Source organism: Rutidosis leptorrhynchoides, chromosome 2, assembly GCF_046630445.1.
Source record: "Rutidosis leptorrhynchoides isolate AG116_Rl617_1_P2 chromosome 2, CSIRO_AGI_Rlap_v1, whole genome shotgun sequence".
Lineage (NCBI taxonomy): Eukaryota > Viridiplantae > Streptophyta > Magnoliopsida > Asterales > Asteraceae > Rutidosis > Rutidosis leptorrhynchoides.
The window spans coordinates 610,513,180-610,585,268 of record NC_092334.1 but is presented as its reverse complement, the minus strand read 5'-3'; the positions used below and the strand labels follow the sequence as shown (position 1 = coordinate 610,585,268).

General features: G+C 35.7%; 2 protein-coding genes and 1 long non-coding RNA gene across 11 annotated transcripts; 2 read left to right on the top strand and 1 right to left on the bottom strand.

Moving 5' to 3' along the window:
- Positions 1 to 29,103: 29,103 nt before the first annotated feature.
- On the top strand, positions 29,104 to 33,272 carry LOC139893479 (uncharacterized). Of its 9 annotated transcripts, none has more exons than XR_011774553.1 (9): positions 29,104 to 29,154; positions 29,601 to 29,735; positions 29,905 to 30,004; positions 30,493 to 30,831; positions 31,378 to 31,474; positions 31,573 to 31,607; positions 31,686 to 31,749; positions 32,313 to 32,806; positions 32,974 to 33,272. It is a non-coding gene; the product is annotated as an uncharacterized lncRNA (long non-coding RNA). The 9 variants fall into 9 exon arrangements; XR_011774556.1 differs by having other exon boundaries at positions 29,110 to 29,735; positions 32,313 to 32,416; positions 32,502 to 32,806; XR_011774552.1 differs by having other exon boundaries at positions 29,110 to 29,735; positions 32,313 to 32,425; positions 32,502 to 32,806.
- Positions 33,273 to 37,837: 4,565 nt separating this feature from the next.
- LOC139893478 (uncharacterized) lies at positions 37,838 to 39,492 on the bottom strand. The gene is made up of 2 exons (XM_071876641.1): positions 39,365 to 39,492; positions 37,838 to 38,980 (listed from the first exon to the last, which is right to left on the bottom strand). Exon 2 carries the CDS (start codon positions 38,968 to 38,970, stop codon positions 37,969 to 37,971), a length of 1,002 nt encoding a protein of 333 aa, XP_071732742.1. The 5' UTR covers positions 38,971 to 38,980; positions 39,365 to 39,492; the 3' UTR covers positions 37,838 to 37,968.
- Positions 39,493 to 44,640: 5,148 nt separating this feature from the next.
- On the top strand, positions 44,641 to 45,303 carry LOC139890005 (uncharacterized). The gene is made up of 2 exons (XM_071872913.1): positions 44,641 to 44,716; positions 44,780 to 45,303. Exons 1-2 carry the CDS (start codon positions 44,641 to 44,643, stop codon positions 45,301 to 45,303), a joined length of 600 nt encoding a protein of 199 aa, XP_071729014.1.
- Positions 45,304 to 72,089: the final 26,786 nt, after the last annotated feature.

Here is a 72,089-nt window from a genome sequence, read left to right as displayed (position 1 = left end):
AGCAAGTGGGACAAGACGATGCGTACGCACTACCGTGGTCAGCATTCAAGCACTTGATGAACGAGAAGTACCGTCCCAGAACCGAGGTCAATAAGCTCAAGACAGAACTTAGAGGGTTACGAACCCAAGGATTTGATATTACCACGTACGAAAGACGATTCACAGAATTGTGCCTATTGTGTCCGGGAGCATTCTAATATGAGGAAGAGAAGATCGACGCATTTGTGAAAGGATTACCGGAAAGAATCCAAGAAGATATAAGTTCACACGAGCCCGCCTCTATACAACAGACATGTAGAATGGCTCATAAACTAGTGAACCAGATTGAAGAAAGAATTAAAGAACAGACTGCTGAAGAGGCCAATGTGAAGCAAGTCAAAAGAAAGTGGGAGGAAAACGGTGATAAGAATCACCAATACAACAACAGCAATTACAACAATAATCGCAACAATTATCCCAACAATCGCAACATCAATCGCAACTACAACAAACGGCCCAACAACAACAACAACAACAACAACAACAGCAACTACAACAATCATCCCAACAACAATAATAACCGCAACAACAACAACAATCAGAAGCAGCTATGCCAAAGGTGTGAAAAGTATCACTCGGGATTCTGCACCAAATTTTGCAACAAGTGTAAAAGAAATGGTCATAGCGCGGCGAAGTGTGAGGTCTACGGACCAGGGGTTAATAGAACGAAAGGAACAAATGGTGTCGGAACGAGTAATGGCGGAGCAAGTAGTGTCGGAGCAAGTTATGCCAATGTAGTTTGTTATAAATGTGGAAAACCGGGCCACATTATTAGAAATTGCCCGAACCAGGAGAACACGAATGGACAAGGCCGCGGAAGAGTTTTCAATATTAATGCGGCAGAGGCACAGGAAGACCCGGAGCTTGTTACGGGTACGTTTCTTATTGACAATAAATCTGCTTACGTTTTATTTGATTCGGGTGCGGATAGAAGCTATATGAGTAGAGATTTTTGTGCTAAATTAAGTTGTCCATTGACGCCTTTGGATAGTAAATTTTTTACTCGAATTAGCAAATGGTAAATTAATTTCAGTAGATAATATATGTCGGAATCGAGAAATTAAACTGGTTAGCGAAACATTTAAGATTGATTTGATACCAGTAGAGTTAGGGAGTTTTGATGTAATAATCGGTATGGACTGGTTGAAAGAAGTGAAAGCAGAGATCGTTTGTTATAAAAATGCAATTCGCATTATACGAGAAAAAAGAAAACCCTTAATGGTGTACGGAGAAAAGGGCAACACGAAGCTACATCTTATTAGTAATTTGAAGGCACAAAAACTAATAAGAAAAGGTTGCTATGCTGTTCTAGCACACGTCGAGAAAGTACAAACTGAAGAAAAGAGCATCAATGATGTTCCCATTGCAAAAGAATTTCCCGATGTATTTTCGAAAGAATTACCGGGATTACCCCCACATCGATCCGTTGAATTTCAAATAGATCTTGTACCAGGAGCTGCACCAATAGCTCGTGCTCCTTACAGACTCGCACCCAGCGAGATGAAAGAACTGCAAAGCCAATTACAAGAACTTTTAGAGCGTTGTTTTATTCGACCAAGCACATCACCGTGGGGAGCTCCTGTTTTGTTTGTCAAGAAGAAAGATGGTACATTCAGGTTGTGTATCGACTACTGAGAGTTGAACAAACTTACCATCAAGAACCGCTACCCACTACCGAGAATCGACGACTTATTTGATCAACTACAAGGCTCGTCTATTTATTCAAAGATTGACTTACGTTCCGGGTATCATCAAATGCGGGTGAAAGAAGATGATATTCCAAAGACTGCTTTCAGAACACGTTATGGTCATTACGATTTTATGGTCATGCCGTTTGGGTTAACTAATGCACCAGCTGTGTTTATGGACCTTATGAACCGGGTGTGTGGACCATACCTTGACAAGTTTGTCATTGTTTTCATTGATGACATACTTATTTACTCAAAGAATGACCAAGAACACGGTGAACATTTGAGAAAGGTGTTAGAAGTATTGAGGAAGGAAGAATTGTACGCTAAGTTTTCAAAGTGTGCATTTTGGTTGGAAGAAGTTCAATTCCTCGGTCACATAGTGAACAAAGAAGGTATTAAGGTGGATCCGGCAAAGATAGAAACTGTTGAAAAGTGGGAGACCCCGAAAACTCCGAAACACATACGCCAGTTTTTAGGACTAGCTGGTTACTACAGAAGGTTCATCCAAGACTTTTCCAGAATAGCAAAACCCTTGACTGCATTAACGCATAAAGGGAAGAAATTTGAATGGAATGATGAACAAGAGAAAGCGTTTCAGTTATTGAAGAAAAAGCTAACTACGGCACCTATATTGTCATTGCCTGAAGGGAATGATGATTTTGTGATTTATTGTGACGCATCAAAGCAAGGTCTCGGTTGTGTATTAATGCAACGAACGAAGGTGATTGCTTATGCGTCTAGACAATTGAAGATTCACGAACAAAATTATACGACGCATGATTTGGAATTAGGCGCGGTTGTTTTTGCATTAAAGACTTGGAGGCACTACTTATATGGGGTCAAAAGTATTATATATACCGACCACAAAAGTCTTCAACACATATTTAATCAGAAACAACTGAATATGAGGCAGCGTAGGTGGATTGAATTATTGAATGATTACGACTTTGAGATTCGTTACCACCCGGGGAAGGCAAATGTAGTAGCCGATGCCTTGAGCAGGAAGGACAGAGAACCCATTCGAGTAAAATCTATGAATATAATGATTCATAATAACCTTACTACTCAAATAAAGGAGGCGCAACAAGGAGTTTTAAAAGAGGGAAATTTAAAGGATGAAATACCCAAAGGATCGGAGAAACATCTTAATATTCGGGAAGACGGAACCCGGTATAGGGCTGAAAGGATTTGGGTACCAAAATTTGGAGATATGAGAGAAATGGTACTTAGAGAAGCTCATAAAACCAGATACTCAATACATCCTGGAACGGGGAAGATGTACAAGGATCTCAGGAAATATTTTTGGTGGCCGGGTATGAAAGCCGATGTTGCTAAATACGTAGGAGAATGTTTGACGTGTTCTAAGGTCAAAGCTGAGCATCAGAAACCATCAGGTCTACTTCAACAACCCGAAATCCCGGAATGGAAATGGGAAAACATTACCATGGATTTCATCACTAAATTGCCAAGGACTGCAAGTGGTTTTGATACTATTTGGGTAATAGTTGATCGTCTCACCAAATCAGCACACTTCCTGCCAATAAGAGAAGATGACAAGATGGAGAAGTTAGCACGAATGTATTTGAAGGAAGTCGTCTCCAGACATGGAATACCAATATCTATTATCTCTGATAGGGATGGCAGATTTATTTCAAGATTCTGGCAGACATTACAGCAAGCATTAGGAACTCGTCTAGACATGAGTACTGCCTATCATCCACAAACTGATGGGCAGAGCGAAAGGACGATACAAACGCTTGAAGACATGCTACGAGCATGTGTTATTGATTTCGGAAACAGTTGGGATCGACATCTACCGTTAGCAGAATTTTCCTACAACAACAGCTACCATTCAAGCATTGAGATGGCGCTGTTTGAAGCACTTTATGGTAGAAAGTGCAGGTCTCCGATTTATTGGAGTGAAGTGGGGGATAGACAGATTACGGGTCCGGAGATTATACAAGAAACTACCGAGAAGATCATTCAAATTCAACAACGGTTAAAAACCGCCCAAAGTCGACAAAAGAGCTATGCTGACATTAAAAGAAAAGATATAGAATTTGAAATTGGAGAGATGGTCATGCTTAAAGTTGCGCCTTGGAAAGGCGTTGTTCGATTTGGTAAACGAGGGAAATTAAATCCAAGGTATATTGGACCATTCAAGATTATTGATCGTGTCGGACCAGTAGCTTACCCACTTGAGTTACCTCAACAACTCGCGGCTGTACATAACACTTTCCACGTCTCGAATTTGAAGAAATGTTTTGCTAAAGAAGATCTCACTATTCCGTTAGATGAAATCCAAATCAACGAAAAACTCCAATTCATCGAAGAACCCGTCGAAATAATGGATCGTGAGGTTAAAAGACTTAAGCAAAACAAGATACCAATTGTTAAGGTTCGATGGAATGCTCGTAGAGGACCCGAGTTCACCTGGGAGCGTGAAGATCAGATGAAGAAGAAATACCCGCATCTATTTCCAGAAGATTCGTCAACACCTTCAACAGCTTAAAATTTTGGGACGAAATTTATTTAACGGGTAGGTACTGTAGTGACCCGAACTTTTCCATGTTTATATATATTAATTGAGATTTATATTTACATGATTAAATGTTTCCAACATGTTAAGCAATCAAACTTGTTAAGACTTGATTAATTGAAATATGTTTCATATAGACAATTGACCACCCAAGTTGACCGGTGATTCACGAACGTTAAAACTTGTAAAAACTATATGATGACATATATATGGATATATATATAGTTAACATGATACTATGATAAGTAAACATATCATTAAGTATATTAACAATGAACTACATATGTAAAAACAAGACTACTAACTTAATGATTTTTAAACGAGACATATATGTAACGATTATCGTTGTAAAGACATTTAATGTATATATATCATATTAAGAGATATTTATACATGATAATATCATGATAATATAATAATTTAAAATCTCATTTGATATTATAAACATTGGGTTAACAACATTTAACAAGATCGTTAACCTAAAGGTTTCAAAACAACACTTACATGTAACGACTAACGATAACTTAACGACTCAGTTAAAATGTATATACATGTAGTGTTTTAATATGTATTTATACACTTTTTACAGACTTCAAGACACTTATCAAAATACTTCTACTTAACAAAAATGCTTACAATTACATCCTCGTTCAGTTTCATCAACAATTCTACTCGTATGCACCCGTATTCGTACTCGTACAATACACAGCTTTTAGATGTATGTACTATTGGTATATACACTCCAATGATCAGCTCTTAGCAGCCCATGTGAGTCACCTAACACATGTGGGAACCATCATTTTGCAACTAGCATGAAATATCTCATAAAATTACAAAAATATGAGTAATCATTCATGACTTATTTACATGAAAACAAAATTACATATCCTTTATATCTAATCCATACACCAACGACCAAAAACACCTACAAACACTTTCATTCTTCAATTTTCTTCATCTAATTGATCTCTCTCAAGTTCTATCTTCAAGTTCTAAGTGTTCTTCATAAATTTCAAAAGTTCTAGTTTCATAAAATCAAGAATACTTTCAAGTTTGCTAGCTCACTTCCAATCTTGTAAGGTGATCATCCAACCTCAAGAAATCTTTGTTTCTTACAGTAGGTTATCATTCTAATACAAGGTAATAATCATATTCAAACTTTGGTTCAATTTCTATAACTATAACAATCTTATTTCAAGTGATGATCTTACTTGAACTTGTTTTCGTGTCATGATTCTGCTTCAAGAACTTCGAGCCATCCAAGGATCCGTTGAAGCTAGATCCATTTTTCTCTTTTCCAGTAGGTTTATCAAAGGAACTTAAGGTAGTAATGATGTTCATAACATCATTCGATTCATACATATAAAGCTATCTTATTCGAAGGTTTAAACTTGTAATCACTAGAACATAGTTTAGTTAATTCTAAACTTGTTCGCAAACAAAAGTTAATCCTTCTAACTTGACTTTTAAAATCAACTAAACACATTTTCTATATCTATATGATATGCTAACTTAATGATTTAAAACCTAGAAACACGAAAAACACCGTAAAACCGGATTTACGCCGTCGTAGTAACACCGCGGGCTGTTTTGGGTTAGTTAATTAAAAACTATGATAAAATTTGATTTAAAAGTTGTTATTCTGAGAAAATGATTTTTATTATTAACATGAAACTATGTCCAAAAATTATGGTTAAACTCAAAGTGGAAGTATGTTTTCTAAAATGGTCATCTAGACGTCGTTCTTTCGACTGAAATGACTACCTTTACAAAAACGACTTGTAACTTATTTTTCTGACTATAAACCTACACTTTTTCTGTTTAGGTTCATAAAATAGAGTTCAATATGAAACCATAGCAATTTGATTCACTCAAAACGGATTTAAAATGAAGAAGTTATGGGTAAAACAAGATTGGATAATTTTTCTCATTTTAGCTACGTGAAAATTGTTAACAAATCTATTCCAACCATAACTTAATCAACTTGTATTGTATATTATGTAATCTTGAGATACCATAGACACGTATACAAAGTTTCGACCTATCATGTCGACACATCTATATATATTTCGGAACAACCATAGACACTCTATATGTGAATGTTGGAGTTAGCTATACAGGGTTGAGGTTGATTCCAAAATATATATAGTTTGAGTTGTGATCAATACTGAGATACGTATACAATGGGTCATGGATTGATTCAAGATAATATTTATCGATTTATTTCTGTACATCTAACTGTGGACAACTAGTTGTAGGTTACTAACGAGGACAGCTGACTTAATAAACTTAAAACATCAAAATATATTAAAAGTGTTGTAAATATATTTTGAACATACTTTGATATATATGTATATATTGTTATAGGTTCGTGAATCAACCAGTGGCCAAGTCTTACTTCCCGACGAAGTAAAAATCTGTGAAAGTGAGTTATAGTCCCACTTTTAAAATCTAATATTTTTGGGATGAGAATACATGCAGGTTTTATAAATGATTTACAAAATAGACACAAGTACGTGAAACTACATTCTATGGTTGAATTATCGAAATCGAATATGCCCCTTTTTATTAAGTCTGGTAATCTAAAAATTAGGGAACAGACACCCTAATTGACGCGAATCCTTAAGATAGATCTATTGGGCCTAACAAACCCCATCCAAAGTACCGGATGCTTTAGTACTTCGAAATTTATATCATATCCGAAGGGTGTCCCGGAATGATGGGGATATTCTTATATATGCATCTTGTTAATGTCGGTTACCAGGTGTTCACCATATGAATGATTTTTATCTCTATGTATGGGATGTGTATTGAAATATGAAATCTTGTGGTCTATTGTTACGATTTGATATATATAGGTTAAACCTATAACTCGCCAACATTTTTGTTGACGTTTTAAGCATGTTTATTCTCAGGTGATTATTAAGAGCTTCCGCTGTCGCATACTTAAATAAGGACGAGATTTGGAGTCCATGCTTGTATGATATTGTGTAAAAACTGCATTCAAGAAACTTATTTTGTTGTAACATATTTGTATTGTAAACCATTATGTAATGGTCGTGTGTAAACAGGATATTTTAGATTATCATTATTTGATAATCTACGTAAAGCTTTTTAAACCTTTATTGATGAAATAAAGGTTATGGTTTGTTTTAAAATGAATGCAGTCTTTGAAAAACGTCTCATATAGAGGTCAAAACCTCGCAACGAAATCAATTAATATGGAACGTTTTTAATCAATAAGAACGGGACATTTCAGTTGGTATCGGACCCGTAATCTGTCTATCCCCCACTTCACTCCAACAAATCGGAGACCTGCACTTTCTACCATAAAGTGCTTCAAACGGCGCCATCTCAATGCTTGAATGGTAGCTGTTGTTGTAGGAAAATTCTGCTAATGGTAGATGTCGATCCCAACTGTTTCCGAAATCAATAACACATGCTCGTAGCATGTCTTCAAGCGTTTGTATCGTCCTTTCGCTCTGCCCATCAGTTTGTGGATGATAGGCAATACTCATGTCTAGACGAGTTCCTAATGCTTGCTGTAATGTCTGCCAGAATCTTGAAATAAATCTGCCATCCCTATCAGAGATAATAGATATTGGTATTCCATGTCTGGAGACGACTTCCTTCAAATACAGTCGTGCTAACTTCTCCATCTTGTCATCTTCTCTTATTGGCAGGAAGTGTGCTGATTTGGTGAGACAATCAACTATTACCCAAATAGTATCAAAACCACTTGCAGTCCTTGGCAATTTAGTGATGAAATCCATGGTAATGTTTTCCCATTTCCATTCCGGGATTTCGGGTTGTTGAAGTAGACCTGATGGTTTCTGATGCTCAGCTTTGACCTTAGAACACGTCAAACATTCTCCTACGTATTTAGCAACATCGGCTTTCATACCCGGCCACCAAAAATATTTCCTGAGATCCTTGTACATCTTCCCCGTTCCAGGATGTATTGAGTATCTGGTTTTATGAGCTTCTCTAAGTACCATTTCTCTCATATCTCCAAATTTTGGTACCCAAATCCTTTCAGCCCTATACCGGGTTCCGTCTTCCCGAATATTAAGATGTTTCTCCGATCCTTTGGGTATTTCATCCTTTAAATTTCCCTCTTTTAAAACTCCTTGTTGCGCCTCCTTTATTTGAGTAGTAAGGTTATTATGAATCATTATATTCATAGATTTTACTCGAATGGGTTCTCTGTCCTTCCTGCTCAAGGCATCGGCTACTACATTTGCCTTCCCCGGGTGGTAACGAATCTCAAAGTCGTAATCATTCAATAATTCAATCCACCTACGCTGCCTCATATTCAGTTGTTTCTGATTAAATATGTGTTGAAGACTTTTGTGGTCGGTATATATAATACTTTTGACCCCATATAAGTAGTGCCTCCAAGTCTTTAATGCAAAAACAACCGCGCCTAATTCCAAATCATGCGTCGTATAATTTTGTTCGTGAATCTTCAATTGTCTAGACGCATAAGCAATCACCTTCGTTCGTTGCATTAATACACAACCGAGACCTTGCTTTGATGCGTCACAATAAATCACAAAATCATCATTCCCTTCAGGCAATGACAATATAGGTGCCGTAGTTAGCTTTTTCTTCAATAACTGAAACGCTTTCTCTTGTTCATCATTCCATTCAAATTTCTTCCCTTTATGCGTTAATGCAGTCAAGGGTTTTGCTATTCTGGAAAAGTCTTGGATGAACCTTCTGTAGTAACCAGCTAGTCCTAAAAACTGGCGTATGTGTTTCGGAGTTTTCGGGGTTTCCCACTTTTCAACAGTTTCTATCTTTGCCGGATCCACCTTAATACCTTCTTTGTTCACTATGTGACCGAGGAATTGAACTTCTTCCAACCGAAATGCACACTTTGAAAACTTAGCGTACAATTCTTCCTTCCTCAATACTTCTAACACATTTCTCAAATGTTCACCGTGTTCTTGGTCATTCTTTGAGTAAATAAGTATGTCATCAATGAAAACAATGACAAACTTGTCAAGGTATGGTCCACACACTCGGTTCATAAGGTCCATGAACACAGCTGGTGCATTAGTTAAACCAAACGGCATGACCATAAACTCGTAATGACCGTAACGTGTTCTGAAAGCAGTCTTTGGAATATCATCTTCTTTCACCCGCATTTGATGATACCCGGAACGTAAGTCAATCTTTGAATAAACAGACGAGCCTTGTAGTTGATCAAATAAGTCGTCGATTCTCGGTAGTGGGTAGCGGTTCTTGATGGTAAGTTTGTTCAACTCTCGGTAGTCGATACACAACCTGAATGTACCATCTTTCTTCTTGACAAACAAAACAGGAGCTCCCCACGGTGATGTGCTTGGTTGAATGAAACCACGCTCTAAAAGTTCTTGTAATTGGCTTTGCAGTTCTTTCATCTCGCTGGGTGCGAGTCTGTAAGGAGCACGAGCTATTGGTGCAGCTCCTGGTACAAGATCTATTTGAAATTCAACGGATCGATGTGGGGGTAATCCCGGTAATTCTTTCGGAAATACATCGGGAAATTCTTTTGCAATGGGAACATCATTGATGCTCTTTTCTTCAGTTTCTACTTTCTCGACGTGTGCTAGAACAGCATAGCAACCTTTTCTTATTAGTTTTTGTGCCTTCAAATTACTAATAAGATGTAGCTTCGTGTTGCCCTTTTCTCCGTACACCATTAAGGGTTGTCCTTTTTCTCGTATAATGCGAATTGCATTTTTGTAACAGACGATCTCTGCTTTCACTTCTTTCAACCAGTCCATACCGATTATCACACCAAAACTCCCTAACTCTACTGGTATCAAATCAATCTTAAATGTTTCGCTAACCAGTTTAATTTCTCGATTCCGACATATATTATCTGCTGAAATTAATTTACCATTTGCTAATTCGAGTAAAAATTTACTATCCAAAGGCGTCAATGGACAACTTAATTTAGCACAAAAATCTCTACTCATATAGCTTCTATCCGCACCCGAATCAAATAAAACGTAAGCAGATTTATTGTCAATAAGAAACGTACCCGTAACAAGCTCCGGGTCTTCCTGTGCCTCTGCCGCATTAATATTGAAAACTCTTCCGCGGCCTTGTCCATTCGTGTTCTCCTGGTTCGGGCAATTTCTAATAATGTGGCCCAGTTTTCCACGTTTATAACAAACTACATTGGCATAACTTGCTCCGACACTACTTGCTCCACCATTACTCGTTCCGACACCATTTGTTCCTTTCGTTCTATTAACCCCTGGTCCGTAGACCTCACACTTCGCCGCGCTATGACCATTTCTTTTACACTTGTTGCAAAATTTGGTGCAGAATCCCGAGTGATACTTTTCACACCTTTGGCATAGCTGCTTCTGATTGTTGTTGTTGTTGCGGTTATTATTGTTGTTGGGATGATTGTTGTAGTTGCTGTTGCTGTTGTTGTTGTTGTTGTTGTTGGGCCGTTTGTTGTAGTTGCGATTGATGTTGCGATTGTTGGGATAATTGTTGCGATTATTGTTGTAATTGCTGTTGTTGTATTGGTGATTCTTATCACCGTTTTCCTCCCACTTTCTTTTGACTTGCTTCACATTGGCCTCTTCAGCAGTCTGTTCTTTAATTCTTTCTTCAATCTGGTTCACTAGTTTATGAGCCATTCTACATGTCTGTTGTATAGAGGCGGGCTCGTGTGAACTTATATCTTCTTGGATTCTTTCCGGTAATCCTTTCACAAATGCGTCGATCTTCTCTTCCTCATCTTCGAATGCTCCCGGACACAATAGGCACAATTCTGTGAATCGTCTTTCGTACGTAGTAATATCAAATCCTTGGGTTCGTAACCCTCTAAGTTCTGTCTTGAGCTTATTGACCTCGGTTCTGGGACGGTACTTCTCGTTCATCAAGTGCTTGAATGCTGACCACGGTAGTGCGTACGCATCATCTTGTCCCACTTGCTCTAGATAGGTATTCCACCATGTTAACGCAGAACCTGTGAAGGTATGTGTAGCGTACTTCACTTTGTCCTCTTCAGTACACTTACTTATGGCAAACACCGATTCGACCTTCTCGGTCCACCGTTTCAATCCGATCGGTCCTTCGGTTCCATCAAATACCAAAGGTTTGCAGGCAGTGAATTCTTTGTAGGTGCATCCTACACGATTTCCTGTACTGCTAGATCCAAGGTTATTGTTGGTATGTAGCGCAGCCTGTACTGCGGCTATGTTTGAAGCTAGAAAAGTACGGAATTCCTCTTCATTCATATTCACGGTGTGTCGAGTAGTCGGTGCCATTTCCTTCAAAATAGTCAAATGGAACAAGTTAATCATACAGAATATTAAGAGTAGTTAATAGTATTTCGTAGCATAATATGAACTCATTTATAAAAGCTTTTTCTTCATATTAGCGTTTTATAAGTTTAAATTCGGGTAGTACCTACCCGTTAAGTTCATACTTAGTAGCTAATATACAATTCAACTACTACAATTCTATATGAAAAACTGATTATAATAATATTTCGCGTTCAAACTTTTATACAATATTTTACAAACTTACAATACCGCTTATTTTACATAAAGCATGAAATATAGCACACAATAACTTTGATACAAGATAGTTGTGAAGATAATTCTAGCTAGTACACAAGTCGTTCAGCAAAGGCAATAAAGACACGTAATTCATACGTCCAGAAACAAGTCATGCATTCTGGTTTTACTAGGATTACTTCCCATCCTTGGTCTTGTGGAACATAACCGTTATGGCCGTTGATAAGACAGCGTGTTGTAACGTCGTCAAAAGGACGAGGGTTACGTAATGTCCAACAGTCCCGTAACAATCTAAAAACCTCATTTCTTACCCCAATTACCGACTCCGTCACTTGTGGAAACGTTTTGTTTAATAGTTGTAGCTCGATGTTCTTGTTCTCACTTTGGTGAGAAGCGAACATTACTAATCCGTAAGCATAACATGCTTCTTTATGTTGCATGTTAGCCGCTTTTTCTAAATCACGAAGTCCAATATTCGGATATATTGAGTCAAAATAATTTCTTAACCCGTTGCGTAAAATAGCATTTGGGTTCCCCGCAATATATGCGTCAAAGTAAACACATCGTAACTTATGGGTTTCCCAATGTGATATCCCCCATCTTTCAAACGAAAGTCTCTTATAAACCAAGACATTCTTGGAACGTTCTTCGAATGTCTTACAAACTGATCTCGCCTTAAATAGTTGTGCCGAGGAATTCTGACCAACTCTAGACAAGATTTCATCAATCATGTCTTCGGGTAGGTCTCTTAAAATATTGGGTTGTCTATCCATTTTGTGTTTTTAAACTGTAAAATAGACAAGAGTTAGATTCAAAAAAAAAAAAATACTTATTAATACAAGCAATTTTTACATATATCATAAAGCATAAGCACACTATATTACATATATTACACCACATGAATACAACTATCTTATTCCGACTCGCTAGTTTCTTCTTCTTCGGTTTTGGTTCGTTTTGCCAAGTTTCTAGGGATATATGATGTTCCCCTAATACGAGCCGTCGTTTTCCACATTGGTTTAGAAAAACCTGGTGGTTTAGAGGTTCCCGGGTCATTGTTACAACTTAAGGACTTCGGGGGTTGACGATACATATAAAGTTCATCGGGGTTGGAATTAGATTTCTCTATTTTTATGCCCTTTCCCTTATTATTTTCTTTTGCCTTTTTAAATTCAGTTGGGGTAATTTCTATAACATCATCGGAATTCTCGTCGGAATCCGATTCATTGGAGAATTGGTAATCCTCCCAATATTTTGCTTCCTTGGCGAAAACACCATTGACCATAATTAACCTTGGTCGGTTGGTTGAGGATTCTCTTTTACTTAACCGTTTTATTATTTCCCCCACCGGTTCTATTTCTTCTTCCGGTTCCGATTCTTCTTCCGGTTCCGACTCTTCTTCCAGTTCCGACTCTTCTTCCGGTTCCTCTTCGGGAACTTGTGAATCAGTCCACGAATCATTCCAATTTACATTTGACTCTTCATTATTATTAGGTGAGTCAATGGGACTTGTTCTAGAGGTAGACATCTATCACATAATATCAAACACGTTAAGAGATTAATATATCACATAATATTCATATGTTAAAAATATATAGTTTCCAACAAAAATGTTAAGCAATCATTTTTAAAGAAAACACGGTCGAAGTCCAGACTCACTAATGCATCCTAACAAATTCGATAAGACACACTAATGCAAAATTCTGGGTCTCTAAGACCAACGCTCGGATACCAACTGAAATGTCCCGTTCTTATTGATTAAAAACGTTCCATATTAATTGATTTCGTTGCGAGGTTTTGACCTCAATATGAGACGTTTTTCAAAGACTGCATTCATTTTAAAACAAACCATAACCTTTATTTCATCAATAAAGGTTTAAAAAGCTTTACGTAGATTATCAAATAATGATAATCTAAGATATCCTGTTTACACACGACCATTACATAATGGTTTACAATACAAATATGTTACAACAAAATAAGTTTCTTGAATGCAGTTTTTACACAATATCATACAAGCATGGACTCCAAATCTCGTCCTTATTTAAGTATGCGACAGCGGAAGCTCTTAATAATCACCTGAGAATAAACATGCTTAAAACGTCAACAAAAATGTTGGTGAGTTATAGGTTTAACCTATATATATCAAATCGTAACAATAGACCACAAGATTTCATATTTCAATACACATCCCATACATAGAGATAAAAATCATTCATATGGTGAACACCTGGTAACCGACAATAACAAGATGCATATATAAGAATATCCCCATCATTCCGGGACACCCTTCGGATATGATATAAATTTCGAAGTACTAAAGCATCCGGTACTTTGGATGGGGTTTGTTAGGCCCAATAGATCTATCTTTAGGATTCGCGTCAATTAGGGTGTCTGTTCCCTAATTCTTAGATTACCAGACTTAATAAAAAGGGGCATATTCGATTTCGATAATTCAACCATAGAATGTAGTTTCACGTACTTGTGTCTATTTTGTAAATCATTTATAAAACCTGCATGTATTCTCATCCCAAAAATATTAGATTTTAAAAGTGGGACTATAACTCACTTTCACAGATTTTTACTTCGTCGAAAAGTAAGACTTGGCCACTGGTTGATTCACGAACCTATAACAATATATACATATATATCAAAGTATGTTTAAAATATATTTACAACACTTTTAATATATTTTGATATTTTAAGTTTATTAAGTCAGCTGTCCTCGTTAGTAACCTACAACTAGTTGTTCAGAGTTAGATGTACAGAAATAAATCGATAAATATTATCTTGAATCAATCCACGACCCAGTGTATACGCATCTCAGTATTGATCACAACTCAAACTATATATATTTTGGAATCAACCTCAACCCTGTATAGCTAACTCCAACATTCACATATAGAGTGTCTATGGTTGTTCCGAAATATATATAGATGTGTCGACATGATAGGTCGAAACATTGTATACATGTCTATGGTATCTCAAGATTACATAATATACAATACAAGTTGATTAAGTTATGGTTGGAATAGATTTGTTACCAATTTTCACGTAGCTAAAATGAGAAAAATTATCCAATCTTGTTTTACCCATAACTTCTTCATTTTAAATCCGTTTTGAGTGAATCAAATTGCTATGGTTTCATATTGAACTCTATTTTATGAATCTAAACAGAAAAAGTATAGGTTTATAGTCGGAAAAATAAGTTACAAGTCGTTTTTGTAAAGGTAGTCATTTCAGTCGAAAGAACGACGTCTAGATGACCATTTTAGAAAACATACTTCCACTTTGAGTTTAACCATAATTTTTGGACATAGTTTCATGTTCATAATAAAAATCATTTTCTCAGAATAACAACTTTTAAATCAAAGTTTATCATAGTTTTTAATTAACTAACCCAAAACAGCCCGCGGTGTTACTACGACGGCGTAAATCCGGTTTTACGGTGTTTTTCGTGTTTCCAGGTTTTAAATCATTAAGTTAGCATATCATATAGATATAGAACATGTGTTTAGTTGATTTTAAAAGTCAAGTTAGAAGGATTAACTTTTGTTTGCGAACAAGTTTAGAATTAACTAAACTATGTTCTAGTGATTACAAGTTTAAACCTTCGAATAAGATAGCTTTATATGTATGAATCGAATGATGTTATGAACATCATTACTACCTTAAGTTCCTTGGATAAACCTACTGGAAAAGAGAAAAATGGATCTAGCTTCAACGGATCCTTGGATGGCTCGAAGTTCTTGAAGCAGAATCATGACACGAAAACAAGTTCAAGTAAGATCATCACTTGAAATAAGATTGTTATAGTTATAGAAATTGAACCAAAGTTTGAATATGATTATTACCTTGTATTAGAATGATAACCTACTGTAAGAAACAAAGATTTCTTGAGGTTGGATGATCACCTTACAAGATTGGAAGTGAGCTAGCAAACTTGAAAGTATTCTTGATTTTATGAAACTAGAACTTTTGAAATTTATGAAGAACACTTAGAACTTGAAGATAGAACTTGAGAGAGATCAATTAGATGAAGAAAATTGAAGAATGAAAGTGTTTGTAGGTGTTTTTGGTCGTTGGTGTATGGATTAGATATAAAGGATTTGTAATTTTGTTTTCATGTAAATAAGTCATGAATGATTACTCATATTTTTGTAATTTTATGAGATATTTCATGCTAGTTGCCAAATGATGGTTCCCACATGTGTTAGGTGACTCACATGGGCTGCTAAGAGCTGATCATTGGAGTGTATATACTAATAGTACATACATCTAAAAGCTGTGTATTGTACGAGTACGAATACGGGTGCATACGAGTAGAATTGTTGATGAAACTGAACGAGAATGTAATTGTAAGCATTTTTGTTAAGTAGAAGTATTTTGATAAGTGTCTTGAAGTCTGTAAAAAGTGTATAAATACATATTAAAACACTACATGTATATACATTTTAACTGAGTCGTTAAGTTATCGTTAGTCGTTACATGTAAGTGTTGTTTTGAAACCTTTAGGTTAACGATCTTGTTAAATGTTGTTAACCCAATGTTTATAATATCAAATGAGATTTTAAATTATTATATTATCATGATATTATCATGTATGAATATCTCTTAATATGATATATATACATTAAATGTCTTTACAACGATAATCGTTACATATATGTCTCGTTTAAAAATCATTAAGTTAGTAGTCTTGTTTTTACATATGTAGTTCATTGTTAATATACTTAATGATATGTTTACTTATCATAGTATCATGTTAACTATATATATATCCATATATATGTCATCATATAGTTTTTACAAGTTTTAACGTTCGTGAATCACCGGTCAACTTGGGTGGTCAATTGTCTATATGAAACATATTTCAATTAATCAAGTCTTAACAAGTTTGATTGCTTAACATGTTGGAAACATTTAATCATGTAAATATCAATCTAAATTAATATATATAAACATGGAAAAGTTCGGGTCACTACAGTACCTACCCGTTAAATAAATTTCGTCCCGAAATTTTAAGCTGTTGAAGGTGTTGACGAATCTTCTGGAAATAGATGCGGGTATTTCTTCTTCATCTGATCTTCACGCTCCCAGGTGAACTCGGGTCCTCTACGAGCATTCCATCGAACCTTAACAATTGGTATCTTGTTTTGCTTAAGTCTTTTAACCTCACGATCCATTATTTCGACGGGTTCTTCGATGAATTGGAGTTTTTCGTTGATTTGGATTTCATCTAACGGAATAGTGAGATCTTCTTTAGCAAAACATTTCTTCAAATTCGAGACGTGGAAAGTGTTATGTACAGCCGCGAGTTGTTGAGGTAACTCAAGTCGGTAAGCTACTGGTCCGACACGATCAATAATCTTGAATGGTCCAATATACCTTGGATTTAATTTCCCTCGTTTACCAAATCGAACAACGCCTTATCATTTTGTGTCGAAAATTAACTACTTATCATCCTCAGGAAATTACCTGCTTATCATTTTTAGTCTAAGACACGTCTTGCTGTATTGATTGCATGAATAGTGTATAGACAAAAATTCATATCTTAGCATATCTGCTAAATCATATCTTATTGTATCTGTTACTTTAAACTTTGCCTGACATATCCCGCAAAGTCCTCCGTAATCTACGAAATCTTTTGATCTATATATATATATATATATTCTATGTAATTAGAATACCATCCGTTAGCCAAAATCATTTCATATCGGAAAAAAAAAATCCTTTATCCAATCATACGAAATGGAATTCGTCATCAGTTCAAGTCACTCAGATTCCGAAATGGAATCCCATTCAAGCTCCGAAAGCAGTGTGACCGGAATAGATCAACCAATCAGTCATCACATATTCTGGATGAATTGGGGATGGGTTCGTAGCCTCCTCAATCATTGGAGACAAGAAGAAGGTGATCCCTTCCATCCACCACATTGCCCTCTTGATGAAGAACCTGAAGCACTTACCGGTGAACCTGTCCGAAACACCATTTTCTCGCTCATTTCCAGAGTATCTCGTCACGATTATATATTACATCAAATTTTAGATTTTATTTATCCGCTCGTCCGAATCGACAATCACCCCGGTGTAATAGAAGAAGTCAACGAGCTTCGCGCTCGGGTAGTGGCTTTGGAGAATATGGTGCAGAGATTACAAACACCAACAGCAGCATCAGCAGCATAACCAGTACCACCATCATCAATGCCAACAGTACCATTACCACCTCCAACCACAACCGCGTCGTAAACCTCAACTTCACAATCTGTCCCACGAGCATCAACGTCATACGCACCATAGATACCAAGGAGTACCAACAACAATAACTGATGAAGTATTGATTCATAACTTCATTGGAGAAACATTCCGCGGCGATTATGTAATCTCTAAAGTCTTAGAGATTATCTAATCTAGCCCTAACCATAAATCAGTTAAGCGAACCAAAATGATGGAAGGAAGACTAGAAACCCTGACAAAAATAGTGTGTGATTAACAAGCTAAACTTGCTTTACCAACAACATCAATAGTACCATCAGCGTTACCAGCATCGTCAGTACAGTCAACATCCGAATCAACAACACCGATAACATCACAAACTCCGTCAGTTCAAGAATCACTGTGGACATCATTACGAATCAATAACGTTTATATTGTATCAACGAGTTATGAAGAATTAACTCATTTCCTCTGAAGAAATTATATGTATATTATATATATATATATATATATATATATATATATATACATATATATATATTGAAATAAATCTTTCAGTGCTAAGCTATTATGTGTGAATCTTAACTACTCGGTTAATTCATATTACAAATATGCAATAATGTACGTCCTTCGGCCGCAACTTAACCAGCGTTAACTACAATCTCTGTCGCAATTCAACAAATTCCAATTCATAATAAATCAAGTATATATTTGATTTTACACTTTCATCATCAATGTACCCGAAACTTTTCAGATAACATCATTCGTACTTTGCGAAATTCACAAGAATTCCACGAACCGAACACCATACATCAACAAATAACGAAGTATTGATTCATAATTTCAATGTCATTAAAGAAATACTGCGTAAAAGTTATGTACTTTTTAAAGCCTTTAGGGATTATTCAATTCTAGTTTCAACCGTAAATCAAATGAGTTTAATTTAACATTAACTCATTAAATCTATGTTACATCTGAAGAAAATATACATATATATATTTTCATAAAGACTGTAATAAAATTCTTTTGTACAAAATATTAATTGTGAAATTTTTTTTAACGGGTAGGTAATACCCGAGAGATATATAAATTCACAATTAATATGTTACATTCTTCGAATCTGATTCAGCAAATCATCCATTATACTCCCTACTTTCACAACAATATACATTCTTTTATAGAAATCAAAACAACCATACTCATTCAAAATTTAATTACATATTCTAATTTTGAAATCTCAAAATTTAACTTGAGATATGACCAAAATCATCACTCTTAGATCCTTACATCTTTCACAAGCTATATTTTGACTTCAAAACTATGTTAGAACATCAAATGTATGTTAACGATTACAATCTGTGTTCAAACCCTTCGAAAATTTCTGAAGACACTTCGAATGATGAGCAATCGAGATGATGATCCAACCACATGTTACCCACAGTTATGTACCCGAAAAACTCTTGAAACCAAAGTAAAAGTTTAAACAACGTATCCGCGTCAGATTCTTTGGCATTTATTAGCAAAAATAACTTTGCGACTCCTATTCAAAGTAGCCAGTTTGGTCACAGCTCCAGCAAGTCAACTTCGACTTTTCAGTCAGACTAACCTTATTATAACCTTGAGATATACACCATCGTTACCAGGGAACCTTTTACATTCCACCATATTATTAGCAGATGTAACAACAACTTCATTACCCTTTGACTTTAGCCTCTCCAAAAAGTCATCATAATTATTCATTGAAACCCCATCATTTACTCATTCGCATCTTGTAATGAGAATTGCCATACGAATCATTGAGAATTAGCAATCAGTATTTTGAAATCTTGCAGCATGTCTGCGCCAACAGTTATATGTGTATATATAACGTCTATCTTCTGGACTTAATTTGAATGTGAAGTTTCTGAAAAACACTCCGAACTACGAATTGGTTCTCCGAAAATGGAAAAAATGCTGATGAAGCAGCAAAAACTATAAACGACTTTAAATGGTAAAAGCTGGATGATAATGATGAAGTGTGCTGGCAAAGTGCAGAAAAAGAGAAGTTTTGGAACTGGAAAACGGATTGAGCAAAGTAGGAAGGAGGCTGTGGACAAATTACAAAGACTGAACCTGACTTTAAAGGATCCAAATGATTCAGTACCTGCTGAAGTCATTAACGAATACCTTGCTCCTGACTCTAAACCCCTGCGGACAATATTCTTCATCATCCTCTGATATTAGAAATTCTAAAATATCATCATATCTTTCATTATAAATATCCTCCATATTTCTGAAGATATTTTCTTAATTTTTCTTATTTGAAAACATTTACCTCTTCGCGCTATCTGTATTACATCATAAAAGAAACTATTTTAGTTTCTAAATTCTGAAAGATTTAAGTTTAAAATAGGAATATTTTGAAGTAGTGTTGAGAACTGAAGCATGAATTAGTATAATATAATGACACTTGATCAATGTGATTATATTACAGTAAGTCATGCTGAGTTTCTAAATGGAACGTGATGATTCACAGATCATAACATCATCATGTGCCATGTTATACGACTCTTGTATTCTATTTAACCTCTAAAATATCAAGAAAATATTTCTTGATGATTCGGCCTTTTCCAAGGTATTCTAGTAATTTGACAAGTCAAGATCGTGCCATCACAATTTCCTTCCTAGAACATTAACAATGTTCATTCCGAAATTCATATCTGTGAATTCTGGACCATTACAAGCGGTGCTTAATCGCAAGAAGAAGAAACGAAAGGACAAAACTCCGAAATAGAAATTGGGGTATAAATTGCAGCAAATAAAAGAGAGCATTAACTGTGAATGATAATGATAATAGAAGACAGAAGCAGAGACTTTAAAATATAAGGGAACATATAAAGCCCAACGACAAACCAGAAATTATAAACCATATATCGATGCATATAGCAATATAAAGACACGGGAGAACTAGAAACACTATAAACCCAAGAGTATAGTAGAAGTAAATAGATTCTTCCCGCGGTAGATGAAAAAGTAGAATGACCGATATGAAAGTTAGAAGTATATCGAGAATCAGAGCTGGATGGAGCATATTAATGAATACTTTAAAATATGAGTTGAGGGGGAAAGAATAGAAGGTGATGAAACATGACTAGGAACTTAGAAATCAACAGATTTAACTCACACAATGGCAGAATAAGTGAATCAAACCCTCTAGTGAATAGGTTAAGTTTTTTTTTGATTAATTTAGTCAAACCACAACTAAATCAAGTGTGATTAGATCAACACCTAGAGCTATTATTCACCACATGGGTGATTTGGACTGAGAGAGAATCGGAGGAGCTCACTAGATCTGAGTGTGTGTAACAAATAAGAGGCTTAACCTAAAATGAAGAACATAAGACTTTATATACCCCTGCTGTTGACTCACCCATACGATTCATTCATCACACGTACGAGTTGGCTTCATCAGCCGTACGGGTGATCACTCACTCGTGTCTTCTCATTTAGGTTGTAATTGTGACTTAGCTCAGCATCAACCGTGTGTATGAGCCTGTCAGCTGTACTAGTGAGGCTTCACTCGTACGTCTGACTAAGTCTAACATAGTCAAACATCTAAATCTCGTTCCTGCAGTTCCTGTAACCACATACAAACACAGGATAATAATGAGCAATCATGGTGGCCTGTAAACTGTTGTACCTGCAATGGACGTGGGTAGATGTCTAGGGACTTGCATAAAATGCATCAACAGAAGGTGTTAGTTGTAAGGAAACGAAGGAGGTGAATTTATAAGAAAATCTCCGACAGAATAATTAAAATGGACGATCGCATTTAAAGCGGATCCTAATTTCCTTGATTACCGGAGAGTCAAATCTTATTAAGAATATTTTCTTCAAATCCCTTGAAATCTGGGAATCAATCATATCTACGTCAAATGATAAGATGAATCTACACTTACTCATTTCACTCTTCTATGTTAGCTTCATTCGTACTCTTCATATAAATGGATTGTTTATCCAAATTATTCGCTGATGATAAAACTCTAATTTTCAGCCCGTATGTATCATGAAAACATACTTATTATCATTCACGACCTTTCCACTTAAATTTCGGGACGAAATTTCTTTAACGGGTAGGTACCAATATTATTAACTACTCTTAATATTATGATTTCATTTGCCTTTTTACCCTTTATATTTTTGGGCTGAGAATACATGCGCAATTTTTATAAATGATTTACAAAATAGACACAAGTACGTGAAACTACATTCTATGGTTGAATTATCGAAATCGAATATGCCCCTTTTTATTAAGTCTGGTAATCTAAGAATTAGGGAACAGACACCCTAATTGACGCGAAACCTAAAGATAGATCTATTGGGCCTAACAAACCCCATCCAAAGTACCGGATGCTACGAACCCATATTAAATGAATTAAAAACGTTTAATAATTATAATCACATTATGCGTTTGACAACAATTATAATTATAATCTCAGTAGTTAATCGTACTGACATTTTTAAATAAAAAAGTTTCAGCTCTTTTTAGAATTTTAAAATGTGACCAAACTGTCAACAATTATAATTTTAATCAATAAGTTCTGTAATAAGTTAAAAGTTCGTAGTAGTTAATCATAATATGTACCAATAGCTCGTGCTCCTTACAGACTCGCACCCAGCGAGATGAAAGAACTGCAAAGCCAATTACAAGAACTTTTAGAGCGTTGTTTTATTCGACCAAGCACATCACCGTGGGGAGCTCCTGTTTTGTTTGTCAAGAAGAAAGATGGTACATTCAGGTTGTGTATCGACTACTGAGAGTTGAACAAACTTACCATCAAGAACCGCTACCCACTACCGAGAATCGACGACTTATTTGATCAACTACAAGGCTCGTCTGTTTATTCAAAGATTGACTTACGTTCCGGGTATCATCAAATGCGGGTGAAAGAAGATGATATTCCAAAGACTGCTTTCAGAACACGTTACGGTCATTACGATTTTATGGTCATGCCGTTTGGTTTAACTAATGCACCAGCTGTATTTATGGACCTTATGAACCGGGTGTGTGGACCATACCTTGACAAGTTTGTCATTGTTTTCATTGATGACATACTTATTTACTCAAAGAATGACCAAGAACACGGTGAACATTTGAGAAAGGTGTTAGAAGTATTGAGGAAGGAAGAATTGTACGCTAAGTTTTCAAAGTGTGCATTTTGGTTGGAAGAAGTTCAATTCCTCGGTCACATAGTGAACAAAGAAGGTATTAAGGTGGATCCGGCAAAGATAGAAACTGTTGAAAAGTGGGAGACCCCGAAAACTCCGAAACACATACGCCAGTTTTTAGGACTAGCTGGTTACTACAGAAGGTTCATCCAAGACTTTTCCAGAATAGCAAAACCCTTGACTGCATTAACGCATAAAGGGAAGAAATTTGAATGGAATGATGAACAAAAGAAAGTGTTTCAATTATTGAAGAAAAAGCTAACTACGGCACCTATATTGTCATTGCCTGAAGGGAATGATGATTTTGTGATTTATTGTGACGCATCAAAGCAAGGTCTCGGTTGTGTATTAATGCAACGAACGAAGGTGATTGCTTATGCGTCTAGACAATTGAAGATTCACGAACAAAATTATACGACGCATGATTTGGAATTAGGCGCGGTTATTTTTGCATTAAAGACTTGGAGGCACTACTTATATGGGGTCAAAAGTATTATATATACCGACCACAAAAGTATTCAACACATATTTAATCAGAAACAACTGAATATGAGGCAGCGTAGGTGGATTGAATTATTGAATGATTACGACTTTGAGATTCGTTACCACCCGGGGAAGGCAAATGTGGTAGCCGATGCCTTGAGCAGGAAGGACAGAGAACCCATTCGAGTAAAATCTATGAATATAATGATTCATAATAACCTTACTACTCAAATAAAGGAGGCGCAACAAGGAGTTTTAAAAGAGGGAAATTTAAAGGATGAAATACCCAAAGGATCAGAGAAGCACCTTAATATTCGGGAAGACGGAACCCGGTATAGGGATGAAAGGATTTGGGTACCAAAATTTGGAGATATGAGAGAAATGACCTTGCTTTGATGCGTCACAATAAATCACAAAATCATCATTCCCTTCAGGCAATGACAATATAGGTGCCGTAGTTAGCTTTTTCTTCAATAATTGAAACACTTTCTTTTGTTCATCATTCCATTCAAATTTCTTCCCTTTATGCGTTAATGCAGTCAAGGGTTTTGCTATTCTGGAAAAGTCTTGGATGAACCTTCTGTAGTAACCAGCTAGTCCTAAAAACTGGCGTATGTGTTTCGGAGTTTTCGGGGTCTCCCACTTTTCAACAGTTTCTATCTTTGCCGGATCCACCTTAATACCTTCTTTGTTCACTATGTGACCGAGGAATTGAACTTCTTCCAACCAAAATGCACACTTTGAAAACTTAGCGTACAATTCTTCCTTCCTCAATACTTCTAACACCTTTCTCAAATGTTCACCGTGTTCTTGGTCATTCTTTGAGTAAATAAGTATGTCATCAATGAAAACAATGACAAACTTGTCAAGGTATGGTCCACACACCCGGTTCATAAGGTCCATAAACACAGCTGGTGCATTAGTTAAACCAAACGGCATGACCATAAAATCGTAATGACCGTAACGTGTTCTGAAAGCAGTCTTTGGAATATCATCTTCTTTCACCCACATTTGATGATACCCGGAACGTAAGTCAATCTTTGAATAAACAGACGAGCCTTGTAGTTGATCAAATAAGTCGTCGATTCTCGGTAGTGGGTAGCGGTTCTTGATGGTAAGTTTGTTCAACTCTCAGTAGTCGATACACAACCTGAATGTACCATCTTTCTTCTTGACAAACAAAACAGGAGCTCCCCACGGTGATGTGCTTGGTCGAATAAAACAACGCTCTAAAAGTTCTTGTAATTGGCTTTGCAGTTCTTTCATCTCGCTGGGTGCGAGTCTGTAAGGAGCACGAGCTATTGGTGCAGCTCCTGGTACAAGATATATTTGAAATTCAACGGATCGATGTGGGGGTAATCCCGGTAATTCTTTCGGAAATACATCGGGAAATTCTTTTGCAATGGGAACATCATTGATGCTCTTTTCTTCAGTTTCTACTTTCTCGACGTGTGCTAGAACAGCATAGCAACCTTTTCTTATTAGTTTTTGTGCCTTCAAATTACTAATAAGATGTAGCTTCGTGTTGCCCTTTTCTCCGTACACCATTAAGGGTTGTCCTTTTTCTCGTATAATGCGAATTGCATTTTTGTAACAAACGATCTCTGCTTTCACTTCTTTCAACCAGTCCATACCGATTATCACATCAAAACTCCCTAACTCTACTGGTATCAAATCAATCTTAAATGTTTCGCTAACCAGTTTAATTTCTCGATTCCGACATATATTATCTACTGAAATTAATTTACCATTTGCTAATTCGAGTAAAAATTTACTATCCAAAGGCGTCAATGGACAACTTAATTTAGCACAAAAATCTCTACTCATATAGCTTCTATCCGCACCCGAATCAAATAAAACGTAAGCAGATTTATTGTCAATAAGAAACGTACCCGTAACAAGCTCCGGGTCTTCCTGTGCCTCTGCCGCATTAATATTGAAAACTCTTCCGCGACCTTGTCCATTCGTGTTCTCCTGGTTCGGGCAATTTCTAATAATGTGGCCCGGTTTTCCACATTTATAACAAACTACATTGGTATAACTTGCTCCGACACTACTTGCTCCGCCATTACTCGTTCCGATACCATTTGTTCCTTTCGTTCTATTAACCCCTGGTCCGTAGACCTCACACTTCGCCGCGCTATGACCATTTCTTTTACACTTGTTGCAAAATTTGGTGCAGAACCCCGAGTGATACTTTTCACACCTTTGGCATAGCTGCTTCTGATTGTTGTTGTTGTTGCGGTTATTATTGTTGTTGGGATGATTGTTGTAGTTGTTGCTGTTGTTGTTGTTGTTGTTGGGCCATTTGTTGTAGTTGCGATTGATGTTGCGATTGTTGGGATAATTGTTGCGATTATTGTTGTAATTGCTGTTGTTGTTGTATTGGTGATTCTTATCACCATTTTCCTCCCACTTTCTTTTGACTTGCTTCACATTGACCTCTTCAGCAGTCTGTTCTTTAATTCTTTCTTCAATCTGGTTCACTAGTTTGTGAGCCATTCTACATGCCTGTTGTATGGAAGCGGGCTCGTGTGAACTTATATCTTCTTGGATTCTTTCCGGTAATCCTTTCACAAACGCGTCGATCTTCTCTTCCTCATCTTCGAATGCTCCCGGACACAATAGGCACAATTCTGTGAATCGTCTTTCATACGTGGTAATATCAAATCCTTGGGTTCGTAACCCTCTAAGTTCTGTCTTGAGCTTATTGACCTCGGTTCTGGGACGGTACTTCTCGTTCATCAAGTGCTTGAATGCTGACCACGGTAGTGCGTACGCATCGTCTTGTCCCACTTGCTCTAGATAGGTATTCCACCATGTTAACGCAGAACCTGTGAAGGTATGCGTAGCGTACTTCACTTTGTCCTCTTCAGTACACTTACTTATGGCAAACACCGATTCGACCTTCTCGGTCCACCGTTTCAATCCGATCGGTCCTTCGGTTCCATCAAATTCCAAAGGTTTGCAGGCAGTGAATTCTTTGTAGGTGCATCCTACACGATTTCCTGTACTGCTAGATCCAAGGTTATTGTTGGTATGTAGCGCAGCCTGTACTGCGGCTATGTTTGAAGCTAGAAAAGTACGGAATTCCTCTTCATTCATATTCACGGTGTGTCGAGTAGTCGGCGCCATTTCCTTCAAAATAGTCAAATGGAACAAGTTAATCATACAGAATATTAAGAGTAGTTATAATATATATACACATATTATATATGTTAATATTATAATATATAATATATATATATATATAATATTATATATGTTAATATATATAATATATATATATATATATAATATTATAATATGTGTATAATTTGATTCGGGTGCGGATAGAAGCTATATGAGTAGAGATTTTTGTGCTAAATTAAGTTGTCCATTGACGCCTTTGGATAGTAAATTTTTACTCGAATTAGCAAATGGTAAATTAATTTCAGTAGATAATATATGTCGGAATCGAGAAATTAAACTGGTTAGCGAAACATTTAAGATTGATTTGATACCAGTAGAGTTAGGGAGTTTTGATGTGATAATCGGTATGGACTGGTTGAAAGAAGTGAAAGCAGAGATCGTTTGTTACAAAAATGCAATTCGCATTATACGAGAAAAAAGAAAACCCTTAATGGTGTACGGAGAAAAGGGCAACACGAAGCTACATCTTATTAGTAATTTGAAGGCACAAAAACTAATAAGAAAAGGTTGCTATGCTGTTCTAGCACACGTCGAGAAAGTACAAACTGAAGAAAAGAGCATCAATGATGTTCCCATTGCAAAAGAATTTCCCGATGTATTTCCGAAAGAATTACCGGGATTACCCCCACATCGATCCGTTGAATTTCAAATAGATCTTGTACCAGGAGCTGCACCAATAGCTCGTGCTCCTTACAGACTCGCACCCAGCGAGATGAAAGAACTGCAAAGCCAATTACAAGAACTTTTAGAGCGTTGTTTTATTCGACCAAGCACATCACCGTGGGGAGCTCCTGTTTTGTTTGTCAAGAAGAAAGATGGTACATTCAGGTTGTGTATCGACTACTGAGAGTTGAACAAACTTACCATCAAGAACCGCTACCCACTACCGAGAATCGACGACTTATTTGATCAACTACAAGGCTCGTCTGTTTATTCAAAGATTGACTTACGTTCCGGGTATCATCAAATGCGGGTGAAAGAAGATGATATTCCAAAGACTGCTTTCAGAACACGTTACGGTCATTACGATTTTATGGTCATGCCGTTTGGTTTAACTAATGCACCAGCTGTGTTTATGGACCTTATGAACCGGGTGTGTGGACCATACCTTGACAAGTTTGTCATTGTTTTCATTGATGACATACTTATTTACTCAAAGAATGACCAAGAACACGGTGAACATTTGAGAAAGGTGTTAGAAGTATTGAGGAAGGAAGAATTGTACGCTAAGTTTTCAAAGTGTGCATTTTGGTTGGAAGAAGTTCAATTCCTCGGTCACATAGTGAACAAAGAAGGTATTAAGGTGGATCCGGCAAAGATAGAAACTGTTGAAAAGTGGGAGACCCCGAAAACTCCGAAACACATACGCCAGTTTTTAGGACTAGCTGGTTACTACAGAAGGTTCATCCAAGACTTTTCCAGAATAGCAAAACCTTTGACTGCATTAACGCATAAAGGGAAGAAATTTGAATGGAATGATGAACAAAAGAAAGTGCCCATGCATATTAGTATGTAGGGGTAATAATTGTGCACAAATAATCACCATCATTATATGTTTTGATGCAGGATCACGTGGTTCTGCGAATGGGCCAAAAAGTATTGGGCTTGTTAATTTCTCTTACATACTAAAGAGAATGCCAAATTTTCTAGTATAATGTCTATAAATCACAATTAATGATGGTAACTAACATTTGTAATCACTTAGTGGTGGAAATGATTTGACTTAGTAACTGTATTTCAACTCTACTTATGTTAAAAAAATTTTGAGAATTCAATTTTTTTTTCCCTTTCTTGGACATGTTATGAATTAGATGGTAGCTATCTATGACATTTTTAAATAATATATCTCGAAAAGAAATACTTCGTACTATACAAATCATCATACATGATTATGATTACATACATTATACATTACATCTACATCTATATAAATCGGTAAGGTTTTTAGACACGTGTCCCACCCTTAACCCATTCTTAATCCTCCGCTATTAATCTCACTAATTACGACAAATGACACGCGTCCTTAAAACTACGAATTAAACCCTTCACGAATAACCAACCGTATAATCGTTTTCTACAGATGGGAAATTAGGGTTAACAAAATCAAACTTCATAGAATCATAGCCTACACCTAAACAATCTTCATCACACAATGATCGATCCTATCTAAATTTAGGGTTTCTAAAACCTCCAATTATCATTTGGTTAAATTAGGGATGTATGCACTTGAATCATTAGTCAGACTTCAATCTGGGTGAAGTTATGACAATCTTTAATTTGTTTTTTTTTTTTTTTGTAACTTGATCAATCTTCAATTTTGTATATAGTGGTACTCGATTCTTTTTGAACATATATTAAAAGAAAGTGTTAATTGGAGACATATATAACATACAGATGCTATTATTAGTTTTGTAGTTTTGTACGTAAAATTTATATTGACTACAAAACTTTTGGTATGTATTAGTTTGATTATAGATTTTTATATGCAAAATTCATATATGACTTCACAAATTTTAATGCTATATAAATTGAAGTAGTTTATGATTTCGTTTCCTGGTCTGTCTATTCAGCTCAATGAGTTTTGCTTATCATATCTTTATGATTCTTAGACCTAAAACCCTGTATCTCCACATTGATGTTTAAAAGTAATCGTTGTTATTGTTTCTAATGATGAGCATGATCCTACTGCTGAATATGAAGGCACATATCATATGAGTGTTGATAATCTTTAAAGGGAAGTATCATATGACGGTTACAAACTGTTCTACAACGATTAATCAACCTTCATTATTGATTCCGAAACGATTTCTACCTTCAATTATCAATTTGTGAGCTGTAAGTATGCAGTTTTTTCAATGTCTATATGATATAAAATCTTTGATTCTTATTATTTTGAAATCAATAATTATTTGATATATGGATATGAATACAACAGTAAGTCTTATCGGTTTTAATTAATTTTGATATAATTTGAATTTGATGATATATTATGGTCTGCTCAAAGGTATACTCAGGATCGGGCTTATAATTGGATCGACATGGTTGTATGCATGTACAGTAACTGCTATGATGAGTACTTACCCAAAAGCACCTATTATGATATGGTATTTGCCAATCAAATGATTTATTTATACCGTGTTTATGATGTTCCCGTAATTGCTATTGTGCTTATGCAAGTGTTCGTACTATGCAACCGAGTAAGGTCGTATGATGTTACTGTAATTTAAAGGTCTTTGTTCACAATTAAGGAATTTAAAGGTTGATAATTTTATATTATAACAAAAACAAAAATACATCTCCTTTTAACAAATAGTCATAGCTGTCAAAACACTCTGCAATATGTATACATGTGTATACACTCTGCAATATGTAATACTGAAGTCATTAGGACTAAATTAGTAAGATTATTATTTCCAGTTTGAACCTAGAATAAGCATATTATTTTGTGGTTCTTTACAATGGGCATGAAACCATAACATTTGTTCATTCGATCAGGCCATACGATAAATGTACACATTTTGTTTATGTTTTGATGTTTGATTTAAGCGTATTTCATTAGAAGTGATATTTTGATATAATTATTGCTATGCAGTGGTAGGGTTGCAGTAACGACTTGTGGAGATTCCTACAAAAAAAGATGTACAGACAACAAAGCTTGGCCGAAGAACGAAGATAAGATTGATAAAACGCACAACATGGCACCATACTTCTTTTATTATGAAATATTAGGTCATTCATAAGTGAAAAGGTCAACATTTTGACCTATGACAATAAGGAGAAATTTATGATCTATAGCCGAAATTAGCGGGTGTTACGTTCCTGAAAAGAATTTCTTTCAAAACAGAATTTGATTGAAGTATCAGAATTACAAAAGAAGAGCAGCGAGTCAAAACCAAAGCTAATGAAGTTATGCAAAAATATTCTTTGTTAGGTATGTGATTTTAGTAATTTAAAGCATATTAAGATCGTGATATAATGTATAAAGATTATTATTGTGTGTGGGTATTAGCTATATTGTTTATGTTTATTGTGTGTGGGTCTATTAGCTATATTGTTTATGTTTATTGTGTGTGGGTATTATTTTCATATAATATATGTGTAGTAGGTTAGGTTGGTGTAAATCCATTTATTGAGAGTCATTCACCATTTATAGTCTTACAAATGTGTTTGACTATTCGATAAAAGAAAGTTGTACAGTTGATGCCATTTCTTTTTTATGGTTGAATGTTAATAGGCAGCAAAATATGGTAAGCGATTACAGAGCATGCGAAAGATTGTGTTATAGCAACAATTTGTACATGTGTAACTGTGAGATGGATCAGACCATCCTTTTGTTTAAGTACATTTTCAATCTTTAATGTTATTGATTTGAAATCAATATCAAGTTTTACTTACATTTGTGTGATTTTTCTTTCATGGCCCCACAGTCAAATTCTTTTTAATATGTATGTATTAATATTAATTATTGTGCTCAAAGATTTTGGACAACAATGTGTGCGATCGAAGGTGCTTTGATAACTGACTCTACATATCAAATCATTCTCGGGTTCAATGGTGTTCGACAACATTGCAAGGTTAGCTCTAAGTTATAAACTGAATTAATGGTGTACTGTAATATGTTTGATTTAAAGGTTGTTGAGTTCACTTGCGGCTGTTCCTCTGGTCGTTATAGGTGGCTTCGTTTATTATGAATTTGGATTCCCAGAGGTAAGTCAAGTATGTTGAGACATATTTTTACAGAATACAACCCATGCTTAATCTATATCTTGGCTTCATTTTGTCCAGTTAGGTTGCTAGATGTGTTGAAATTGGGCTGCCTCAGCTCATTTTTATGGTTCTTATATCTCAGGTATGCTTGGCAAACGACTTAAGTTGTGTCGGTTTGGATAATGGGTCCAACTGTTTTTGGGTTGAAACGGGTCATGGGTCAAACGAGTCGGATTTTCAAACGGCTCGAAACGGGTCAAATGAGTCAGATTTTCAAATGGCTCCAAACAGGTCAGGTTGGATAAGAGATCGAAACGGGTCAGGGGTCAAATGCATCAGATTGGGCCCATTTTTGGTATTTTTTACAAATAAAATAAGAAAATAGGATTCTCAGAATGAAAATAAATGAGCTATGAAGTTTGAGGATGAGTGCTCCATATATTCTTTAAAGTAGATAACTATAACTGTGGTATTAAAATCATTCAAAATTCAATTCTTGAGTTGTTATGTTTAGTACGGTATAACAAATGAGCTATGCACTTGGTATGGTTTTTTATATTCCCAGTCTTACTTTTTTATATTTAAAAAGAATACACTTGGTATGGTACCTTAATCTAAAAGCTTTTATCTGAACCGTTCCATTAATTCTTTCAAAGATTATTGGATCTTAACTAATTTTATGTGTGTTTTATCATTTGTCTATAGGAATATGGAAATCTCCTGATGAGCGTCCCTCAGGTTACACATATTGTGACCAACAACATGCACATGAAATATATACATCGAATAATGGAACTTCATTTATCAAGGTTAATTTTGTAAGTTACAATGAGAATGGTTCATTGCCTCTTGCTTCAACCAATTCTGCCTATTGGTCTAACTTAAGTGAAACAGTAATAGAACCACCGCATGAACCTGTTGCTGATAAAGAAAGTAGTGAAAAGAGACAAACTATTGGCTACAGGCTATTTGGAATCGAGTTACTCGAACACTCCACTGTGGATGAAACTTCACCAGTCGTTACATCTAGAGCAGTGGGTATTGAATTAACAATCTGCCCTCATGATGCAGAATCTGATTGGCATTTTGAACCCTCTAAGGTCAAGCGTTTTGATATTCCTTCTTCAAGTTGTGACCTTGAAAAGTCCAGTGTGAGATCTCCTGAGTTGTAGACCAGGCAAATTCAAACCTGCACCAAGGTATGTTTTTTATATATTTGGTTCACATTTTTTTGACCCTTGCGCGAATTTTTGTTATGAAGTAGTACGTCATTTTCTTGGTGGTAACTGATGCAATATCTATCAAATCTTGCAAGTTCATATGCATGGGATGGTTGTTGGTAGGGCTGATGATTTAACTTGTACAGTACAGTTATGAGGATTTAGTGGAGAAACTGAAGAATAAGTTTGGAATTGAAGGCGAACTTGGCGTGATACCAAAGAAATGGCAAGTTGTGTACACTGATGCATAGGATGACATCATGATGGGATGATCCATGGCAGTAAGTACATGTTATAACTGTTTATTATCCCTTTTCCCCAATCAATTGAAAATGAGAGCATAAAGCTTTTTGGCAACACAAAAAAGTGTAGATTGAGGTAGAGACAAAGCATATAACTTTTGATGAATTGATGAGCAAGAAAATGTTCTCTAATAAGAGAGATATTTGATCACTCTTTTCATATTTTTATAAGTGGTAATGTTGACCCATGTGCTATTTTGACCCAACTAATAAATGCAATTTTGACCTTTTACCAAACATGACAGACCTAAACCTCACTTTTAACTGTTTTTATTAGAAAATTTACCTCTTTGAAGAACACATTTAGTGTAATTTATGTTGTACATTCTCACAAAAATTTTAGAAAATATAATGACTTGATCAGAGGTAATTTCAATAATGAATGGTTTCTTTTATTGTAATTGTATAACACGAGTAATCAGTACCAAGAATAACGTATTTGAATAATATTTTGACTGGAATTTTTTTTTTTGTCCAGATACTGTTTCATGTACAAGTTGAAACGAACTTATAGTTGCGTTGCTTGGCAAGTGTATTTGTTCATGTTAATATGGTTCATTCAACCCAATATACTTATACTATATCGTTAAAGAAAAAAAATACTTATACTACATACTTTTTCTATAATATCGTTATTTCATATATAAGTTTGAAAATCAATAATGTTTGCGGATGAGTCCCCGTGCGTTCACGGGCTCATAAATCTAGTGGTAACTAATAGTGGTAAGCACAACTCAACTAATAGTGGTAAGCACTTAGTGGTGGAAATGATGTGACTTATAGTGGTAAGCACTTAGTGGTGGAAATGATGTGACTTATGGTGCGTTTGATAAAACTGAATGATTCGGTGCTAAATGATTCAGAATCTGAATGGTCCAAAGCCTCTGAATGAAAATAAGCTGTTTGATAATCATTTAGAATGAACGATATGAACTGACTAAAACTACCTTATTAACGTGTGACATGAATAATCAGTATACTTGTTAGTTATGTGATCAGGATATGATTTGAGGAGAATATTATAGATAATTTAGGCTCTTAATGGTTAAGAGAGTGTTTCATCTCTGAATGGTTCAGAGCTGAATTCTGAACCATTCAGCAACATATGTCATTCAGAGGTCAGAAACAAACGCACTGAATGCTGAATGGTTCATTATTCAGTGCTGAACCATTTCATTAAGAGTCAAACAAACGCACCCTTGGTAATTGTATTTCAACTCTATTTATGTAAAAAAAAAATTGAGAATTTAATTATTTTTTTCTTTCTTGGACATGCTACGAATTAGATGATAGGTATCTATGACATTTAAATAATATATCTCGAAAAGAAATACTCCGTACTATACAATAGAATTAAGACGACTTAAGACCATTAATTTGAACAAGCAAAAAAAAACCTCGGAGGACGAAATCGAAGCATGAGTTAGAGTTAACATCGGATATGGAGCGAACCAATTTTCGTGGCAACGCGCGAGCTCTCCCGTACTCGTTATTTTATAATTTGTGTTCATGTGCTAGATCATGTTCGTGGGATGGGATGGGTCCGTATGGCCAAGTATAGCAAATGGCGGTGAGAGAAGTTAGAACTCAAGTTTTGATGTTTATTTAATTGGTTGTATACTTGTATTCCATGTTTATCTTTAGTTGTTTATTTTGAAGCCTCTCTGTTTTATTTTTAAGAGTTAGTTTTGGATTATTTTTTATATTGAATAAAATTAAATAGAAAAGGTTTTTTGTTTGTCAACCAAAAAGGTTGTGTTTCGATTAATGGCAGTTGTTTCGACTACCATGTGGGCACGTAATGGCAGTGGCACGATATTTCAACCTACGAGACGAGATTGATTAGTAAAGAGGTATTTCACCATCGAAACTTATCAAGTTGCATACCAAGAGTGTATTGACCCCTAGACTATAATTCTGAATGACCGAATTTAGGGAATTTTCAAACTGTCAAATCTCGAGTGCTTTCTAAATGACAAGCTGATACGTAAAGAGGATCATCCGTATTCCATTAAAAGGTGAAAAAAAATCTACAAGACAATGTAGTTTTTGCGTAGAATATGGCCATAGTAGATCGGTTTGCTCGGAGCTATGATCGATCAACTCAAACAAGTCAAGCAATAAAAGACAAAGTCAAATCAAGCGTGAAAGGTAAACATAAAGCGTCAACTTTGACCCCAACTCAAGTTTACTCTAGTTTCAATTTGAGTGATCCGAGAAAAGAAAGTAGCAAATTCTTTAAAAATATTAAGTTTGGGTGATAATTGTATAATCATAGATCGGTAACGCGAAAAAGAGAAGTTGAAGAGATAGATCGGAGGGTTAAAGAACCCACTTTGAAACCATGTAGAACAATAAAAACGCCGTAGATAAAACATATAATTAGGAAAGTGATTTAATATATCCACTGACATTTACTAAAATACCCTTAAATTATGTATTACATATATTTCTTGTTAAGATTTAGTGGAGGATATATTTGGAAAATTGTACAAAATAATAGCGGATGTATTAAAAATGAAAGTGTAAATATCATCTCTCATATTGGTTAATCAACTATTTATAACGATTACATGAAAATCTTTAACATTTTACAAAACTCTAACAGACCGAAGCCTATACTAGCAAGTTACCTTCTAACACCGATGTACTCTACAACTGAACTTGGGTCAATCCTTATCTTATTATAATATCATTAATTAACTATACACATTAAAAATTAAGTTACCTTCTAATACAAATTTAATACAAATGTACTCTACAATTTTTCTTACGTTGGAAACGAACCATAAATTCTTCACCCATAACACTAGCAAGTGTTCTCTTTTTATCGCACCAAGAAGACAATAATTCATTATTCATTCGAATACGCAAATATGATTTTACAAGATTCAAAGCCGGAAACACTTCTCGACCGTTGCGGTTGCAATGGGTAAAACCAAAGCAACCTTTAATAAATGGTAGACTTAATAATATGAAAAACGTTTTTAAGTTTCAACCATCAATCTAGCGAGGTCGACAATCTCGATGTACAATCTCAAAGTAGATGTCAAGTTCACGCTAAGATGACCATATTAAAAGAATTGTGTGGGCTTAGTGACGACTGACGTCATATTGATAAGCAATTCGGTGCTTACCTCACTAAAGCGATCACCGAACTCTCGAATTGTCATATCTAAAACCGTATTAGTATGTCAACATCAAATGTGATATTGACTCCGTTCAATTTTTTGAAACAAAATATACTTTATTCCACGTTCAAAACCATTCAAAGTATTTTTGACAAAATGAATATACACCTTTCAAATAATTTGATCAAACATGTTCTCTCTAAAGCTTGCAATGACATTTTCGTTTCTTGCATCAATGAAACCGTGAAACCGCCTTTGAAATATTTTGTTCTTTTTTCCTTAAAGATCTCGTGAATATGGAACTTGATTGCAATTTTATACTATTACATTTTGATTTCAATTTCAATTGATTCGATATTCGAAATATTTAAAACTGTAAACTGAACCGAAAACTGAATACTAAATTTGATTTCGGTTTTATTCGATTCAAATATCAAATTCCGTTTGCTTTTAAATAAGTTTTAGTTCAGTTCATCATTCAAACTGAACAGTTTCAAATCAATATCAAACAGCTCTTGCTACAACCTAGCTGTGTATGTTTGCTAAATATCAAGGTTTTATAGATGCTACAATACTACTCATATCCGATGGTCATAAAAAAATCAAAATATAGATCCTAGCTAGTCCGATACAAAGTTCTCTCAAACCAGTTTTGGATTAGAAGTACATCATACAAGGTTCATATAAGTACCAGTTAAAAGTGCACATATAATATCTCTAAAGAGTAACAGAACTTCACTTTATAGGAATACAAATACCTACTACCTTCTTACATGCTATTCTAACTCAATGATATATATATATATATATATATATATATATATATATATATATATATATATATATATATATATATATATATATATATATATATATATATATAGTGAAAGGATCCATAGAACTCATAGATTGAACTTCAATCTATGTGGAGATTGAGCTTCAATCTATGAAAAAAAAATACAATCTGAAAAAAAAAAAAACTGCAAAAAAAAAAAAAACAGCGAATCTGCACAGAAAAAAAGTGAATCTGCAAAAAAAAAAAAAAAAAAAAAATGCAAAAAAAACGTCAATCTGCACGCAGATTGACTCAATCTGTAAAAAAAAAAGTCAAATCTACACAGAAAAAAGTCGATCTGCAAAAAGAAAAAAAAAAAACTGCAAAAAAAAAAAAAATGCAAATTGACTCAATCTGCATAAAAAAACTGAAAAAAAGTTGATCTGTAAAAAAAAAAAAAAAAAAAAAAAAACTGGAAAAAATCGTCAATCTGCACGCAGATTGACTGAATCTGCAAAAAAAAAAAATCTGAACAGAAAAAAAAAAATCTGCAAAAAAAAAAAAATAAAAAAAAATATGTGAATCTGCACGCAGATTTAGTGAATCTGTACGAGTTCCATGAGTTCTCTACTACCATGAGTTCTCCATGGATCCTCACCCTATATATATATATATATATATATATATATATATATATATATATATATATATATATATATATAAAATAGAGAAGCAAACATAAGACTATCACATTTCAAAAGAGAGAGTTAAAACCATACACCATCTTAAGGCATATATTAGTAATTATGTTATTTACAATATGCTAAAGCCATACAAATATCCAATTCTCAAACCAAAAAACCACTGAGAATGGTCCAGTAAAATTCAAAAGTATCATTCCAGTTAGTTCAAGTTCCTATTTTTAATTTTTAATTACACACCGAATTCAACATTATCCCAACTCAGATCAAAATCCTCAAGCGAAAAACTATGATCTTCAGGCCTTCCTGGCTCCAAGAACTCAAGGTTGGAACACGGATCACTAAATGGATCTTGCTGCTGCATATACACTGACCCGTTTTGCTGCATATACACTGACCCGTTTTGCTTTTCTGGTTCGTTCCCATTCCATGCATTATAACACGCCTCATTATTCGACTCACAAACAGGAGCACCCGTCACATTCGTAGTCTCAAGTAGCTCACCAAAATCAAACATTTCATCATCAAGGATTTCACCATTGTAGCACATATCATCAATGCAAAATCCAAAATCTTCAATTCCATCTTTACATTCTTCTTTAACTTCTTCAAAATGTTCTTCTTCTTTAATCACATTATGTTCTTCTTTAGCCTCAATATGTTCTTCTTTAACAACAACTTCAGGTAGAGTTTCATAAGCAGTTTCATTGACATTCTTTAACCCATTTAAGCCCACTTTCGAATCTTGAACCGCACCACCCTCAGAGTGACTATACGTTATAATAGACTCATTACTATTTGCAGGTTTAGCCACCATGACAGAATCATCATTCTTTGGCCTGCAATTGGGTAAATTGAGACGAGCACTAGGGCCATACATGGCTCGAGCAGCTTCATCATACGCCAATGCAGCTTCAACAGCCGACCCAAAAGTCCCAAGCCACAATCTTTTACCCCTATTCGGTTCGCGAATCTCAGCAACCCATTTACCCCATGTTCTTTGTCTAACACCTCTAAAATTGCAAATAGAATTTTCAGGTCCACCTTTACCTTTCATACACCCCTTTTTTGACCCTTTCGCAGGCGCTTTTCGTACTTTCGTCTTCCCATCGAACTCATCATTGTTTAATCTAGCCCATTTCGCAAGAGTTTCAGCCACATTGGTCAGTGTGTTTCGTCTACTTCCTAGTTTACGCTTCTTTGAACAATCTATTGGTGAAGAATCATAACCCATTTCAGTATTTCTGTAATTAAAAGAAGAAAAAAAAGTAAGCCAAAAATGGATTTTATAATTAACAAAAAACTCCTATAAGCTTCACTTTATATAAGGAAAAAATACAGGGGAAAGTCAAACTGGTCAATCTGACATTTCCTTGGGGACCAAGTATTTCTTGCGCCCAAAATTAGGTTAAAATCAAATCAGTAACCCAAATATCACCCAATTGATGTATCCAATTCCAAGAAACAAACCCTAGTTTCAAGTCTCCAATATTTTACATACGTACATACATCTATATACAAATATAGATACTTAATTCCGACCTAAACATAAATTGACACTCAATGATATCGCAAATAATAAAACATTTACTTAATTGAATCAAACTAAGAATGAATGTAAAACGTACCTTCGTGTAAACTTAGATGAATGCGCCGTTAAAAATGTATCTGTAATCTGTAATCTGTAATCAGAGTGATGATAGTGTATCTTTTTTTTGTTTTATTGAGTGGAATTTGGAGAGAGATTGAATTTGTAAGAGGAATCGGAAAACAAATTTGGGAGTGTTTTGGGGATATTTATGGGCTTCTCTAGATATTTCGGGATAGAGATTTGGTATTAAAATATTAATTAGTGTTGATGACGTGTATGCATCCGTGGCCGTTAAGTATACTGGAACTTTCAGCGCGCCTAAGTTTTGGGCTGGGTTTTTGATTCTTATAGTTGGTGCCGAAGGCACCAATTTTATATTGGGCTTTAATAAGGTTGCCCCCCACTAAATAATACAGTACTTAATGTAATTACAATTATGACGCGGGAGCTCATATCATACATTCATACGAAAAAAACAGATTAAGGGTGCGCTTAATAAAACTGAATGATTTAGTGTTGAATGGTTCAGAGCCTCTGAATAAAGTTTGCTCTGGATGAAAATAAGCTGTTTGATAATCATTTAGAATGAACGATATGAACTGAGTAAAACTACCTTATTAACATGTTACATTAATAAAAAATTTAATATACTTGTTAGTTAAGTGATTAAGATATGATTTCAGGATAATATTACAAAAAATTTAGTCTCTTAATGGTTAATAGAGTGTATCTGCTCTGAATGGTTCAGAGCTTAATTCTGAACTATTCAGCACCATATGTCATTCAGAGGTCAGAAACAAACGCACTGAATGCTGAATGGTTCAGCATTCAGTGCTGAACCATTCCATTAAGAGGTAAACAAACACACCCTAATTAATTATAAGATAAATTTGTGTAACTAAAAGAAAAGTTAAGCTCTAAATCAAAAATTCTGAAGAAAAATGTGTGCAAATCTCGTTTATTGATAATGCATTAAGTTTTAACTCATGTATACGTCTTCGATGATCATTTAGTAATTTAACTAAGAGCGTAACGAATTGACGTTTATAACTATTGATATTGATATATTAGAAAGTATTGACTACAAAGAGTTTCAACAATTTTGTTCTCAAAAATGCTATGAGTGACGACTTACAACAACAACAACAAGAAGATAAAATTTCTGCCGTTCCAAAAAAAAAAAAAAAAAAAAAAAAACTCAACCCGCACATGCGAGGTATGAGGGAGGTGAGCTGTAGACAATGATTCCCCAACCCTAAAATAGAAGAGAAATCGTCTCTCTAACCACGAGTTCAGAAAAAAAAAACTCCACCCACCGGAAGACAAAATCAACCCTCTCTCTGCTCCAAGATAGAGATATTGCTTCCGTGAGGACCTCCAGCCATAAATAAACAAAGATATAGAATAAGAAAATAAATAAATAAATCATATAAAAATGAAATAAAAATGAATAAATAAAAAGATAAAAATAAAGATAAGAATAGAAAGAGACGTCATAAAAATGGTGAAATCAAATTTTCATGGGTTATAAAGCCTGTATGGACTTCAATATAGGCTCTAAGTCGCCAATAAATCGAGTTTAATTAATAATAGTTTAGGGATAATGAGATGACACTTATTTGAGAATAAAACAGTTTATTGCGAGTTTTTGTTTGTTGATTACTTTATGTATTATTATATTTTTGCAAATTTTTTTGAGATTTTTTGTTTGTTGATTTCTTTCTGCATTATTATATTTATTTATAATATAATGTATATTAAAATTAAAAAGTTCAATTATTATAAGGGTCAATTTTAATTTTATATTTCGAACAGGGCCTTCGAAATTAATGAAATGACCCTAATTATACATGTTTATTTTCTTAACGATAAACACGCACAACTATTAAATACAGAGTAGTTCACAATAGAATTCGAACTCACCTGAAATGTTAATGAGATTGATTAATCTTATTCACCCATAGTGTTGGCGATTTTAGTGTTATTTAAGTATCTAACAATCATTTTAATTAGTTGTCATTTATTTGAAAGCAAGTGTTATATAGTTAGACTCAATAACATATCTGAAGAGTGCGAAGTACACACCTGTAAGAACTATCTCGATATTTTTGCAAAAATGGCAGGGGTTAACGGGGTTGCGCTCTCTTGCGAGGTCACAATGTCGTAATTGTATTTGCACCGGAAGCACGCAAGTGACTAGCTGGGACAAAATAAATGAAAACGAAGCTAGCTCTTAAAAAACGAAACCAATGATATATATGACTACAAAATGTTTGCAATAATTTCGTGGATTCTCTTCTCATTATTCAAACTCGAAATTAATTTTAGAATCTCGCATTGATAACTATATATGAGAGAATATGCAGACTAGCAAAAACGTCTTCTCCAGTATCAAATTTTTGTTGCTCAAAAGACCAATGAGGCAATGAAGTAGTTTATTCCTCCATTTTAATATCGATTGTAGAAGAGTGTATCTAGTAGCGATATATCACATGTTTTGATTGGTTATTCCAGTAGTGTAGTTCGCCGAACTAAACATATTCAAAGCCTCAATAGGAGGTGGATTCATGTTGCACCGTATTTAAGATTTAACTTGTTGGGAGCGAGAAGATATGACCCGTTGAATATTTGGGTGAAATTTATTTAATATTTTTTATGAAAATGGTTATTTGACACATTACTCCCCTGTTTTGGGGGTCGATTTGAATATTTGAAAAAAGTGTGAGGGTCTTTGTTGGTGTAGTGAAACTTAATTAGAATTAAATAAAAAGGGAAAAGGACAAAAATGCCACTAATTACTATTCACCATTTTTTCTATTAGATAATATATAAAATAGTAATATATATATATATATATATATATATATATATATATATATATATATATATATATATATATATATATATATATATATATATATATATATAGTGGTAGGATCAAGAGGGAAGTAACCAATCGGGGGAAGCGGGAGGAAGCAATTTTTTCTTTTTTTTTTTCGTTTTTAAAAAAAACTTTGTTCACGAACATTATAGATTGGATGAAAATATGAACATTTAATAAAGACACTTTGTGATAAATGTTTTTATTTTAGCGGCAAAACGCTCGAAGAATTAATATATAACAATTATCGTGTTTTTCGAGCGTATGTTGAGGTTTTAGATATTAGGGTTTAGATATTAGGGTTTAGAAATTTAGGGTTTAGGGTTTAGATTTATGATTTAAATCGAGTTTTTAACATGAACGGTTTAGAGTTTAGGGTTTTGGGTTTAGGGACTAAATCCAAAACACTAAACCCTAAACTCTAAATCGGACTAAATTTTACTTCACAAAACATGAAAAATAAACGTTAACATTCTTCACGAACAATATTATCTTGAATGTTATTTTTGTCGTTCGTTTTCCCGCCAAAATAATAACATTCATCACGAAGTGTCTTTTTTAAATGTTCATATTTTCGTGTGATCTCGAAGCCTGGGAAAAAATTCCAAAAAAACAATTTTTTTTTTTGCTTCCCGCCACTTCCTCTCGATTGGTTACTTCCCCATTGATCCTACCCAGTGTTGTAAATCTCCTGAGATCTCCCCGAGATCTCGTTTTTTGAAGACAACCGAGACGAGATGTTCATCTCTCGAGATTTCTCGGTCAACGGGGTCAAACTTAGTCAAAATCATGATTTCTCGAATTTTCTAGCTAATTTGTAAGATTTTCTTGTAAAATTCATAATTTCTAAGATTTTCTCGGATATTTTTGTAAAATCTCGTAAAAACGTATATAAATATACATATATTTATGTTTTTATGTAAAATCTCGTAATTAGCAACATAGGTTTGTCATTATGTGAGTCCAGGTCGTGTGCATTATTGACTGTTCAGAAACCCTAGGTGAAACAGTGCTTACGAAACACGGTTTATGTGCTTTTTCTAACCAGCTTCTGAAACAGGTTATACAAACGCCGGTTTGATCATTTAAACACACGAAACTCTAAAACCATCCAGTTACTCTATATATTTACAAAAAGAAAATTAGTTTATGTAAACCAACTGTTTAACAAGCAATGGAAGATGATTGGGATTTTCTTGCAAATATGTCTGACGTCGATTTCTCTGAATAGTTTCCACTTCTCGACAGTTCATCTCAAACTCAATCACAACCTCGAACAACAACACCACCTCCATCACCCATGCCAGTTCCAGTGCGTAATCATGATAATGTTGAACTTGGGTACAATATTCCTGGTTCTACGGGTGCACTCCAGGCTATTTTCTGGCATAGAAGCCAGATTCAACATAACTAGAGCGAACATACGAGGTCTACACAGGAATTTGTAAGGGAAGTGCTCAAAGAGGCAGCGTATGATGATAGCTTTGAACAAATTCCGTGGCTTTCTGCGATACAGTGAGCATATCCCAACGGTGGTAATTATTAACCTGGTTTTGTTTCCCAACTGTACATTGAATTAATATAATATATATATATATATATATATATATATATATATATATATATATATATATATATATATATATATATATATATATATATATATATATATATATATATATATATATATATATATATAATTTATCACCCTACCATTTCAACCTACCTATCTAGGATCATGACATGTGTATTCCATTAATTCTCTCTCCAACTCATGAATACACATGTCATGATCATAGATAGGTAGGTTGAAAGGTATGTTGAAATGGTAGGATGAAAAATCATTTCTCATTCAATTGTGACATATTGTTTTCGTCTTATAATGAAAAGGGAGTCTAATATAGGAAGAATAACCCTCAAACACGAAAAAATAGACAGTTGTTGGTGTTATCAAGACTTATGCTTCAAAAGTTTTTGGTGATTTGGTGATCTTCAAGTAGTGATCAAAGTAAGATATAAAATATGATTGCATATTATTATGCGTTATTAATAACCGGTTACTTATGATTGCACTTTAATATTTAGAGCTCCGGGTGTCCTTGTATTTTCCCACCGCTTTTGCAGATCGTCACCGAGGACGGCTTGGAGAACGACACCACTCCACCGTTAGTGGTAACCGTCGACATCCCAATCTCTCTTTCTCGACGCTGGTTGGCACATTTTTCAACCCTCTTTTTTATTAATATATCCGTTATTCATTTATTTATTTGCTTTATATCCAATTTTATCTACACATATATAGATCAAAGTGTTTTATTTTTTTTTACTAAACCAATTCAAAACAACACTCTCAATATTTTACATTCTACATTTTATTTACTATATTAAATAAAATATCATCGTCTTCTTCGTCAGAAGATGAATATGAATTAATGGCGTTCGATTTACTAGATAGTATCGACGCTTCTGACGATGACGAGAGGAATTCAACTGCTACATCACATACTCGTCGTTACATACATCTTGAACATTAGGAGGCTCATGGCTGATTGATGCGTGATTATTTTGTAGGGAATTGCAAGTATACTCCTGACAATTTCAAGCGAAGATTTAGGATGAGAAAACGTGTTTTTCTTAAAATTATGAACGACATTCTAAGTTACAATGCAAATCCACTACCATACTATTTTAAATGGTTTCATCGAAGACTCGATGCAAACGGGAAATGGAGTATTAGTACCGAATTAAAAATTACACCGGCTTTGCGTCAACTTGCTTACGGTAATACACTGGATGCGTTCGATAAGTATTTGCAAATTTCTGAGAGAGTGTTACGGGACACTCTACATAATTTATGTAGGTGTATAATTGATTTTTATACAAATGTGTACATGAGAGAGCCTACGTATCATGACATTGTACGTTTGTACGAAGCTCATGAAAGACTCCATGGACTTCAGGGAATGATGGGGAGCATTGATTGTATGCATTGGGCTTGGGCAAAATGTCAACTCGCGTGGAGAGGCCAATATACACGTGGTGATCACGGGTATCCAACTATAATGCTTGAAGTCGTTGCCTCTTATGATAATTAGATTTGGCATGCTTACTTTCGTGTGGCGGGCTCAAACAAAGACATCAATGTTTTAGACAATAGTGATTTATTCAAGTTAATGCTTAATGAGGAGATGCCAGACGTTCCTTATATTGTAAAAACGATGTAGAATACAAAAGAGGGTACTATTTAGTATTCGTTAAGTCGTATTCAAGTGTAGTTGATCCAAAGCGTACTCACTTTTCAAAGAAACAAGATGGTGCTCGAAAGGATGTCAAGAGGACTTTCGGAATTCTACAAGGACGGTGGCCTATTCTTCAACAACCTGCAGGAGCCTACGAAGTAGTTATTATGCGACGATTAATGTACACGTGCATCATATTACACAACATAACTGTCGAAGACAACAGTTATAACATAGCGGAGAATGAGTTAATGTATGAACCAGTTCATAATATGCAACACACTTTGATATGGCCGAAACGAACGGTTTTATTTGTGCGGTGGCGTTATGTCACAACACGTCAAAATCAACCACCAAGAGGGGGGTACTGTTTTAAATTTATATTTAGTGGGGCCTAAATCGTACTACTCCTTAGTATGAGTAAGGGAAGTATGACCTAGAGTCGTATTTTTGAGATATCAGTAGAATCAAACCTATATTTATGCATAAGATAGTTATGAAGGAGTAGTGGTTACTTAATTTTTTGGGATTTTCTAATTTATAAAACAGATAAAGAAAATGCGATAAAATTCGTAATTCAGATAAGGTTAAAGTAAGTGCATACTATGATTTCGCCAGTTATTCTGCCGTGATTATGGAATGCTGGCTCATGAATAGGCAGAGGCCTTGTATTCATTACACTGGTCCTAAACGCCCATGTCATAAGACATGTCACTGGGTACTGCGAGAGGCTTGAAGATTCTGAATAGACAGCAACGTCCCTTACCCCCAACGCCCGTGCAGTCTGACTACAGGCATACACGTTCAGACGGCTCATCCAATTGAGCTACTCGGTTGGGTGACGTATTAACATTCCACAAAGGTCTAAACTTTCTTAAGCATAATAGAATACATGGATTACCATATCCGAGAGACGTGATGTGTTTCAATGCTTTCGTTAATGATTGGTTTTAAAAGATAGTTAGGCCCTTAAAAAGAGTTCAACCATAAAGAACACCATGGCCAAGTCAAGCCGACTTCCATGAACACGTTCGGTTATCCTAACAGTCAAATCCTTTATGTGTCTAAACAAACAGTTCCTTAATTAACTTAAGAATCCCTCAAGCGGGGTGCAATGCCTGAGACCGCGTTATGGTGCAGTGTACTAATCAACACTGACCCGGTTCCATGGCCTTACTTAGCAGAGGTACAGCTTACAACAACCGCTGTGCTTCAGCATGCACGTACGAAGTTTATATGCTTGGTGACTACACTAGCATGGTCTGGGACCGACAATGTACTAAGGGTCTAGTCAGATGTTTCACTACGAAAGAGTCCTCAGTCGGAATCCAAAGCTCGATAGACTTACTACAACCGGTGTGCCTCAGTCGATCTTACGTTGTATCCGATAGACTTCTCTTACCAAGGGTGACACAGATAGTGTACTCTGAATCGGGGTTCACGACTTTCCAATAACAGAGCCAATAACTACGTTCTATTAGTTGGAAAAGCGATTGAGTTTAAAGCATAATCGGAAAGCATTTCCATAACATTATTTCGGCATTATAACTGCTTACATAATAGCATACACTAAAGATAATTACTCGCTAATCATGGCAACAATATCACAGAACATAATGATAGAAGACATTATATAAAGATAAAGGATAGAAGTACCAATAGATTAAACAAGTTTCGAATACAAAAGTGACAACTTCAAGACTCTAGACCGCTCCTAATACAATCTTCGGCGTTCTTCTCCGGGTACTAGGTTTCCCGCACGAAGTCGAAGAACTTGAAAGTATGACTAGTATTTTACAAGAGAGAGATAAAGAAGTGATTTAAAGTGTGTGTTGGAATGAATGACAAAGACCCTTTAAATAAGCCTAAATTTTCCTTGCAAACGGCTGGCAGGCCATTTGCAGGGGCCGTTTGCCATGCTAAGCCGTTTGCAAGGGCCATTTGCCCTGGCCATTTGGCAGGCGGTTTGTGAGCCAGGCAAGCTGTTTGGCTTGCCTGGGCAGCTGAATTCCCTGGATCGTAACTTGATTTCTCGTCTTTCACCGTTTTCGCTCTAGAATCTTCATTTTAGATCCGATTCTCTTGATTCTTTTTGCACTGTCTTCATAATTACTTGTTCTTCAATTCTAACCGACGAAGTGGGTATTTTGCTAACAAAGTTCGAATCTTTCTTGTTTTTGGGCCTTAATACCGGGGTGAAAACGTGAATTTTTAGCTGATATCAAATATCTCACACTTAGACTTTGCTTGTCCTCAAGCAAACTCTCATTTTCCTTAAGAAATCTTTTCGGAGTTTCTTTTCTAATAGCCTAAGCGGTTTGATTTTTATTATAAGAGCGGAAAGATAAGGTGAGTCGTCTATGTTATGATTGAAAGTATCTCTGCAAGCATGCGAGGAGGTTACATGACATAGGCTAGCTTTCACGGGTCACTCAAATCACACAAGTGTTGAGGGTTCCCTGTAGATCTAAGAAATGAATTCACTCATAGCCAGTCAAGTTGCACCCATCGTAATAGGCTCGATAAAGACTCAAATCCTTGCTACTAATGTGAGAACGGTAGTAATCTTAGCTTCTAGGACATTTGTTAATAATGGAAATGAATTTTGGAGTGGTAGTGAAGTTGTTTTTGAGGAGTGAGAGAAAAGGGTAATGTAGTCTTTATACAGACTTTTATTCGGATAGATAGGATTGCTGAAATGTTTAAGTAGCACTTTTGAACCTTTCTTCATTTGATAATCATTTTCGGTCAAGTTTTTCTTCGGCGTTTCTCTTAATAAGTTCTGCACCTTTTCTCAGAACTTTGAATTTTTTTTCTGAGATTTTATCTCGAGAAACTTTTTGCCGGTAAACTTTTTCAAGACCTTTGCCATGATACTTGAGAGGTTTATAACATCGGGTTTTCGGAAGGAATCTCATTTTCTGGATTTTCTGAGTAATAGTAAAGATGATGTGGATGTGGTGGTGGAGTAGAAGTAGTGAAAGTGCGGAAGGCCTATTTTTTTGACAAATGGTTAGCTCTTATGATTATAACCGAATCACGTTTCGCTGCTTTTGGAAATGTAGATCTAAAGCAAGTTCTGATTCTGAGAACAGACATCGGAACTCTCAACGAAAAACAGTGAAGCATTAAAGATGAATGCTGGTCTTATTTGGGGTGCCTCACCATAATCAATTTAGGTCGATAATGCCTTAGTCATGCAATGTTCTATTAGAGATTTGGTTCATCCTAACAAGATTTCCACCCTACTTAAGCCTTTTTTTTATTTACAAACTGAAACAACCCAACCCGTATTAAACCGGCCCATAAAAATTTTTCCTTTTAATATATGTTAAATAACACTTTAGGTCCCGTTACACAATTTCCAAAACGTATTTATTACCAAAGTAAGTTCAACGAACTTGAAAACATACAATAATAATTAAAACTCCTTAATGCAATAATACGTTGGTTAAAGCATAAACCGATTATAATCATTATGACCCGACTAGTTACGTTTACACAAAACCGAGCATGGTGATTTGGGACTACGCTACCCAAATCCTAATCGAGTCCAAAAGCAAGATCTTCTAAAGCAACCTAGCTAAGATCTCTAATCCCCACGCTTACCGAGCCGCCAACGCGCGAACCTATAAAAATATCAACAACGAGAGGGTAAGCTAATGCTTAGTGAATGTAAAGATACTATACACATACATATGCATAAAATGGCTACGCATCACCAAGCATCAAAATAACACATACCGGCTCCGCATGGTAAACAAACTACAAAAGAGCACATACAGAAACTAGCTACACGCTACGTAATCACCAAGCTAACGCCACAAGGTTAGCTACAACACAACAATAAGTATATACGCGTATACCATAAATATAATCAACAATAACGATAAGGTTAATCCCTTAACCCAAACCACTTGAAGGTCGGCCGAACTACCCGAGCCTTAGTGAATTCGCACAACCCGAAATTCACCACCTCATCGCCAAGATGACCGAAACAACCCGAGTCATCATGAATCCGCACTAACCGAGATTCATTTCCTCAATAACAAATGCTAGCAACCCATCTCCAAAAGGGTTATCCAAAACGCTAGCCAATTCACAACATCAAGGGTAAAAACCCACAACGCATAAGCGTATCACATGGACCTGAAGCACAAGGTCCATTCTCCTACACGAACATAGAGTAAACCCGAACAAGGGTCACCCTACACACACACACCCCCATTTTACACATACACATGTGCATAGTAAATTTACACTCACCTTAACGCCTTGATGAATTGCAAATCCAATTCCGCAACTCGCCAAAGGAAAGTACCTATTCCATTAATCACAAATACAACAACACAATTAGGGTGGATTTACAAATCAACCCAAATTGACAATTAGTGCAATTTCGACCCAAATTGCACTTCCAAGCTCAAACCGCGCCAAAACTAACCAATAATCACTAACACAAGTGAGAATAGTCCTAATACGCCAATTAAACCCATTCGTAAGCGTTAAATACCAATCTTGCCCATTTTAACACCTAAACCCTAATTTTGACCCATTTCAAAATTAGTCAACCGAATGAACCCTAAAGGCTTCCAACACCTCAATAATCACTCAATACTAGTGATTACACCCATTTGCAAGTCTTACAAACTTACACTTGTTCACCAAACCCAAAACCCGCCAATAACAACAATAAACCCGAATCTTGGTGTTAATCTTCAATTAACCACTAAATAGGTTCCATGTAGGAACATAAAATCAAAAGCCCTAAATTTGAATGATGAACACAAAAACGAATTGTTAGAGCTTACCGCTAGTATCACCTTGTAGCTAAGAACGAGGGGAACAAACTTGTCTCTTACGCTTTCGATCAAAACCCGCTTCTTCCTTTCCAAAAATCCCTTAGAATCAATTGAGGTGTTTGAGTTTTTGAGAGAAAATGAAGAAGAAAAGGAAAAAGATAAAAAGGAAATGAAATGGATGGATGAGATTAAGATCCCAAATCTGGCTCAAACGTGAAATGACCAAAATGCCCTTGTACATCTTTTAAAATCACAAAACTGGTACCAGTCCACCCAGATTGCCGCGACGCGACCTTAATCGTCGCGCCGCGACCTATAACGTATTCTGGTGGTTGCCTTAACATGCCTCCTGGAATTGAAATCAGCTGAATGCCGCGCCGCGGCACCCTTCTCCGCGCCGCGAGATAAACCGTGGTCTGGTGCCCTTGTTTACATGCCTCCTGTTCCTGATTCCAGTTAATTGTCGCGCCGCGGCCTCCTATGTCGCACCGCGACATACAACATGACCTGACTCATTTTCCCGTATATAAGACTTTAACTCTCGAACACGTCCCGAAGCCTTCATACACCTATCGTACATACACGGTACACCTATAAATCATATATGGGGAAAACAGGGTGTTACAACTCTCCCCCACTTAGATTCGATCACGTCCTCGTGATCCTTGTCACTTAACCAATCCGAACCTACACGCTATGGCTTCCAAACAATCGTTCTAATCTGACTTCCACCACATCACTCATTAACCCGAAGGTTTATCCATTAACTAAAATACACACTTGCACGCATTCCGAGACTTACAATACACACAAATCATCCGAAATCTTATAACGATCACTTAGAATACGCGAAATCGCCACGTATTCTTCCAACTTCTCTAGGCAATTCTTCTCAAAGAGTTACACTTAACATCTAAATCGTCACCCGTGATTTATTAAGAATCCACAGATCCTAGCACTACAAACTTGCTTAATCCCTCATATCGGGAAAAACTCCACCAATCTCGTACCGAGATATCAACCCTTTAGCGTACCATGCCAAGTACAATGCTAAAAGTAACCACGTCCCAAACCAAAGTCAACCATCTAACCGATGAAGACCAAATAAAAGTGAAGTCTAACGGACAACACTTTCCACTTAACATCCCTTGTAGTGCGCAAACACGTCTAATACGCAACTACCGCAAACATGTGAGCAAAATACGACTATTGCATCACTATTCACACCAAAATGGTCCTTACGACCCCACCATTGGCGTATAAAACAACCAACAGATAACGCAACATGGTCCTTATGACCCCACCATCGGTGTATAAAACAACCAATAGTTCACACAACCAACATGGCCGAAACAACCCGAGCCTGAACACATATGGAGGATGGTCGAAACAACCCGAACCTTAGTGAATTCGCAACAACCCGAAATTCACCAACCCAATCCATATTTCCACAACAAAATGACTGCACAACCTGAGTCACCGTGAATACGCGCAAACCGATATTCACTACCTCCACCCCATAGTATAACCGAGGATGGCCGTACAACCCGAGCCTTAGTAAATCCGAACTACCCGACATTCACTACCTCAAACTATGAGTCCAACCAACAGGGACAATCGTACAACCTGAAACATTGTGAATACAAACAACCCGATATTCACGTCCCAAACCACACACAAGGAATGGTACTCGCATTTCCCACCGGTACTCGCATTTCCCGATAATGTTATACCATACCGATATAACACTACTCCCATCACAAATATCCGTTAGTGTACAACGACATATAACACTAACTCCCGGGTGATGTATTAAACATCGCGACTAACTCACCCCCATGACAATGTGGCATCTTGAACACCGTGATGATTCCACATGTCAATCAAAACAATGATTGGTGTCTTGAACACCGCGACAATACCACTCGTTACTTAGAATGTGGTGTCTTAAACACTGCGACAAATACCACATTCATACGACACAAATAAATACATTATATACGTACACGCATCACGCGTACGTGTACACAACGCTACCACAATTGAGCAAGTACCATCTATATCGCACATAGGCACAACACAATAATTCTCTAAAAGAGAATCTGACACACACACGTCCCTTAACCGAGGGATCTCACCTTGCTCGTCAAACACGCCCATTATCTCTCAACGGGATTCGCCACATTATCACCTTGGTGATAATTCAATTCCAAAAATCATAAGCACAATTTAACCTAAATTGTACTCTTCCACAAATCGACCAAAATCTAGGTCCCGACACTAATTTTGGATCTACTAAAAGCGTCATCCGAAATCTCACACTAAAACCTCCTTGTGCGGGAGTGTAACTCCCCCACTTGGAACCACGTTCCATAACCGTATCTTGTACAACCGTACAATGCTACCGAAGGTAGACTTTACAAACAATTGGGTTCACACGACCCATCACCACATCTTGCTCCCACCTTGAGCACACGAAGGATTTAAACTATCCCTAAACACTTCGAACGAAGAGTTTACCACAAGTATACAAACTTTTACTCTCGTAATTATCAAATTGCTAAAGTTTGTCAAATTCCCACCTAGTCACTCATGTACCTAAGGGTTTCTCTCCGGTACCCTAAGTACAATGTAACCGCAATGCCATCGGAGTCGAACATCACGCTAGTAGGTATAAAAGAGGCACCTATCGTTGCGTCACGTAGACTCCTTCGCCAATCATACATCGAGATTCAAAACACTCGATCTCAAGGGTTTCATTCACCTGACGAACCTCACAGTCCATCTACTTCAACACAAAAGCGAACGCGCGCTTAACAAACGAACACCAAAGCCCATATGCATGGCTTGGTAGAAACATTTCTCAAATACCAAGGAATGCTTGGTTGCACCAAGTCTTACGCCCTTCGCTCGCCAATCAAAACGTCACCATAGGGTACTTCCATTAGGAACGTCACCCACACAATATCATGCACAACACCATGCATTTAAAAAACCTGACGTATAGGCACATAAATAAATATTCAGAGGGCATATTTATTAAAAGGAAACGTACCTTAACGTCTCCTTGCGGCATTCGCCGCGGCCAACTCGGGACAATCCGGCTTGAGATGTCCCTCCTTATGACAATAGTAGCACATCCCGTCATCACTTCTCGGTATTGTGCACTCCCATAACTTGTGGCCCCTAACACCACAATTGAAACATCTAGGCGCATGAGAACTCGTCGAACCTTTCTCCACATTACCCATAGTCGCACTCGCGCCCTTAGTTTTCTTACTTGGAGCACCATACGAATCAACCCTTCTCTTAATTGAAAGCTCCCTAACCTTCGATCGCGAATAAGATTCGAAATCCCTAGCCATGTTAAATAACTCCGCAAACGAGTTCACTTGGCCAACGCTAATCTTGCCCTGCAACTCATCATTCAAAGTCCGATAGAAATCTTCCATCAACATCTGATCATTCCCAATATACTCGGGGCAAAAATGAGCCTTCGACATAAAGGTCGTCTTTAGAGTATTCAAGTCCACCGATCCTTGTTGCAAATTTCGCAACTCATTTCGCATTTCCGACAAATCGGCTGAAGTTCGGAACTCCTCGAAGAATTCCTTCTTAAACTCATCCCACGATAACGCCATAAACGGTTCACCACCGACAAGATCAATCCTACCATCCAACCAATCCTCATCCCTACCCCGCAATAAACTAGTAGCGAGTCTCGTCTTTTTCTCGGGAGGGCATTCAATAGTACGAAAACACCCTTCGAGATCTGAGATCCAAGTTGTGCTTATCAAAGGATCCGGTTTTCCTTCGTACATCGGGGGTTTAGTCCTCATGAAGCTCTTAAGACAATGCTCCATTTCACCACTACTTTGAAGTTCGAAATACTTCCTATCCATTTCTTCTCGAAACGCACTCATTTGCTCCGCAACGGTGGCCGCAACTCTAGCGTTAAACTCTAGATCGTTCGTCTCGATCCCGTTTCCCGTCGCCATTCTAAGGAATGCAAAAGCGATTAGATCACGAACGTATAAAATAACACGCATAACACCGTCCCATCTTGCTCAACACTCATCGTACATCGCTCGTTAAACACGATTTGCACCCGTGATAAGGTTTGCAAGTCCTTATTACGCACACACGCCATATCAACTCGTTAGTACAACGACCGCCTCGCTTGATGATATAACCCAACTCAAACATAAACAAAACACAACACGATAATATATTAATAGTATCCACATATTAATATAAACGTTAGTCTACCTACAAACAAGGCACTAACTATAACCCATACCGACCCATTCACCTACAAGTCCCACAACAAATAAGCACACACAAAAGTCTAAGTCTAGGCACCTTTTTCAAGTCGCCTAAATCCCTTAGACCATGCTCTGATACCACTTGAAACAACCCAACCCGTATTAAACCGGCCCATAAAAATGTTTCCTTTTAATATACGTTAAATAACACTTTAGGTCCCATTACACAATTTTCAAAACGTATTTATTACCAAAGTAAGTTCAACGAACTTGAAAACATACAATAATAATTAAAACTTCTTAATGCAATAATACGTTGGTTAAAGCATAAACCGGTTATAATCATTATGACCCGACTAGTTACGTTTACACAAAACCGAGCATGGTGATTTGGGACTACGCTACCCAAATCCTAATCGAGTCCAGAAGCAAGATCTTCTAAAGCAACCTAGCTAAGATCTCTAATCCCCACGCTTACCCGAGTCGCCAACACGCGAACCTATAAAAATATCAACAACGAGAGGGTAAGCTAATGCTTAGTGAATGTAAAGATACTATACACATACATATGCATAAAATGGCTACGCATCACCAAGCATCAAAATAACACATACCGGCTCCACATGGTAAACAAACTACAAAAGAGCACATACAGAAAGTAGCTACACGCTACGTAATCACCAAGCTAATGCCACAAGGTTAGCTACAACACAACAATAAGTATATACGCGTATACCATAAATATAATCAACAATAACGATAAGGTTAATCCCTTAACCCAAACCACTTGAAGGTCGGCCGAACTACCTGAGCCTTAGTGAATTCGCACTACCCGAGATTCACTTCCTTCACCACTTCTACAACCGAGGTTGGCCGAACTACCCGAGCCTTAGTGAATTCGCACAACCCGAAATTCACCACCTCATCGACAAGATGACCGAAACAACCCGAGTCATCATGAATCCGCACTAACCGAGATTCATTTCCTCAACAACAAATGCTAGCAATCCATCTCTAAAAGGGTTATCCAAAACGCTAGCCAAGTCACAACACCAAGGGTAAAAACCCACAACGCATAAGCGTATCACATGGACCCAAAGCACAAGGTCCATTCTCCCACACGAACATAGAGTAAACCCGAACAGGGGTTACCCTACACACACACACACACCCATTTTACACATACACATGTGCATAGTAAATTTACACTCACCTTAACGCCTCGATGAATTGCAAATCCAATTCCGCAACTCGCCAAAGGAAAGTACCTATTCCATTAATTACAAATACAACAACACAATTAGGGTGGATTTACAAATCAACCCAAATTGACAATTAGTGCAATTTCGACCTAAATTGCACTTCCGAGCTCAAACCGCGCCAAAACTAACCAATAATCACTAACACAAGTGAGAATAGTCCTAATACGCCAATTAAACCCATTCGTAAGCGTTAAATACCAATCTTGCCCATTTTAACACCTAAACCCTAATTTTGACCCATTTCAAAATTAGTCAACCGAATGAACCCTAAAGGCTTCCAACACCTCAATAATCACTCAATACTAGTGATTACACCCATTTGCAAGTCTTACAAACTTACACTTGTTCACCAAACCCAAAACCCGCCAATAACAACAATAAACCCGAATCTTGGTGTTAATCTTCAATTAACCACTAAATAGGTTCCATGTAGGAACATAAAATCAAAAGCCCTAAATTTGAATGATGAACACAAAAACGAATTGTTAGAGCTTACCGCTAGTATCACCTTGTAGCTAAGAACGAGGGGAACAAACTTGTCTCTTACGCTTTCGATCAAAACCCGCTTCTTCCTTTCCAAAAATCCCTTAGAATCAATTGAGGTGTTTGAGTTTTTGAGAGAAAATGAAGAAGAAAAGGAAAAAGATAAAAAGGAAATGAAATGGATGGATGAGATTAAGATCCCAAATCTGGCTCAAATGCGAAATGACCAAAATGCCCTTGAACATCTTTTAAAATCACAAAACTTGTACCAGTCCGCCCAGATTGCCGCGCTGCGTCCTTAATCGTCACGCCGCGACCTATAACGTATTCTGGTGGTTGCCTTAATATGCCTCCTGGAATTGAAATCAGCTGAATGCCGCGCCGCGGCACCCTTCTCCGCACCGCGAGATAAACCGTTTTCTGGTGCCCTTGTTTACATGCCTCCTAATCCTGATTCCAGTTAATTACCGCGCCGCGACCTCCTATGTCGAGCCGCGACATACAACATGACCTGACTCATTTTCCCGTATACAAGCCTTTAACTCTTGAACACGTCCCGAAGCCTTCATACACCTATCGTACATACACGGTACACCTATAAATCATATATGGGAAAAATGGGGTGTTACACAAACGTTTCAGGTTTTCAAAAATACTTTTTCGAAAAGGCTTTCTCTTGTTAAAAATTTTGAAATTTGGCTTAAGAACTTGGAATCTTCGTAATGGGTTATTTTAATACAGCATAAAAAAGGTTATACCAACATCCCACACTTAGACGAACATTGTCCTCAATGTTCCTAGTGTATCCCACACTTAGGAGTTTTAGTTGAAGATTTAGGAGTATTTTTCTAGTGTTTAATTGGGTTGGAATCCCACACTTAGTGATAAGCTAGGATGTGACATAGTTTGAATTTTGAGCTAGTAGCGGGAAGAAAGAAATACCCCTAGAAGTTGTGGCTGGCTTTTAATCCTTACGTCTTTTATTGATCAGCTCATTTGTCATCATTTATTCTTCTACTCTACTTTATTGCACGGGTTGCCTCCCGAGAAGCGCTTTTGTTTAAAGTCGTTGGCTCGACCATAGTGATGCTTCAAAAAGAAAACATTCCTCGCTGATGGTTGTAATCTTGGTCTTCTCGAGGGAATGTGAGTCTTAGTGGGTAAATCCTGAGAAAGTGTCGGACCAATAGTGGTAGAAGATCCGATACTTCTCTTGAAGATCTTCTGAAAGATAAGAAGTGCGCAGTTTCGACTCGTGATAAGTGTTGAAGTCCGACGAGAATATGATCTACGACTCTGCTGGTTGACCCATAAATGTCAATCATAGAAGTAGTGCTGGTGGTGATTGTTTCTCTGATGGGATGCTCATTTCGGAGGTCTTCAAACAATGTTAGAAACTGTATCTTTAGAATCTCGAAGTCTTCGGAATGGTGATCTCCACAGTAAGAGTCTGTAGCTTTGCACAGATTTGTTAGAAGACGAAGCTGAAAAGAAGTGAACAGCGATCCTGACCCGAGCATTAATGTCACCGTCTTTGAGTATATCTCCCGATATCCGGCTTTAAATGTGAAACTTGGATCTGTGGATTCATGGAAGATACGTGATATCTGTTTCGTAACATAGGTGGCAATGTTGACTCGATTTGGTTCTAGATGAGAGAATGGATTGTTGCGTCTTACTTCCTCCATAACAGCATCTCGTAACTCTTTGATAATCAGATCAGCATGGTGATCAATTGTTACATAAATCACTAGTCTGTCTGGTGTGCTTTCGAAATTATCTCTTTCCAAGAGAGCAAACAAGCTGTGAATATCCTCGACCATTTACAAATCAGAGTGATAAGTTGGGCATCCGGTGGAAAGATCTACATGCTTCCGGATGAGAGTCAGTAGTGCTCATTGGTTTGTTGAGAACGGAAGTGTAGATCCAGCTAAGGCATTATAGACCTTAGAGTAAATGATCTTCTGATCTCGACAGAATCTTGTCTCAAGAATAGTGCTCACCACTGAATTGTGCTCTCGTTGCCTTTCTTCTCGGTAGATATGATCGTGAAGAGTATTAATAAAGTCTTGAATACGCTCTTCTAGGATTTCAACATCATTGTCTTCTCTTTGGAGATAAAGGTTGTATTCTTCTCGGATAGCCATAATTCGTTCCGTTAAGCGTAGCGTGAAATCAATTGTTGATTTACGGATGGCTTCGAGAATATCTTCAAATTCATCGGTATCATTGATGAAGGTTATCATGTATGCGTGTGTAGATATGACCGGAATCCGATCTGAAGAAGAGTCCGGCTCCCATTGATCTGGTTCGATTGGAGAGTGTGAGTTACCCATAAAGTCTTCATGTTGCTCTTCCTCGTCATCATCGGTATAGTGTTCTTCTGAGAATACGTCTGATGAACGGGTTTCTTCAGTATTCTGGTCTAGCGACCCGACAAAATCGTCTTTGACGGCACCGTCTACTTAGGTCCCGTTACATGGTCATAAGTCTTTAAAACAATGTTTGACCAAAATATGTCGCACTCATTTCATATGTAAAGACGTTTCAAAGTTTACAAAGTAGTTCAACGACTAATACGATACAACGCTTTTAAGTATAAATGAAACATATGCGACACGATTTAATGTAAAGTCAAAAGACTCTCCATGTATGCAAGTGTACTCGACATCCAAGCAAGTTTCAAAAATAGAGTGCGGAAGCATGTAACACATATCATTCAAGGACCTGAGAAAAACATAGAAAACCTGTCAACCAAAACGTTGGTGAAATCATAGGTTTAGTAAGTGAGTACGTAAGTAAGTAAGTTGAACCACAAGATTTATAATGTTGAAGTAATAGTAAAATCATTCTAAAATTGTTATCACGAGCACCCAATTATCAAAGCTTAACTAACGTTACCCCATCACATAGTGTTAGAACATACACTTATTCTCGAAAATATATTTCATCCGCATAACGGTAGCGAACCGTTCGAATGAGGGTTTGTCAAACCCATATGGCCATACCACATAAGTTCTCGCTTACACCCGGCAAGTGTAACTAATGATAATCGAATTGAGGATTTTTGTTCTAACTCGTACGTAGAATGTTTGTTTCCGTACTTGTGTTCACTTTGTAAAACGAAACGTTTATGTTTTCTCATCCCAAATGTAAGTTTAAAAGAGTAAAAGTGGGACTATGATCTTACCTTGAGTGCACGAGAATAAATATACTTCACAAGGTTAACGTGTGCAAGAACAAATGCTAGTCTTGACCTAAACAAATAGGTTGTATCAATATTGGTAAACACGATCGGTCAAAGTGTTCAATTAGTCCTATGGCTCGTTACGACTCGATTATATAGTATGTGAATCACGTTGTCAAGTTTCATGCAAGGTACAAGTATAAAAGCATGTTAGAACGATTGCATAAGTATTCGGTTAAGTTTGAGTAAAAGTCAACTTTGGTCAAGTCAAAGTCAATGAAAAAGTCAACACGCTCGGGTCGGGTCTCGAACAATTTTTCTGAGTTTTATAATCATATATGAGCATGTTAGAACAAGTTACATGTTAATCGGAGGTACATAGCATAGTTAGAATTAAACGGTAATTGACCAAGCAAAGCAAATCTGATAGTTTATTTGGATGGCGTCCAGATTGGCTGGACGGCGTCCAGATGTGAAGGGCTAGACGGCGTCCCAAATGTTTAGACGGCGTCCAAACACCTGATCAGTTGCAGTTGCTGAATTTTCACAAATGCACGAACCAAACTTTAATCAAACACATTTTATGATCCGAAAACATTCAAAACATGCATCTTATATCACCGAAAAGGTATTTTGACGAGGAACGCAACTAACCACACATCATCAATCAATTCTAGCATTTACAACAATCAAAACCACATTAAATGCTCATCATTTATTACATTCAAGTTCATTAAATGCGTTTCATGATTCGGGCAACCAATTTACATGTATGATATGCCGTTTCGAAGGTACTTGAACATACATTGCAACTAAACATTCACAAACAACTTTACCAAGCATTTAATGCATCAAAATTCACATTGAAGACTACCAAACCCTAACCAAAAATCACAAACTCATAAATCATGTTAGTGATGTTTTCTTAATCAACCTACACATCAAAATGAAACTAGTGGTGCTAGTGGCACATTTAATACATGAACTTTATCATAACAACAACATTTAATCATCCAAAACTCAAGATTAAACACACACTTTTCAAGTTCATGCTAGTTACACTAAAACAACGAGATCGAGCATACAAATCATATATTCATGTTAGACTTGAGCCATAGACACTAACTAACACTTTTATAAGTCAAAAACATCAAGAACATAAAATCTAGTGTTTTTAGAAAGTTACCCAAATGAGATGAAGTTGGTATGGATTCGAAGAGGAAGATGCAAGGATTCTAAATATATGTAATTTGTTTTGAAGAACGCTTGCTAGATCGGATTTAGATGATGAATCTTTGAGTTGGGTATTTGAGAGGAAAAGTGGAAGTATCAAACAAATGGGGAGGATGAAATGAATGAAGGAGAGGAGTTTGACTAGTTGACCTAGTCAACTAGTTTGGCTCCTTGGCACGTTTGGTCCCTCGAGTTTAAAAGCGGGTGCATGAATTACCTAAATGAAATATTTTAAATACGCGTATTAATGGAAGATGTTAAATTTATATAACGGACTTTAAAATAATTAAACGGAAAGTAAATGGAAAAAGACGGGATGTTACATCTGGTTCTCCACTTTGATACTTGTATGGTCAATTTCTATATCCATAACCTCAGCCTTGTCAGTCTTCTTCTTGAAGCGAATAATTAAACTGTGATCTTCCGTCTCAAGCCTCATTAATTCTTCGTGATGCTTAATGCTTAGAGCGGGTATTATCGCAGTTTCTTTTATGTCTTCCATTTCTTCTTCCTCTTCAGATTCCTCCTCTTCCTCTATTTCTTCATTGGGATCCTCTTTTTCCATTTCTAGGTCGTCTACAGACTGTGACTCGACACCCATCTCGATATCATCGACTGGTGGTGAAGACTCGTCATCAGAAGTGATCCGTCTGGTGGGAATTTCAAACATCTCTGCTTGTCCAGAAAGATCGGTCGGTCGGTCAATTTTGAAGGTAACGCTCTCCCCATGTGATCGCAAGATCAAGGTTTGATTGTACACATCAATGACAGTCCTAGCCGTATTCATGAAAGGTCTTCCTAACACTACTGGTGTGTGTAGGTCTTCCTTAATATTCATTACTACGAAATCCGTAGGATACAAGAATTTATCGACAGATAATGCTAAAAATGAACATATATTTCATAGCATTATCCTTCAAGAAAGACAAGCTTTTAGATGCAATTGTTCTATTTACAAGTGATATTCGTTTAAATAATAAAAGGTGAAGACAAAAGACAGATTCGATGATTTGAAGACGCAAATGACCAAAACGCTAAAAAGTACAAAGTACAATCCAAGTGGTTCAATTTATTGATGAGAAACGTCTAAAAATTACAAGAGTACAAGCCGCAAAATGCAAAGTACAAGATATTAAATTATATGAAAAGGCGTTCAAAAATCCAGAACCGAGACATGAACCAACTATTAACGTACGATTCAACGGAGCTAAAAATACAAGTCAACTATGCACAAGATGTGACAACCCGGAAATTTTCAACCAAATTTAAACTTTATCTTTATATTATTCCGACACGATAAGCAAAGTTTGTTAAGTTAAATCTCAAGAATTTTAAATTGTGTTCATACATTCATTATAACCTCGACCAAATTCCGACGATTCAAGAACCGTTATATATAAATAAATATGTATATATATGTATATATATTATAACTTGAGAATATTAATAAAGTATTAAACGTATAATACTTTACATGAACGTATTTGTTTCAATATGTTTATCGATGGAATTAGAAGATAATATCAAATGATTGATTTATCAGATACATTGTGATATGATTACGGGTCTATGTTATGAGGTCCACTGTGATTTAAGAAATCTATTCTTTTTGACAACATTCGGAAAATGGTAAAGTGATTTATAAGTAAGAACGTGAAGTGTAACTAACTCAGATGTTGGATATCGACAAGTTAAGTAACTCGACATTTTTCATTAAGATGATTTCATATGTTTATTTAACCTTTGAACTTTATCCCATGCTTCACCAACAGACTGTAATTTAAAAACTTGAAACCTATTATGAATATATATAATTCTACTTTTCTAAAACGTTTTATGATATAACGATTTCCATTATTTTAACCTTTAAACAAAATGATTCTTAAAAATATATTTGGTTTTGGAAAACAAAATTATTATATTTATTTGATTTAGTTTCAAACGTACAAAAACATTTTCAGTTTAAAAAGAACTTTATTATTAAAACGTATATAACTTTTATAAATATCTAGAACCACTTTTGACAACTCATTACTTAACCTGTATGATAAAGATAACGATATTTATATTTTATTTTATTAAATATATATAACGATTTAAATTAATATTATATATATTTATACGCGTATTATACGTACATAGTTTTATACTTTTACTATACTTAAACTTTACTTTACTTTATTTTTACTTTATTTTAACTTTAATAATTCACTTTAATAATTCATACTTTAATAATTCACTTTAATAATTCATACTTTAATAATTCACTTTAATAAATCATACTTTAATAATTCACTTTAATAATTCATACTTTAATAATTCACTTTAATAATTCATACTTTAATAATTCATACTTTAATAATTCACTTTAATAATTCATACTTTAATAATTCACACTTTAATAATTCACTTTAATAATTCAAAAATCTATTATAAATAGAATTCAATAGGTTTCATTATTTCATAGAAACTTGAAAATATTTTTCTCTAAACTCTATCAATTGATTTACATATATATATTTACTCCGTATTATTTCAAGATATTATTAGTATACATAAAATATTACGTCGGAGTACTATCCGAGTGATTTCAAAATTGTTTTTCGAGTGGGATTGGATTAAGGAAATTATGGGTTATAGCTATGGAGGTGATTGGGTATGGTTCATGGGTATGCTCGTGAGGTCAATATAGTGTTTATCATCTCCGTTGCGTCTACGTACCTTTCCTGCAATATTGAATCTCAATATTGATACGTGAGTACTCATAATTTAACTTTTACATACTAATAGTGTATCCCTGACTAGTGCTCGAGTATATAGGATTATGCATGTTTGTACTTTTGATATTGCCTCTAGTTAGGTTATGTTGAATCCTGAATTAGTTATATATGCGACTGAGATAAGGTATAAGATATGCATGTCGTTGGAAAGCTAGCGAAAAATTAAGAACTTTTCATTTAGATATCGAATGATTTCGATGAACGGATTTGAAGTTATAGTCCATCGAATTTTTGTATTATTATTAAAAATGATTATTATTATCGTCGTTATTATCGTCGTTCTAGTTTTATTTTATTATTATTATTATTATTATTATTATTATTATTATTATTATTATTATTATTATTATTATTATTATCTTTATCAATAAAAGGATTTATCATTAAAAATTGTTATTTTTATTATTATTACTATCGTTATTATCATTAAAGTTATAATTAGTATTATTATTATTATTATTATCATCTAATTATTATTATTATTATCTAATTATTATTATTATTATTATTATTATCATTATTATTATTATCATTATTAATATATATATATATATATCATTATTTAAAAATGGTTATTGTTATTATTATTATTATATTATCATTATCGTTAATAATGTCATAGTAATTATCATTATTAGTATTATTGTAATTAAAACTAATATTAGTAACACCTAATTATTTTGATTACTATTATTATCATTATTATGAACACGATATAAAAGACGATTAAAAGCTATTAAACGAAACGATTAGGAAATAATGAATAAGAGTATCATGATGAAATTAAAATATTATAAGATATTGATTTAGATAAAATTATCGTTTTTATTATTTTTATCATTACTATTATTATTAAAAGTATCGTTAGTATCAAAACTATCATTTTAACAAAAATTATCATTTTAATAGAAATGTCATTGTTACTATAAAATATCATTTTTATTATCATTTTAAATAGAATTATTATTTTAAAGATAATATTAAAAATTATCGTAAATATTAAAGTTATCATAATTAGAATTATCATTTTATCATAATATCATCTTAGTAATTATAAATATTTATATTTTTATAATAATAATAATTATTACAAAATAATACAACTTTTACTTACTAACATTATAGATATTATTTTATCAAATAAATATGTAATACAAACATATTTTACTACATGTAATAAATTACTTTAATAATACATATCATATTATCTTTATGATATTAAATGAACCCTATAAATTTTATTACTTAATATATATAAAAGTATATTTTATTATATAAATTTTAATATAAAATTCTATTTATTAATAAATGAATTATATTATTTACTCTAATAAATCTTTTAAAAATATTTAAAAATATAAAACGACGATATTTAAAATATATTATAATCATGTATAAATTTTGGAAATCATTTTGAGTCAAATTGACTTTTGTTGACTTTTGCATATTAGTCTCGAGCATTAGAATTGTGGTACACTATGACCTAACCTAATTGTTAGACAAATATTGACCAACATATAATTATATATAATTAATTTAGGTTCGTGAATCCGAGGCCAACCTTGCACTAGTTCAATGATGTTATATGTATTTTCACTACGAAATACAGTATGGTGAGTTTCATTTGCCTTTTTACCCTTTATATTTTTTTGGGCTGAGAATACATGCGCAATTTTTATAAATATTTTACGAAATAGACACAAGTAATCGAATCTACATTATATGGTTGAATTATCGAAATCGAATATGCCCCTTTTTATTAAGTCTGGTAATCTAAGAATTAGGGAACAGACACCCTAATTGACGCGAATCCTAAAGATAGATCTATTGGGCCCAACAAGCCCCATCCAAAGTACCGGATGCTTTAGTACTTCGAAATTTATATCATGTCCGAAGGAGGATCCCGGAATGATGGGGATATTCTTATATGCATATTATGAATGTCGGTTACCAGGTGTTCAATCCATATGAATGATTTTTGTCTCTATGCATGAGACGTATATTTATGAGAACTGGAAATGAAATTCTTGTGGTCTATTAAAATGATGAAAATGAATGATTATGATAAACTAATGAACTCACCAACCTTTTGGTTGACACTTTAAAGCATGTTTATTCTCAGGTATTAAAGAAATCTTTCGCTGTGCATTTGCTCATTTTAAAGATATTAATTGGAGTCTTTCATGGCATATTTCGAAGAACGTTGCATTCAAGTCATTGAGTTCATTAAAGATTATTATTATTAAGTCAATTTATAGTTGGATAGTGGATATTATGAAATAGTATGCGTGCCTGTCAATTTTCGATGTAAAGAAAGTTTGTCTTTTAAAAACAAATGGAATGTTTGTAAAATGTATCATATAGAGGTCAAATACCTCGCGATGTAATCAACTATTGTGAATCGTTTATAATGTATATGAACGGGTCCTTTTAGTTGGTATCAGAGCGGTGGTCTTAGAGAACCAGGTCTGCATTAGTGTGTCTAACTGATAAGTCGTTAGGATGCATTAGTGAGTCTGGACTTCGACCGTGTCTGCATGTCAAAAGTTTTGCTTATCGTTTCTAGTCGGAAATCATCTGCTTATCATCCATAGGAAATTACCTGCTTATCATTATTAGTCTAGACACGTCTTGCTACATTAATTTCATGAGTAGTGTATAGACAAAATTCATATCTTAGCGTATCTGCTAAATCATATCTTATCGTATCTGTTACTTTAAACTTTGCCTGACATATCCCGCAAATTCCTCCGTAATCTATGAAATCTTTTGATCTCTATATATAGATATCCTATGTAAATAGAATACCACCCGATAGCCGAAAAATCATTTTATATCGAAAAATCCTTTATCCAATCGTACGAAATGGAATTTGTCATCAGTTCAAGTCACTCGGATTCTGAAATGGAATCTCACTCAAGCTCCGAAAGCAGTGTGACCGGAATGGATCAACCAATCAGTCATCACCTATTCTAGATGAATTGGGGATGAGTTCGTAGCCTCCTCAATCATTGGAAACAAGAAGAAGGCGATCCTTTCCATCCACCACATTGCCCTCTTGGCGAAGAACCTAAAGCACTTACCGGCGAACCTGTTCGAGACACCATTTTCTCTCTCATTTCCAGGGTATCTCGTCACGATTATATACTACATAAAATTCTAGATTTTATTTATCCGCTCGTTCCGACCGACAATCATCCTGGAATAATAGAAGAAGTCAACGAACTTCGCGCTCGGGTAGTGACTTTGGAGAATATGGTGCAGAGATTACAAACACCAGCAGCAGCACTAGCAACATAACCAGTACCACCATCATCAACACCAATAGTACCATTACCACCTCCAACCACAACCGCGTTGTAAACCTCAACTTCACAATCTGTCCCACGAGCATCAACGTCATACGCACCATAGATACCAAGGAGTACTGTGATGACCCGAAAAATTTCGACTAATTTAAACCAATTCTCTATACGATTTATTATTTTGGCACGTTAAACAAAGTCTGTTAGATTGAGTCTCAAAATTTTAGAACTGTTTCATATATACAATTACCTTTGACTACTCTCAACGATTCATGAACAATTATATGTATGTATATATATATGTACAAGTAAAAACGACTTTCCTACAATAAAACCCTAGTTGCTACAGTAAAAATTACTTTGCTACAGTAAAACACTATTTGCTACAGTAAAACCGTATTTTGCTACAGTGCTACAGTGAAAACGACTTTGCTACAGTAAACACTATTTGCTACAGTAACACTATTTGCTACAGTAACACTATTTGCTACAGTACACACTATTGCTACAGTAAACACTATTTGATGTCGACGGACTAGCAAACAAAAACGGAAAAGGCGGCCATGCGATCGCATGGCAAAAACACTGAAAACTCATGCGATCGCATGAGCTACAGTAAATCGAAAAGTAATATAAATACGCAGTTTGTTCGACGAAATTTTTTCACATTTATCTCTCAATATTTATATTTATATTTATATTATAATTTTAATTTTAAATTTAAGTTTAATAATAATAAGGTATATACGAGGGTGTTTTTAATTCGGGTTTCAAACTGCTTTAAGCTAAGGAAATATTGGGTATTATTCGGGGTATTGTTCTTGAATCCAAGGCCAACCATACAGTCGTCTACCATCATTACGTCTACGCAATTTGCCTACAATATTGAATCGCAATATTGAACTGTGAGTTATAGTCTCCCTTTTTAAATACTTTAAATATTTTTGGGCTGAGAATACATGCAATTTATTTTAAACGCAATAAGACACAAGTACATACAAAATTCTACACTGAGTTAAACCGAAAATCCCTTAGCTTTGGTAACTAGTAGCTGCTAGTACATAGGATATGGACTGGTGGGCGCGAATAATTGTATATGGATCCATAGGGCTTGACATCCCCGTCCGAGCTAGAGCGCTAGCCTTTTAACGGACGTATGTTATTTGAGTTTAAGACACGTTGGTGTTCGCGTATTAAAATGAATGGGGTAATTATCACTATAGCGTTAATTTTAGTTACCAGGGTGCTCTGTTACGTAGAATCTATTGATAAACTTTTGATGAAATCTTGTGGTCTATCTTTATATATGTTTATGACTCGAGCAATTAAACCTATAACTCACCAACATCCGTGTTGACTTTTTAGCATGTTTTATTCTCAGGTCCTTAGAATGCTTCCGCTGTGATGTGCTTGTTGCCTGCATGGAGTCTCTCATACTTTGTACAAAGTTTATTGCATTCAAAATAAAACTGCGCTGTGTAATAAATAATTGGACTGTGATGTCAACCTGTAAATTAAAGACTTATGTATTTTGGGGTTTTGCTTATACCTAAGCACTCGCCCACATGTTTATAACTTTCTATGTTTAGAAAGTCACTTATTTTAATGAATGCAATATTTTATCAAAACGTATCATATAGAGGTCAAAACCTCACTGTGGAATCAATGATTAACGTGCTGCGTCAATAGCGATTTTGACGGGTCGTTACAGTTGGTATCCGAGCTTGAGGTCATAGGGAACCAGAAATTACATTAGTGTGTTTAACTGGTAATTGTTAGGATGCATTAGTGAGTCTGGACTATGACCATATCTGTTTTTACTGATTTTTGCTTATTATTTGGTCAAAAACATTATATGTGATATATTTATATGCTAACGTAATTGTTATTTCAATTATGTGATAGATGACTTCCTCTAATCCTATCATTTTGTATGACTCGGAATCAGACACTGAATCTATTCTATCCACAACTGAAAAGGGCGTTCCAATACATATTAAAGAAGAAATTGTGTTAGCCGGGGAATCTCAACTCCCGGTAAACCCAGAGGAGGTTCCAGCTTCACCCAGCTTTAGTTTTCGGGAGCCACAGTATCGTTGGCATGGATCCATGATCCCTGGAGTAAATGAGGATCGTCCATTTCTAAACAAATATGGACATTGGTCCAGATATACCGCCGACGGGCAGGTTGTGCCGATTATGCCTGGCAGATTTCGGTTCATGACCACCGGTACATATTCTTGCAGTTCGTCATCATATTCTCCTACACATGACTCAGACAGTTCGTCATCAGATGAGATCAGTAAGGAGGAGGATTTCGCTAATGAAATAAAAGAGATCACTAAGGAGAAATTCCAACTTGCTATAGATAATAAAAACAACCACAATAATAAAATGTCCTTAATTATTAAAAAAGAATAGGACCATTCGATCCGTAACCACCCTTATTGTATTAAACCCACTGAGGCAACGGGTACCTCAAAACCCCAACTAAAAATAAAATACACTGCCAGAATGTCTGTCGAACCATGTGCACACAAACAATTGGCATAGAGAACCAAATGGGAAGAAGTTTCTGATAGTTCTGAATGAACGACCTCGCAACCATAAATCTTCCATGCGCTATTTTATTGCTTATGTGTGCTACTCTTTCTTGTTATGTAAAATAAGCATATGTAAAATATCAGTATTGTATGGTATTGTATTATTTTGGTTTATTAATAATAAATGCATGGAATGATTATTTGTATTATTACTACTTCTTATTATTATTATTACATAATAATGTAGTAACTCGCTATAATTTTTCATAGTGGAATATTATTAGGATTTTAGTAGTTAATTCCTTGTACTAGCTATTATGTATGAACTTAACGGGTAGGTAATACCCTAGAAATAATTATAAAATGCTAATAAGAAGAAAAGGCTTTTATAATAATCGGTTCATATTATTAATATGCTACGATTAACTATTGACAACTCATTTTACCTATAATATTCTATATGATTAAATTATATCTGTTGTGTTTATTGAAGAAACATGTCTCAAATGTCGGATGCTGAGTTTGAGCAACTAGTCGAGAAACGTGTGAATGAAAGAATTGCTGCAACCGAAGCAGCAAAAGCAACAGCCGAAGCAGCAGCCAAAGCAGCAGCCGTAAACACAAATTCACGAAATGGATGCTCATACAAAACTTTTCAAGGATGCAAACCACAGACGTTTAGTGGAACTGGGGGACCAGTCGGTCTAACCCGATGGTTTGAAAAGATGGAGTCCGTTTTCAAAATCAGTAATTGTGCGAACGGAGACAAGTCAAAGTATGCTTCGTGCACGTTGCAAGATGGTGCACTTACTTGGTGGAACAATTATGCTAAAGCAGAAGGAATAGATACGGCATATGATATCTCTTGGGAAGAACTGAAAAAAATGCTAATCAAGGAGTACTGTCCTCGAAGCGAGATCAGAAAAATGGAATCTGAGTTACGTAATCTGAAGGTTATCGGCGCGAATCTCAATAACTATGAAAAGCGTTTCATGGAACTAGCCTTGTTGTGTCCCGAATTGGTGCCAAATGAGAAACGAAAGATAGAAATGTATATTGACGGTTTATCGATCAATATCAAAGGAAATGTTACATCGTCCAAACCGAATACGATGCAGGAAGCCATGATAATGGCACACCAACTCATGGACCAGATCACAGAGAGTTCAATTAAGGCACCAATTACCGAAGTCAAGACAACTGAAGGAAAGAGGAAATGGGAAGACTATAAGGGCAAAAGTACTCACCTGAAGAAACAAGAAACTTTTAAAGGTAAACAAGATGGGGCAACTGCAAGTCCAAACTATAAGGGACCCCATCTGTTCTACAAAAGATGTTACACACATCATGCAGGTTATTGTCAAGTGGTCTGTGATAAGTGCAACAAGAAAGGACATGTGGCGAAAGATTGTTATGCCACCGTTTCTGAAGTAAAGACAAAACTGACCGATGTCAAGAAATGTTTTGGATGCGGGAAGTCTGGTCACTTTATAAATCAATGCCCTGATAAGGAGAAGAACAAAGAACCCGCACGTGGGAGGGCATTTAATGTTAGTGCCAGTAAAGCACGTGAGGATCCTAATCTTGTCACGGGTACGTTTACCGTTAATAATCAACTAGCTTCTATTATGTTTGATACGGGTGCTGATAGAAGTTATATGTGTAAAGACTTTAGTTTTAAACTAAAATGTGCATCATTACCTCTAGCCGATAAATATACTATTGAATTAGCTAATGGTAAACTGATAAAAGCCGATAAAATTTGCCATGGTTTCGAAATGAATCTCGCTGGTGAAACCTTCAAAATTGATTTGATACCCGTAGAATTAGGAAGTTTTGACGTAATCGTTGGCATGGACTGGATGTCCAAAACAAGAGCGGAAGTTGCTTGCGCTAAGAAAGCAATCCGCATCCCTCGTAAGGATGAAACATCATTAATGAGTTTATGGGGAGAAGAGCAACTCAAAGCTGAACTTTATCAGCTGTATGAAGGCCCAGAAACTTATAAGAAAAGGTTGTTATGCTATTCTGGCACATGTAAAGAAGATCGATACTGAAGAAAGAAGCATTAATGACATGCCGGTTGTAAGAGAATATCCCGGAGTATTTCCAGAAGAATTACCGGGGCTACCTCCACACAGATGTGTAGAATTCCAGATTGATCTCATACCAGGAGCTGCACCTGTATCCCGATCTCCATATAGACTTGCACCTTCAGAAATGCAAGAATTACAAGGCCAGTTGCAAGAATTATAGGACCGTGGATTTATTCGTCCTAGTTTTTCACCTTGGGGTGCTCCTATTCCGTTCGTCAAGAAGAAGGATGGATCTATGAGAATGTGCATAGATTACCGAGAATTAAACAAATTAACGATCAAGAATCGGTACCCATTACCGAGGATTGATGATTTGTTTGATTAATTGCAAGGATCAAGTGTTTATTCTAAGATTGATCCACGCTCCGGATATCATCAACTGAGAGTGAAGGAAGAAGATGTTCCTAAAACTGCGTTCAGAACCCGTTACGGTCACTATGAGTTTCTAGTCATGCCTTTTGGATTAACTAATGCTCCAGCAGTATTCATGGATCTAATGAATCGCATCTGTAGACCGTATTTAGACAAATTTGTCATTGTTTTTATCGACGACATATTGATTTACTCGAAGAACAAGGAAGAACATGAGCAACACTTAAGACTGGTACTGGAGATACTCAAGAAAGAAGAATTGTACGCAAAATTTTCGAAGTGTGATTTCTGGTTACAAGAAGTACAATTTTTGG

Excerpts from the sequence above, each read along its gene's own strand:
- LOC139890005 (XM_071872913.1), top strand. The coding sequence starts at position 44,641 with ATGGCGTTCGATTTACTAGATAGTATCGACGCTTCTGACGATGACGAG. Across the intron at positions 44,717-44,779 it reads AACTGCTACATCACATACTC|GGAATTGCAAGTATACTCCT; the intron begins GTCGTTACATAC and ends ATTATTTTGTAG.
- LOC139893478 (XM_071876641.1), bottom strand. The coding sequence starts at position 38,970 with ATGGGTTATGATTCTTCACCAATAGATTGTTCAAAGAAGCGTAAACTA.